The following is a 71,661-nucleotide window of genomic DNA, read 5'->3' as shown; positions in this document are numbered from 1 at the left end:
AAGAACAAGGAGATTAAAGAACGGGTCCACCTTAGTGATGGCGACTTGTTCTTCCTCTTGAAGATCTTATGGAGTGCTTGAGCTCCTCAATGTCTCTTCCTTGCCTTTGTTGCTCCTCTCTCATGATTCTTTGATCTTCTCTAATTTCATGGAGGAGGATGGAATGTTCTTGGTGCTCCACCCTTAGTTGTCCCATGTTGGAACTCAATTCTCCTAGGGAGGTGTTGATTTGCTCCCAATAGTTTTGTGGAGGAAAGTGCATCCCTTGAGGCATCTCAGGGATTTCATGATGAGGAATTTCCTCATGTCCATGAGTGGGATCTCTTGTTTGCTCCATCCTCTTCTTAGTGATGGGCTTGTCCTCATCAATGAGGATGTCTCCCTCTATGTTAATTCCAACTGAATTACAGAGGTGACAAATGAGATGAGGGAAGGCTAACCTTGCCAAGGTAGAGGACTTGTCCGCCACCTTATAAAGTTCTTGGGATATAACCTCATGAACTTCTACTTCCTCTCCAATCATGATGCTATGAATCATGATAGCCCGGTCTATAGTAGCTTCGGGCCGGTTGCTAGTGGGAATGATTGAGCGTTGGATAAACTCCAACCATCCCCTAGCCACGGGCTTGAGGTCATGCCTTCTCAGTTGAACCGGCTTCCCTCTTGAATCTCTCTTCCATTGAGCGCCATCTTCACAAATGTCTATGAGGACTTGGTCTAACCTTTGATTAAAGTTGACCTCTTTTTTTTTGAGTTTGAAAAAGGACCTCGGGGATCACCTTCTTCTTAGCCACAACTTCATAGAAGTGGTCTTGATGCACCCTTGAGATGAATCTCTCCATCTTCCATGACTCAGAGGTGGAAGCTTTTGCCTTTCCTTTCCTCTTTCTAGAGGTTTCTCCGGCCTTAGGTGCCATAAATGGTTATGGAAAAATAAAAAGCAACGCTTTTACCACACCAAACTTAAAGGTTTGCTCGTCCTCGAGCAAAAGAGGAAAGAAAAGAGTAGAAGAAGAGGAAATAGAGGAGATGGAGGGGGAGAAGTAGTGTTTAGGTTGTGTGAAAATGAAGGAGTGAAGTAGGGTTTATATAGGGGTGGAGAGAGGGGTAGGGTTCAGCCATTATGGGTGGGTTTGGGGGGGGGGGCAAAGTGGTTTGAATTTGGATGGTGGGGTAGGTGGGGTTTTATGAAGGATGGATGTGAGTGGTGAAGAGAATGGTGGGATTTGATAGGTGAATGGGTGAAGAAGAGAGAGATGAGGTAGGTGGGGATCCTGTGGAGTCCACAGATCCTGAGGTGTCAAGGATAGCTCATCCCTGCACCAAGTGGCGTGTAAAACACCCTTTCTGCCAATCCTGGCATTAAACACTGGGCTGCTGCCCTTTTCTGGCGTTTAACGCCAGCTGCTTGCCCATTCCTGGTGTTAAACGCCAGTCTGGTGCCTCTTTCTGGCGTTAAACGCCCAGAATGGTGCCAGACTGGGCGTTAAACGCCCATTTGCTACCCTTACTGGCGTTTAAACGCCAGCAAGCTTTTCCTCCAGGGTGTGCTATTTTTTTTCTGTTTTTCATTCTGTTTTTGCTTTTTCAGTTGTTTTTATGACTTTACATGATCATCAATCTACAGAAAACATAAAATAACAATAGATAAATATAACATTGGGTTGCCTCCCAACAAGCGCTTCTTTAATGTCATTAGCTTGACAGTGGGCCCTCATGGAGCCTCACAGATGTTCAGAGCAATGTTGGAACCTCCCAACACCAAACTTAGAGTTTGAATGTGGGGGTTCAACATCAAACTTAGAATTTGGTTGTGGCCTCCCAACACCAAACTTAGAGTTTGACTGTAGGGGCTCTGTTTGACTCTGTTTTGAGAGAAGCTATTCATGCTTCCTCTCCATGGTTACAGAGGGATATCCTTGAGCCTTAAACACAAAGGATTCTTCATTCACTTGAATGATCAATTCTCCTCTGTCAACATCAATCACAGCCTTTGCTGTGGCTAGGAAGGGTCTGCCAACGATGATGGATTCATCCATGCACTTCCCAGTCTCTAGGACTATGAAATCAGCAGGGATGTAATGGTCCTCAACCTTTACCAGAACATTCTCTACAAGCCCATAAGCTTATTTTCTTGAATTGTCTGCCATCTCTAGTGAGATTCTTGTAGCTTGTACCTCAAATATCCCTAGCTTCTCCATTACAGAGAGAGGCATGAGGTTTATGCTTGACCCTAGGTCACACAGAGCCTTCTCGAAGGTCATGGTGCCTAATGTACAAGGTATTGAGAACTTCCCAGGGTCCTGTCTCTTTTGAGGTAATCTCTGCCTAGTCAAGTCATCCAGTTCTTTGGTGAGCAAAGGGGGTTCATCCTCCCAAGTCTCATTACCAAATAACTTGTCATTTAGCTTCATGATTGCTCCAAGGTACTTAGCAACTTACTCTTCAGTGACATCTTCATCCTCTTCAGAGGAAGAATACTCATCAGAGCTCATGAATGGCAGAAGTAAATCTAATGGAATCTCTATGGTCTCAGTGTGAGCCTTAGATTCCCATGGTTCCTCATTAGGGAACTCATTGGAGGCCAGTGAACGTCCATTGAGGTCTTCCTCAGTGGCGATCACTGCCTCTTCCTCCTCTCCAAATTCGGCCATGTTGATGGCCTTACACTCTCCTTTTGGATTCTCTTCTATATTGCTTGGAAGAGTACTAGGAGGGAGTTCAGTAACTTTCTTACTCAGCTGACCCACTTGTGCCTCCAAGTTTCTAATGGAGGACCTTGTTTCAGTCATGAAACTTTGAGTGGTTTTGATTAGATCAGAGACCATGGTTGCTAAGTCAGAGTGGCTCTACTTAGAATTCTCTGTCTGTTGCTGAGAAGATGATGGAAAAGGCTTGCCATTGCTAAACCTATTTCTTCCACCATTATTGTTGTTGAAACCTTGTTGAGGTCTCTGTTGATCCTTCCATGAGAGACTTGGATGATTTCTCCATGAAGGATTATAGGTGTTTCCATATGATTCTCCCATGTAATTCACCTCTTCCATTGATGGGTTCTCAGGATCATAAGCTTCTTCTTCAGATGAAGCGTCCTTAGTACTGCCTGGTGCAGCCTGCATTCCAGACAGACTTTGAGAAATCATATTGACTTGCTGAGTCAATATTTTATTCTGAGCCAATATGGCATTCAGAGTATCAATCTCAAGAACTCCTTTCTTCTGATTCGTCCCATTGTTCACAGGATTCCTTTTAGAAGTGTACATGAATTGGTTATTTGCAACCATTTCAATGAGTTCTTGAGCTTCTGCAGGCGTCTTCTTCAGATGAAGAGATCCTCTAGCAGAGCTGTCCAATGACATCTTGGACAGTTCAGACAGACCATCATAGAAGATACCTATGATGCCCCATTCATAAAGCATGTCAGAAGGACACTTTCTGATCAATTGTTTGTATCTTTCCCAAGCTTCATAGAGGGATTCACCTTCCTTCTGTTTGAAGGTTTGGACTTCCACTCTAAGCTTACTCAATTTTTGAGGTGGAAAGAACTTTGCCAAGAAGGCATTGACTAGCTTTTCCCAAGAGTTCAGGCTTTCTCTAGGTTGTGAATCCAACCATATCCTAGCTCTGTCTCTTACAGCAAAAAGGAATAGCATAAGTCTGTAGACCTCAGGGTTAACCCCATTGGTCTTGACAGTGTCACAGATTTGCAAAAATTTAGATAAGAACTGATGAGGATCTTCCAATGGAAGTCCATGAAACTTGCAATTCTGTTGCATTAGAGAAACTAATTGAGGCTTAAGCTCAAAGTTGTTTGCTCCAATAGCAGGGATAGAGATGCTTCTCCCATAGAAGTCGGGAGTAGGTGCAGTAAAGTCACCCAGTACCTTCCTTGTATTGTTGGCATTGTTGTTATTTTCGGCTGCCATGTTTTCTTCTTGTTTGAAGAGCTCTGTTAGGTCCTCTATAGAGAGTAGTGCTTTAGCTTCTCTTAGCTTTCACTTCAAGGTCCTTTCAGATTCAGGGTCAGCCTCAACAAGAATACTTTTGTCTTTGCTCCTGCTCATATGAAAGAGAAGAGAACAAGAAAATATAGAGTCATCTATGTCACAGTATAGAGATTCCTTGAGGTGTCAGAGGAAAAGAAGAATAGAAGGAGGAGGTAAAAGAATTCGAACTTATCAAGAGGGATAGAGTTCGAATTGTGCATTGAGGAGGAGTGTTAGTCCATAAATAGAAGGATGTGAGAAGAGGGGAAGAATTTCTGAAAATAAATTAAAAGATTTTAAAAGAATTTTGAAAATTGATTGATGATTTTCGAAAACTAAGAGTGGGAAAGAAATTAAGTGATTTTTGAAAAAGATTTTGAAATTAGAAATCAAAAAGATATGATTGAAAACTATTTTGAAAAAAAGATGTGATTAAAAAGATATGATTGAAAAGTTATGGTTTTAAAAAAATATGATTGAAAATATATGATTGAAAAACAAATTAAAAGGATTTGATTTTTAAAATTAATGATTTGGCTAACAAGAAAAGATATGATTCAAACATTAAACTTTTCTCTACATAAAAGGCAACATACTTAAAATGTTGAATCAAATCATTAATTGTTAGCAAGTATTTTTGAAAAATGGAAAGAAATTGATTTTGAAAATATATGATTGAAAAGATACGATTTGAAAAAGATTTGATTTTGAAAAATTATGAAAACTTGAAAAAAAATTTGAATTAAAAACAAAATCTTCCCTCTTGTGCCATCCTGGCGTTAAACGCCCAGAATGGTATCCATTCTGGCGTTTAACGCCCAAAATGCTACCCTTTTGGGCGTTAAATGCCCAGCCAGGTACCCTGCCTGGCGTTTAAACGCCAGTTTTCCTTCCTCACTGGGCGTTTTGAACGCCCAGCTTTTTCTGTGTAATTCCTCTGCTGCATGTTCTGAATCTTCAATTCTCTGTATTATTGACTTGAAAAGACACGAATTAAAATTTTTTTTGAATTTTTAATGATGAGGAATAATCAAAATGCAACTAAAATCAAATAAACAATGCATGCAACACACCAAACTTAGAAGTTTGTATACTATTGACACTAACAAATTGAGAATGCATATGAGAAACAACAAAACACTCTAGACAAGAAAATTTAAAGATCAGAGCAAAGAAATCATCAAGAACAACTTGAAGATCAATGAAGAACATAATGCATGTAATTTTTCGAAAATTGGAAGAATAAAGACATGCAATGGACACCAAACTTAAAATTAGACACTAGACTCAAACAAGAAAAATATTTTTTGATTTTAAGATTTTATAATTTTTTTTGGATTTTTCGAAAATTATATGGAAAAGAAAATAAAGAGGATCAAAACTTTTAATAAGAATTCCAAGAATCATGCAATGTTAGTCTAAAGCTTCAGTCTAAAAAGGATTAGACATGTCTGGCCAAGCTTCAGCAGGACATTACATTCAATAGCTAAATTGATCAGAATCAATCAGCTTTTGTGATGATAAAAACATCACCTTGAAACTCTAGAATTCATTCTTAAAAATTCTGAAGAAAAATACCTAATCTAAGCAACAAGATGAACCGTCAGTTGTCCAAACTCGAACAATCCCCGGCAACGGCGCCAAAAACTTGGTGCACAAAAATTGTGATCATCAATGGCGCCATCAACATGGTACGCTCAATTGCAATCTTAACTCTTTATCACAACTTCGCACAACTAACCAGCAAGTGCACTGGGTTGTCCAAGTAATAAACCTTACGCGAGTAAGGGTCGATCCCACGGAGATTGTTGGTATGAAGCAAGCTATGGTCATCTTGTAAATCTCAGTCAGGCGGATTCAAATGGTTATGGAGGATTGATAATTAAAAGATGAATAAAACATAAAATAAGGATAGAGATACTTATGTAATTCATTGGTGAGAATTTCAGATAAGCGTATGGAGATGCTTTGTCCCTTTCGTCTCTCTGCTTTCCTACTGTCTTCATCCAATCCTTCTTACTCCTTTCCATGGCAAGCTGTATGTTGGGCATCACCGTTGTCAATGGCTACAGTCCCGTCCTCTCAGTGAAAATGTTCAACGCGCTCTGTTACAGCACGGCTATTCATCTGTCGGTTCTCGATCATGTCAGAGTAGAATCCAGTGATTCTTTTGCGTCTGTCACTAACGCCCCACAATCGCGAGTTTGAAGCTCGTCACAGTCATTCAATCCCTGAATCCTACTCAGAATACCACAGACAAGGTTTAGACCTTCCGGATTCTCAAGAATGGCCGCCAATGGATTCTAGCTTATACCACGAAGATTCTGATTAAGAAATCCAAGAGATATCCACTCAAGCCTTGTTTGCATGTAGAACGGAAGTGGTTGTCAGGCACGCGTTCATAAGTGAGAATGATGATGAGCATCACATAATCATCACATTCATCAAGTTCTTGGGTGCGAATGAATATCTTAAAATAAGAATAAGCTGAATTGAATAGAAGAACAATAGTAATTGCATTAATACTCGAGGTACAGCAGAGCTCCACACCTTAATCTATGGTGTGTAGAAACTCCACCGTTGAAAATACATAAGAACGAGGTCTAGGCATGGCCGAGAGGCCAGCCCCCATGATCTAAGAACTAGACGTCCAAAGATGATCAGAAGATCTAAAGTGATCCAAAGATGAAAATACAATAGCAAAATGTCCTATTTATAGAGAACTAGTAGCTTAGGGTTTACAAAAATGAGTAAATGACGTAAAAATACACTTCCGGGCCCACTTGGTGTGTGTTTGGGCTGAGCATTGAAGCATTTTCGTGTAGAGGCTTCTCTTGGAGTTAAACGCCAGCTTTTGTGCCAGTTTGGGCGTTTAACTCACACTTTTGTGCCAGTTCCGGCGTTTAACACCGGGCAGTCTTGAGCTGATTTGGAACGCCAGTTTGGGCCATCAAATCTCGGGCAAAGTATGGACTATTATATATTGCTGGAAAGCCCAAGATGTCTACTTTCCAACGCAATTGAGAGCGCACCAATTGGGCTTCTGTAGCTCCAGAAAATCTACTTCGAGTGCAGGGAGGTCAGAATCCAACAGCATCTACAGTCTTTTTCAACCTTTGAATCAGATTTTTGCTCAAGTCCCTCAATTTTAGCCAGAAAATACCTGAAAAATCACAGAAAAACACACAAACTCATAGTAAAGTCCAGAAAAGTGAATTTTAAATAAAAACTAATAAAAATATAATAAAAACTAACTAAAACATACTAAAAACATACTAAAAACGATGCCAAAAAGCGTATAAATTATCCGCTCATCACCTATCATGTAGTTGCTATAGGCTTTTTTTTAAGTACTAAGCCTGGCCTGGCCTGAAGCCTATTAAAAGGCCTGATAAATTTTTTTTATAAAAATAAAAATATTCTTTAAAAAAATATTTTTTAATAAATATATTTATATGTAATATAACATATTTAATATTTATAAAAAATTTAAATTTTAAAATATTTAAAATATACAAAACTATTTATAATTAAATATAATAAATTTAAAATATCTCATAATTTTGTTAATAATAAAAAATTATTTATATATGTAATTATGTATTAACAGTCTCAGACAGGCTTGACAGGTCAATAAGACTAATTAGTGAACTTGAGCCTGGCCTATTAACATAATAAGACTTTTATAAGAGTCTCTGTGCCTATTTTATAATAGGTCAGGTCAGACCAGGCTAAATACAGGTAAGACTACAGACCTCTAACAGACCGCCTGCACCCTGTAATTCCAACTTATAATATTCATAAAAAACAAGAAACAGAAGAGAAGCCACAAGAAACAGAAGAGAAACCACAAAAAATAGTGACTAATTCAAGGCTGAAGCCTAGGCTGCTTCGTTCACTGGTGCAAGGGAAAGTTCCCTGGTCTTTACATTCCCATCCCCCGAATATGCCAACGCCACATTAGGTGGTCTCCCTATAGTGGTCTTGAGCCTGTGCCCTAATTCAAGACGGGGAATGGAGGAAGGAGACGAAGGAGGATCAGTCATGGGATTATCACAAACAACGTAATCTCTGAGGGATGAACTCACACCTTTCGTTGCAATGAAGTCTTCATATTGATCCCTTACAATTTGGCGCATGTACTCCATGACTACTCCTTCCATAGCTTTCGTGTCCAGATTTTTCTTTTTGGGGGGAAAGGTGGGTGTAACCTTAATTTTTTTTTTTTTTGGTTTACAAGGAGGCTTAAAGCCCAAGAGGAAAAGAAACTAAAATTTCAAACTAGAGACCATACGGGGTAATAAAACCCAATTACTTTTGGGTTGGGTTTGGTCCCTCTAACATTCTACTTAGGCCCAATTTTAGTGAAGAGAGATTTTTTTTTCCTTGTTGAGGATTCTTGCCCGCACCATGCCTTAGTACTTTCTTTTGGATGGGTTGTTCTATTTCTTTTTCTTTACGGGCCTTGGAAATGTCAAGCCTAGCATTAGTGGCCTCTATAGATTCCTCATTCCCATGCAATTCACTATCATGCATGATTAACGCACCTCCCTCATGCAATGCATTAAAACGAGATCCATTATCAACTAGGCAAGGATCACCACTAATAAATATCTCCTAATTTGTATTCAATGTTCCTTGATTTTTTCCACCAAATCCATGATTGGTTGATCATTTTTTCTTTCTAATTGGACGTTTAAACATCATCCATGGCTCGAAACTTGGTGGTGCTTGATCATAACTCGATTGATGTTGATTTTCAGGTTTTTTATTTTTTAAATTTCCTTTTTGGCAATCATCTTCTTCAAGATTCTGATTACTTTGACTGGTGGCTACCCTTTCGACGGCCTCATTTTTTTGGTTATCTGTGTTTTTCCGGTAGCTCGGTGCACTGTTTCGATCAGTGCCCATATTTGGCACAAGAAAAACATATTTGATGGAGCTCTTCATATTCAACGTTCAACACAGTCTCAAGAACTAAAATCTTGGAGATTAACTTTTTTGCAAGATCAATCTCTACACATATCTAAGCAAAGCAGCCTCTAGAATGGATAGAGGTGGTACGATCTATTTTGAGCATGTGACCTAATATGGAACCAACTCTCCACAAGAACCGATGATTGTATAATTTAATAGGAAGATTTGGGATGCAAATCCAAGCTGCGATCTTTCTGACTGCTTTCTCTAACTCTAAAAAGAAGGGTCTCCAACGTTGAACAACCAAATAATGTCCTGCTACCATCCAAGGTCCTTTCATCAGCACATGTGAGTAATCTGCTTCATCTATAAACTGAACCAAAAAATAATCATAATTCATATCAATCACATTAATCTTACATTTGATGGCCCAGTCTCTTCTGAGTCATTGCTCCATAAAACCAAGGCCAACTCTCTTTTCCAACACTTTAACGATGAGTGCAGTTTTCCACGGCTTGCACCAATCCTCAAACTCTTCTTGAGAAACTGGAATCTTGGGACATGGGTCAAAAGATTTGTCCTCTTGATCTTCTTTATCCGCATCATTGTACCACCGGTCCTCAGGATTAGGTTCATCTTCATTAATAGGATCACCTTCCGGGTTATCTCCGGGAGAATTAGGTCCTGCCGGTATGAGAAGTGATTTCTTGTATGACACTTTGATCATGTCTTGCGAAGCCCCTTCACATGGATCAACAATTTCCATGTTCTCGATAGGTTCATTGAGATTAACATGCTCTCTAGTTTTAACTTTTTTAGTGCTCCGTTCAACGAAGTCTTCAACTTATCTCGTAATCCTGACCCAGCTTTCTTTGGTCATAACTTGACGTTTCTTTTTGTTTTAAAACTGTTCACACTTAAAACACTTTTTTAGTGTTTTAAATTCTCAATTTACATAGATGACAATTTAGTTAAACATATTAAATTCTCTATTAGTTTTAATTATCAACTTCATTAATTATATGTGAGACTTTATATAAACAAAAATTATTAGATGAGTTAATATATTTGACCAAAATATTCAATATAATACGTTACCTTAAATAACATCTTCACATGAATACATGTTGATAAATATTCATCAAATAAATAAGTGAAAGCTCTAACTCTACTATCACTATTTTTTTTTTAATCATTTTCTCTTTTTCTTTTGGGTCGAGATGGTTACGTATTTTACAGACCTTTTCAAAGCCCATCAGTACTCTTTGACCAGCCCAACAACCCATTACGGATCCCCAACGACCCTAACCGAATAGCTGAGATACATTCACTCGTATTAGGGTTTGTTCGCTCAGCCGCCACAATTTTCTTTCTATAAAATCATCGTCTCTCTTATTTGTATCTCCTCCCTCACCTCCTCCTTATTGCAGTGTGTCTGAATTATTTTTCTTCCTCTTTATTTTCTTCTTATATCGCGCGACGTTATGGTTGCGGTTATTGGAGTAGTCTCTTAATTTTATTTTACTCTCACGGTTAGAAGAGGGAAGGCGAAAAATGATGAATCCAAATTATATCATTTGGGTGATCATCAAATATTTCATTTATTTGATATGATCAGAAATTTTACCGCTACGTTCTTTCTGATTCCTCTTCCCATTAGTTCTAGTCACCTTATTACATTTGTTTTTGTTGTTTTCGTCTATGAAATTCCGATAACTGATTTTTGAATCGCATGAGTGGTAGTAGAAAACAAAAAAGGGGGTTTGTTGCGATGATTATAAAAATAATTCCTCGTTCTGAATGCTATTGTCATGGCATGAGAGACACGTTTACACCCATAGAATATGAGCACAAGTCCCTTTATTATATCAACTCTTATGATGCATTGAATTTTTTTTAAGGGAGTTGAAGTCTTTTTATTTGCAAAGCAGTACTTTTGATGTGGTAATTGCTTTGTGTATAGACAACTCCTCAAATTGATAATGTGGTGTTTAAAGCCCTTTCCCAAATTCATTGAGGCCGGGGTTACGCACACCACAATATGTTAGTGTTATCATCATTTGTTTAATTTGTTGATTAGGTTAATTGATTTGATATTTATGTTGAGGAATATGGTTAGATTTATATAGAATATGAATTGAGCATACAAGTCTTGCAGTTCTGTGTGACATTATTTAGCATCTCTGTGGAGTGTTTGTCTCAATGTTTTGTACTTTACCGATAACCCACCACTAATAAAGTAGTAGTTGGCAAAAGTTAAAGCAGGTAAAATAAGATAAAAGAAAAATAAAATATTAATTACCCACTATTTTCTGTAAATATATATTTTAAATTCCGCAACGTGAAATGCTAATTGCTAACAACTAATATAGTCTAAACACAATTCAAACTAGTTTGAAAATATTTGGGAGAAACTAGTTGAAAAACTAAAATTTGAGGGAAAGATGGAGGATGTGACTAACCAACCAATTGCAAATATTAAACGGAACCTTGAAGAGAACCAACAAGAATGGCGGATGAAAAATGAGTGATTCTAAATTCTAATGAAGAATCTCACACAAGAATTCTGTTTCTAAGACTAGTTAACCTGTGAAGAGCAACGTAGAAGATCAAACCACATATGCACAAACCTGAAACACGATATATTTGGGAAGCAAATTAATCGAAGAAAATGAAAAACATTAATATTAGGGTGGCAAATTGAAACAAATTAATTACTATATCTAGAATCAATAGTTATAAAATGAGGATTAAATTGAACTGAGAGTTATTTTAAATTTTATCCTCTCTAATTATAAATTGCACAACTCGTCATCAATGTGAGACCACCCGACCGAACCAAACAATTAGTTGCCAGCACACCTTGTTGAAGTTGGTGAATTCGAAGGAAATCGAAAGGAAGAACCTCACGAAGCTTGAAGTAGAGGAGGGTGTGTACAACTGCCACAATTCCATCACTCTTGCATTCTTTTTTGATTGCGAAAAATTACCTCCAATGTTACAACATAAGCTATTTATAATAACTTTCAAACTAAGCTGCATAACTAACTATCTCACTTGCTAATAACTAACTACCTTGCTCACTAAAGCATTTGTCCACGTCAGCATTTCCTAACTAATTACTGTTATACATGACCAATTAGTTCAGATAACACCTCCTCTCAAACCAGAGACATTCATATCTCCTCTCAAACCAGAGACATTCACCATTCTGAGTTTGCTGCAACATTTCTGAAAAAAGGTGGGAGCCAATGCCTTAGTTAGCACATCAGCTGTTTGATTTGTTGTTGTGATTGGCAACAACTTGATTACTTGTTCTTGCCATTTATCCCTCACTACATGGCAATCCATATTTACTTGTCTTGCTTCACTTCCAAGTCTTCTAGAATGTAAATAATCCACTGCGCTTTCCTCGTAGCCATGGCAAGGGCTCTGTATTCTGCTTCACATGATGACACTGCCACTGTATCTTGCTTCTTACCCTTCCATGACACAATAGAAACAATAGCTCGATATAGATCTCCTAGTGTCATATGCCCCGCTGTCCGAGAAACTAGTAGGCTCTAAATCTGTTTGAGATGAGAACATCAATCCCAATGCTGACTCATTCTTGAGATATCTGAGTACCTGTAAGGCTGCTTCAAAGTGCTTGTCAGTAGCACAGTCCAAAAATTAGCTTAGTCTTCCAGTAGATTATGTAAATTGAACAGTTCGACTAGATCTAATAACAATGGATTTATTGTTATTGTTATAAAAAAATCGGTTTAATCTAATTTATTAAAAAATTTAAAAATAACTAATTCATTAATATGTCTAATAATAATACTACATATAAGTATCTTTATAAAAAGATATTTTACGCGTGTGTACGGAGCATCCTCCCAATAAACAGTGAGTATATTTGTTGGATAAAAATCACCACAACTTGCATCATTCATATCATATCATTCCAGCCCGAGTTTCATTTCAATATTCTACCGCGTCCATTGAAGGTTGACTATAGAGCATTACCTAACCATTTTTTCAACTAATAAGTCACCCACCCCTATATATATATATATATATATATATATATATATATATATCTTATTTAATTCATTACTTAAAATCACACTACACTTCTAATTAATTATTATTTTTAACACGGGTTTGTTCTTTTTTTCTGTGTGTGTCAGAGTAGCTTGTAACCTTGTATGTTACAGCTTTTTTAATTTTCACACACTGATTTACATCACATTAGTCCAATATGTACCCAGCACAACATGACACATGTCAAGGACAACAATACAGAGGCACACACATGCATATGTTTTAGATTCATTCTCATGCAACAACACGTTCATTCAAGTGTGTTTTAAATGAGTAAAACTGTAACTTAGTGTTGCAACAAAATATACATTAGAATTCAAAACAAACCAATAATTATAAAATAGAAAGAAAGAAGAAGAAAAAGGTGGTACATGCCACCTAATTTTTCTTTGATTCGACGTTGTTTGATTCGTGTAGTCAATTAGACTTAGTAGGATAAGACTCTGTTGTTGTTGTCGTTATCGTCGTAGCTATCATAGGCTTACCCGTGAGGCTTCAAATTGCAGTGACTTTAGTGGTCTATCTTTGAGTTGAATTCTTGGATTGCAAAAATAGGAGTGCAAGATTCTCTCCAAATAACAAGAAGTGGTACTGGAACTTATGATGATGATGGCCATCCCAAAAGAACTGGTAAAACAAAAGATCCTCCATAGGACCATTATGTTGTAACCATTCCAATTTTCTAACTTAGGTTCTTGAGTTTGAAAAAATCCTGAATTTTTTTTTTATTTGTCCTTGTTTGCATCAAATTCTACTATACCAAGAACTCTAAGAAGTGCAGTGGCTCATATCATCACTGCTGTGATTGGTGCTGGTGTTCTATCTCTAGCATGGAGCACTTCTCAATTAGGATGGATTGCAGGCCCAGTTTCATTGCTTCTATTTGCAATTGTCACCTATATCTCTTCATTCCTCCTTTCAGATTGTTACAGAACTCCAGATCCTGTTTCTGGCAAAAGAAACTACTCTTACATGGATGCTGTTAGAGTCTATCTTGGTATATTAGTCTTTTAACACATCAATCACTCTAATTAGCCTCAACTAAACTATGCCATCATCATAATCATACCATAATCATAATTATACCTTCTAACTCAGTTTAGTGTTAGTTTAGGTAGTAAAAGGACATACTTGGTTGGCTTCCTTCAATATTTGACCTTGCATGGGACTTGTATAGCTTATGTTATTACCACAGCAAGCTGTATAAGGTACTTACTTTAGTGTTAGATTAATTATTAGCATCTTATTATTTTGTTTTGTGTTGCTGATATAGTTTTTGTTACAAATTAATGCAGGGCTATTCTGAAATCAAATTGTTACCACAAAGAAGGGCATAAAGCTCCATGTAAATATGGAGATACATTGTATATGATGCTATTTGGAGTTGTTCAGATTGTGATGTCATTCATACCTGATCTTCACAACATGGCATGCGTTTCAGTTGTTGCTGCCTTAATGTCCTTCACATATGCTACTATAGGACTTGGACTTGGCATCACAACAGTCATAGGTAAAAAGCTATATATATGTTATGATATTTGTTTAGAATGATAAGACTTTATATGGTTTGTGTTGTAGAAAATGGAAGAATTATGGGAAGTATAACAGGAGTAGCAGCTTCAAGTACTGCTGACAAATTGTGGTTAATCTTCCAAGCACTTTCTGATATTGCTTTTGCCTATCCATACTCAATCATACTCCCTGAGATACAGGTAATCTTAATTTCATGAAGATTCCACAAAGTTTTATGTTGGTTGATCTAATACTTGTATTTGTATTTGAGTTGAGAAAAGGACACTCTAGAGGCTCCTCCATCAGAGAACAAGACCATGAAGAAGGCCTCCATGATTGCCATATTCATCACAACATTCTTCTACCTCTGCTGTGGATGCTTTGGATATGCAGCTTTTGGAGATCAAACACCAGGAAATCTCTTAACTGGCTTTGGTTTCTATGAGCCTTATTGGTTCATTGACTTTGCCAATGCTTGCATTGTTCTTCATTTGATTGGAGGATATCAGGTACTACCAAATATTATACATTTAGCTAGCGTTTGTTTTTAGATACTAGAATTGAGATTCGGTAACTGGAATTCAATATCGTGTTTGGTGATCAGAAAATTGAAACTAAAATTTCAATCCTGAGACATAAAATTTTAGTCTCTTGAGTAACTCTAGTAAGTGGGGACGGAACTGAATTTTTTGACGGAGACTGAACTTTAATAACATTTTTTCTAAAAAATATTATCATTTTACTTTTCAAATTCCAAATCTATCCTCTCAATCTCAATATTTATCTTAAACTAAATATAATACTGAGATATAACTCAGTCGGTATATTTTATACCAAATACAATACTGAGACCTAATTTAATCTCGATCTCTAAGTCTCTGTTTCCAGTCCAGTTTTCCTACCAAACGCAGCCTAATATATACTTCTATTTTAGCTAATTGTTTTTAAATATCTCTATATACTTATAAATATGTGATGTTTATAAATTTGGGGTATTTATTATTCATCAGATTTATTGTCAACCAATATACAATGCTGTTGATAGATGGTGCCAAAGAAAATACCCAAACAGTGAGTTTGTGAATAAATTCTACAGAATGAAGCTACCAGCATTTCAAGTGAATCTATTCAGAATATGTTTCAGAACAACCTATGTTGTTTCCACAACTGGACTTGGAATATTATTCCTTTACTTCAATCAAGTTCTTGGAGTGTTAGGGGCCATAAGCTTTTGGCCATTGGCAATATATTTCCCAGTTGAGATGTACTTTGTGCAGAAGAAAATTGAAGCTTGGTCAAGAAAATCGATTGTTCTTAGAATATTTAGTTTTGTTTGCTTTCTTGTCACAGTGTTTGGTCTTATTGGATCACTTGAAGGAATAATTATTGCAAAACTTAGCTCATGAAATTAATTAAAGGTTCTTTGTTTAGCGTGTTTATGTGTCTAGTTTGTTTGCTTATATATTATTGCATTATTATATTCAACTTTCATGTAAATTCAACATACATGAAATTATATTGTTTGCTATTTATACAAGCAAGTGTAATGCTACAGAATTACTGAAAAAGAAATAAAGTACATGTGAGAAATTTGTATACAAATTTTGGATACGTATAATATTATATATATAGTATATAAAGTATTTGGGAGACGTTTAACTACCAATAAAATAATTGTATTTTTGAATATTTTACTCTTTTGAGTATTTTCTCTCCATTTTGGACATTGATAGTGAACTTAAATTTGTTTAAAAATTGAACAATTCTTTTACACATACATTTTTTTTATAATAAACACTATTTTAACATAAATATTTTTAATAATTAATAATTTTTTGTTTTTTAACTAAAAATAATATAAATATTCAATTAAGTAATAACTATGTTTTTATATCAAGCATATTTAGTATATGAATAATATTTTTAACCATAGTCGTGACCTATATATATATATATATATATATATATATATATATATATATATATGACTATGGTGGCTTTCAATGTGGTGGCTATAAATGTCTATACATTGATCTATCAATCTAACAATGACACATGGTATGATATTTTTTGTAAGGGTTATGTTAAATAATTAATAATTTTTTTTAAACAACATAAACAACAGACTTTAAAATTAGTTCAATTCAAATAAAATATACTATATTTTAAATTACTAACTTAAATTTTAATATTAGAATAATTATCTGCACACTTAATAAATTGAATATCCGATATATCTATTATTCACATTATTTAATATTTTCATTGTCTACTTATACTTTTTTTTGTAATTAATAATTTTAAATTTCACTTGACTAATATTAAAATTTAATTAATAACAGTAACTTTAGACTTCAAATTTTTTATTGCGGAATAAAATGATTATTTTAATTAAAAATAAAAGATATAAATAATTATTTATTAACGTGAGAAAAAAAATAATGCAATGTAAGTATTTTTAGATACTATTATTTTTTAAATTTTGGGCATTGGTAGCGACTCCTTTTCCGACGACGAGAGAAAACGATAAATCATTTTTTTTGTCAAAAAATATGATAAATGATCTAATTTTTTTCTTTTATTTACACACTCATAAACATGTCATTATTTATTAATAGAACTGAAACGTGCTTCAATTTTTCATTTTGTATGGTTAAAAATATTATTTTGTAAAATGTATAGCCACCATAACCACCAAAACTTGTGGCCACCATAGACTACACCACATATATATATATATTTGGTGTAGTAAACAGGCCTAGGCCCAAGAAAAAGATTACACACTAACTATGGGAGGCTATATCTTTGATGGGCTTCTAGCTGGTTTTTGGACAGGAGATTCTAACTTAACTATTAAGATCTAACAAAAAAGCCTATTAAGAGTTTCAGAGGCCCAAAAAGAAGGCCCCAAAAAAAGCCTTGTAAAGGTTTGTCGTTGCGCGAGCTGAGTTGCAGCTTCACTCACAAAAGCCACCCGCAGGCTGCAGCCACCTCACTCTGGCGACCTGAAACAAAATTCCAAACCATAAATATTTCAATTTTTTAAAAGGTATATTCAAGGTTCTGAAAACCGGACCAAACTGGTCGGTTCGTCCGATTTAATTGCGAATCGGCAATACAAGCGGTTCGGTCCTCCTATATTAATCACTGGAGAGAAAATCGGGAAAAAACCGGTGAACCAACTGAAAATCGGTCGGTTGGGCTGGATCGGTGACCGGCCGGTTCCTTTAAAAAAGTAAAATGGCGCCGTTTTTAATTGTTTGAAAAAGCGGAACCCAACCCGCCGACCCGGTGACCACCCGTGAACCCCCTCATAGTTATCAAACCCGGCTCGATTCGGCCGGTTCGACCGAAAATCCGGTCACCCGGTCATCTGACCGGATCGAGCCACTTTTTAAATTGTTTGTGCAACAGACTCAGTCGAATCCGGTTCGACCGACGGTTTTAACGCAAACCCGGTGACCCGGCCGGTTAATGCAACCCGGTCTGGGTCATGTTTATTAATTTTTTTTCCCTGAAACGGCGTCGTTTCAGACCCACCCCGCCCCCTCTTTTTCAGTGAAATGAACCCTAACTCCCAAAGGCAACCTCGTGCCCTCGTCTCTCTGTCTCTGCTCTCTCAACTTGGCGTCGGCAACGGGCAGCCTCTCACCCTCACCTCGTCACTCTCTCGAGCACGGCGCCGGAATCCCCTCACCCTCACCTCGTCTCTCCCCTCGTTGTCAGTTCGTCACTCTCAGTCTCTGGGTATCTCACCTCGTCACGCTCTCGTTCTCTCACTGTGAGTCCGTGACCCTACGTTCGCTTCGTCGGGTGGTGGTGGTCGTCGTCTTCTCAACTAGGTGAGCTCCAGTTTTCGATCCTGTTCTTTCTCTAGTTTAATGTTGATTTCGATGAATCTGGTTGGTGTTGAATCTGGTGGTTGTTGAATCCTGCGTTCAGCTTCTCCTTCGCCGTCAACTTCCTTCGGGAAACCCGATTTGGTGAGTTTCCCCTGGTCTTTCTGCTTCAATTTTGGTGCTGCATCAATGCACTTTGATTTTGTTGCTGAAAGTAATTTGTTGCTGAAAGTTGAATGTGTTGCTGAAATTTGTTACTGATTATCATGAACCTTGAATTTGTTGTTGACATGCCAAAATAATCACTTAGCTTAAGTTTGTTCATCTCCGAAAATCATTACTGGGTTTATTGAACCTTGAATTTGGTGCTGTTTTGCAGAATAATCACTTAGTTAAGTTTTGCTTCATCTCTCTGCCCAAGTGAGTTTCAGCTTTGGCCTTGTTATTCCTCTTTCAATTTCATTGCTTTAAATTATTAGTACATCTTGAATTTATTGTTGAAAGTTGAGTTTGTTGCTGAAATTATGATTAGCTAATGTTAATTTGCTGTAAATCATATTTGGAGAATTGGAGTTTTTTTGTTGCTCCCTGAAAGTTATCATGGTTTAAGTTTTTGTTGCTGCCTGAAAGTTATCGTAGTTATCATAGCTGAATTTGTTGCTAGAATTCTAGAAGTAGAATTTGTTGTCAGCTGTAAGTTGAATTTGATACTGAACATATCATAAATGTGGTTGTTGCTGAAAGGAAAATTTGTTGCTGGATAACTGAGTTGAGTTGAATTTGTTACTGAACCTTGTTGTTGTGTTGCTTAAAAAATGCTAAATCTTTTGTTGGTGTATGTTAAGGGATAAGAGATAAGAGAGTTGGTCAGTAACAAAATTAGTTTGGTACAGTTAGTTAGGGTTTGTTATTCTGATCTCTAATCTTTCTCTCTTTTCCAACTCTTATAAATGAAGCTCTTGCATCCCTCTAAGAGGTATGTAGAATTGATTCATTGATGGAAGAATAAGATGAAGTTAATTTAGTTTGCTAGTTTCATGTAGCTCTCTCTTCAAACTCTTCTTTCTTTGTTTCTGATGTTCTGCATAATGCAGTGTTTCTTATGGAAGATATAGATGCAAATCAAAATGAGAAAAATGTTGATTGAGCTCCAAATTTGTCCTATGAAGATATAGATGTCGATTTTAAGATCACTTGGACTTGATTTATCGATTGTGTTATCTTTTGCTTGTTCTTGTTTATTTAAATGGTGAAAGTATTTTGTACTAGAAACTAGTTTATTATCTCTTTTTGCATCATTAGTTATGTCTAAAAATTAATATTTGATTATTATTATGTTTGTAAAGACTTGCATTTTAAGTTTTAATACTTGATTTTAATTTTATTTATATAATTTGTTTTTTTTTAAATTATGACCGGGTCAACCGGGTGAATCAGTGACCCACCGGTTGAACCAATGACCTGGTGACCCAATCATATGACCGGGTTGATTGCCGGTTCGGTTCTGATAACTATGCCCCCTTCTTCCCCCATTCCCAAATCGCAGTCTCACTATCTCAGACTCTCACTAACCCTAGCCCTCTGAAGCATTCCCAAATCCCAGCCCAGTCGCCACCGCCGTCGCCGGGGTTTTCAGGTCATCAGCGCCATCGCCGTCGCCTGGTCTCTTCCCCCATTCATTCATCTCAGTCTCACTCCACACGTGAACGGTGAAGCCTAGCCCCTTCTGAAGCATTCCCAGCGTCCCCGCGGTCCTCGGGTCGTCAGCGCCACCGCCGTCGCCTGGTCCTCAGCACCGCCGCTTCGTCTTCGCTGGTCTCTCCCTTCGTCTTCGCTGGTCTTCGCTTCGTCAGCACCCAGGTGAGTGACTCCTCTGTTTCATCTTCTCTGTTTCATACTTTCATCTTCTATGTTAGAATGTATGGTTCTGATTCCATAACGCCTAATGTTGATGTTGTATTGTTTTGGTGTTTCGCTGCTTTGCAATTTTGGTGTTTTGCTGCTTTTGAACGCCTAATGTGTCTGGCTGTTTTGGTGTTTTCCAGCCAATTGATGTTTTTGTGTTGTGTTGAATGGCTGAATGCTATAGGCACTAGGCAGAATTGTGTTGTGTTGAATGGCTGCCAATGCAATGAAAATTTGGGATCAGCAGCCAATTCTGGGAACTTCGATTTCTGTTCAATTTCTTCGGTCTTCAATTTAGTGTTTTGCACTTTTGCTGTTCTGTAACTGTTAATTTGTTACCTTGTTTAATTTGTTATTCTGTTTTGTTAATGCTGATGTGGATATTGAAGCAGCACAGGATGAGGTGATTGTTAGGGTGAGTTGCCCTCTTGATTCTCATCCGGTTTCAAGAGTGATCCAAACATTCCAAGAGGCACAAATCAATGTTATTGATTCAAAACTCGCAGCTGCAAATGACACCATATTTCACACCTTTGTAATTAAATCCCAACAAGGATGTGAACAGCTCACAAAGATAATTTTGTTATACTGTTGGGGGATCTAAAAAGAGAAGCATTTGGAACTAGGGTAGTAGAATAATAGTTCCTATTAACTGTGTAGGACAACCAATTTATTAATGTTTGTTTATAGTATACACAGTTTATCATAAGTATTATTCCTGCAATTGTCAAATTATTTTTGGTTTTTGGTTGTTTAGTTTAATGATCATAGGGTTTATTTGTTCTGTCTTCTTTTTTCTTATATCCCATATGCCTTCTCAAATCTCAAGTTCCTATTCTTTCTTTCTTGTATTCTATCAACTTCTGTGCATAAGACATAAGAGGAAAGTAGTGATTAGTTATGTTTTTGTCACCTATAGAGAGAATCCTGTCTATATAAATTTTTATATTGTAATTGAAAGTTGTAGCATTATTATTATTACCTTGGTTTTAATGTTTAGGCCTTATGAAACATTGCAGTATATATAGTTCTTAGCCAAGCATCTGCTTCTTCTGGTTTTAATATTTAGATATGCTTTTATTACTATTTAACTTTTGAGTTTGGATTTTGATAAGATCATATGTATTTGGTTGATGATATTTTATGTAGTGTTTTAAATTTCGAAGATATTTTAAAATTTATATTAGACTATAATTATATTTTAGGATGTGTATTTATAATTTATTTATTATTCTATTCTAAAACGGTTTTTCTGGTTGAACCACCGGTTGGACCGGTTAGACCAGTGAACCAGTAAACCAGTGACTAGAGCGGTTTGATGACCGGTCCGGTTTTCTGAACCTTGGGTATATCTCTTCTCTTCTCTTCAATTATGAGCATGAAATGAAATGAACTAATTAATCAACCAAATCGATCATTGTTGCAGAGGCCACGTGGCAGTGATGTATTTGTCGAGAACGTTTGGGCGAACACTGTTCGCCGCAGCTGCTAGATCCAGAACCTATGCTTCCTCCGCCGGAACCGCCACTGCTGCCGGCGACAAACCCCGCAACCCTCTTGAGGAGTTCTTCGAGGTTGACAGGGACATGGAAAGTGATAAACCTATTGTATATGGTATCCACTTTGCGCTTCTTTCTCTTCCTTCATTTCCATTGTTATAAATAACACAGGGTTTTTGTTTGTTTTCCAAGTTGGTTCTAGCTATAGAATTTGATTCCCACCATAGGTAACTTTCACTTGTTTTTGTGGTTAGTTAACTCACTAAATTGTATCCAAATCAAAGCTTATATCTACTAATTATTGTGCTAATTGGCCTAAACCTAAACTTGCATATAGAATACTCGTGAATTGCTATAATTATTTAAAATTGTGGTTGCTGTAGCAATTATTGTGTTTTTTCGGTTTGGGATGTAATTGCTATTGTGATTGCATTGCAGAATGCACCACCATAGCAATATTGCTGCGCAATTGCAGTTGCAGACTGAGTTAAGATCAAATGACCAATGATAATAACAAAATTCGAAAATGTTAACCGAAAGTACATGATTTCACTGTGTTTGGATGTTCATTTTTGTTGCTAGTGTGTTATGAATGTGGTTTTCTTATTTGCAGCTATAAAAGAGGTACCAATTATGCTCTAGTGATGGGTTTGTTGGTTAGTTACTTGGTTTATCTGCTGTTGTTAGGTCGGGGTTGGAAGGCCTCCGAATTGCGTTTGAAGTCTTGGGATGATCTTCATAAGTTATGGTATGTGTTGTTGAAGGAGAAAAACATGCTCATGACTCAACGCCAGATGCTCAATTCCCAGAACCTACGATTTCCTAACCCAGAACGCATCCCCAAGGTATACATATACATATATATGATTTCTCTACTTGTTTACATTATATGTGGATACTTCATAGAACAATGGTTATGGTGATACTTTTGTGGTTTGAGTTTAATTTTCATGCACTGTGTAATTATTTTTGCTAATATGACGTTATGTGATTGGATGCCCGTGTAAAATGGTTTTATCCTGACAGTACATCAAAATTAAATGGTTTTCTCGTAAGAAATGCTTGCATAGGACAGAATACAGATTAGAGAGAAACCTAATGTTTACTGTTAAACTCTGTTATTGGAGTGGGAAAGAAACACTAGGTGATTAGTTTAAGTGTTTTTTGTTGAGAAGTTTGTTTGTGAAATCAGGTACGGAAGTCAATGTGCCGCATCAAGCAAGTACTTACAGAGAGAGCAATAGACGAACCGGATCCCAGGAGGTCTGCTGAGATGAAGAGAATGATAAATGCTCTCTGATGATTCACAATAGAACATTATTGAGAAGGACTTTTGTTTTTGATGGATTCTTGGTTTGGAAGCTTTGTTTTTGCAACAAGTGGTTTACATTGAGATGTACCAGAAAACTATTGAGGCTATTCAACATGAAAGATAAGCACGTATGCAGTATCTATATTCTCTGTTACATCGTTATTGGTAGTTATCTAGGTTTTGAATTGGGAATGTCTCATATATTTTCACATATTATAGGAACTATTAAACAATCCAAGGCATTAATACTTGCATGTTCTTACTTCTTAGTTCTTAGAGCACATTAATGCGTGCTATAGGCAGCAATAATTTACAAACTCGTTTACTTTAGGGGAAGTGTATGCAGTTTTCGGTTACATAAGCTTCGATTAACACGGTGTGCTGAGTACACTTTGAATAGTTCTGGATTGATTAGTCAACGCAGATTACGTGATACTATTTCGTACTTGTGCCAAACCAATAGTGGTTCATAGACTTACACGTTCAGTTTTATAATTACTGAAAAAATTTGTATGGGTTATGTACTTGATAAGTATCCTCGATATTAAAAAGATAAAAATGCTAGTCTTAAAACGTTAGGAATAAACTAATATCCAGCCATCGTTGAAAAACAAATTAAATTAAATGAATAAACAAATAAGAAATATTAAAGGGTTATCAGAATCGATTGTTTTTTGCTATAATTTTTAATCATTAATTCAATTACTTTAGTCTAATAATTTAACAACATCTTTTTAATACATACTTTTAAACATCGATGGTTAATTTATGACAAAAAACAATCAATTTTGATAGTTCTCAGATATTTTTCTAAATAAATAGCACGTTTTCCATCTATATGTTGATCATGTCATTCTCACGTTACATTAATAATACCAACAAGAAACCTCATAAAAAAAGAAGTAATAATTCATGCTCTGTTTGCTAAGGCTCTAACAACAAAAGTAGAAAACCTTAAATGCGATTCGTTATTATGCTTTTGTGAGAAGAGGCGGATATAAAGAGTCAACAACTTCTGATCTCTATTGAGGATTGATCTCAACAAACCTTAAAAGCATCAAACCACATGGGGTTAGCAGCAGAACCAGCTTCAAGTAATGATGACAAGACACCATTGTTGCTCTCTCACCCTCTCAAAAGAACAGGTTTGTTTTTGTCATATCTCCAAATCTACATGCAACAGCCGCAATAATAATTGCTGTAGAGCCAATTGCCAAGACAGTTGGCACTGCAGCAACAATATTGCGGTCGAAACGTAGAAGAATGAATGAACGAATGAATGATGAATAGGGACGGCGTGGACGGCGGTGGCGCATATAGTGACAGGAGTGATAGGATCAGGAGTGCTGTCTCTGGCATGGAGCATTGTGAATATAAGCTTATATGATTTTGGAATTGCTTATGTTATTACATCAGCTATCAGCATAAGGTGCATCATCTTAGACTTATAGACTAGTACTCCCTTGTTATATGCATGATTGCTGATATTAGTTTAGTTTGTGACTACAGAACAATCTTGGTTTCAATTTGTTACCATACCAATGAAGAAGAAGTAGCATGTGAGTTTGTAGATGCATATTATATGCTGATTTTTGGGGCTATACAAGTTGTACTTTCACAGATACCAAACTTCCATAACATTGAATGGCTTTCGGTTGTTGCTGCAATCATGTCATTTGCTTATTCTTTCATAGGAATGGCCCTTTCCATTCTGCAAATCAAAGGTATGCTCTTTAGACAGTTGCTTGATTCGTGCGGTTGCGAGCTACAATTCAACAAGCATTTAACTTTCTTACTCTACAATTTGATGCAGAAAAAGGTTATGTTGAAGGTAGCATTGAAGGAATCAGAAGCAGGAGTAGAACTGAAAAGTTATGGCTTGTTGCTCAAGCACTTGGTGACATATCATATTCCTATCCATTCTCAACAATTCTCTTGGAAATTCAGGTATATCTGTTCTGTGATCATACCAGAACTTAACTACTATAGATTCTAATATAAGTTGCTTTGATTGTTGAAGGATACTCTGAAGTCACCTCCACCGGAAAACCAAACTATGAAGAAGGCCTCCGTGATATCGGTGGCGATCACAACGTTCTTCTACTTTGGTTGTGGAGGAGCTGGATATGCAGCTTTTGGTAATGATACACCAGGAAACCTCTTAACAGGTTTTGGATCCTCCAAGTATTATTGGCTTGTTAACTTTGCCAATGTTTGTATTGTGGTTCACCTTGTTGGTGCATATCAGGTACACAAATACAACATAGTCTTAGTATATATATCAAACTTTAAATTTTAGAGTAATACTACAGATATAAGTCTTTTTATGAACCAAATTCAACTAAATTAAACAATAAGACTTAGAATAATGTTAGTCATAATTATTTTTTTGTTATGTTAGACCAACTTGGTTAAACTTAATTAACAAAAAAACTTGGATAAAAGATACATGTTTCAAATGTTCGAGATATGAAGAGTTCAAGTATTATTTAAAAGATATTAGTTTACATTTTTAGAATATTTTAATTTAATTTGATGTATTTTGATTTGTATATTTAATTACTAGATTAGACCTTATATTTATAAGCTTAGAATTTTCTATATTTTAACCTAATAAGAAGTTATAAATACCTTATAAACTAGGGTAGTCGTTGTATAGAATGATTTAGAGGTTTGAAAACCCTTTTTTGGTTTCATGATGAAACTATGGTGTGGACAATTGAGATTGAGGAGTTCCTCTCTTGTTGCGTCGGGAAATTGGATAGAAAGTTGAAGAGTCCCTTCAATTCAATTTCCAAACTATGGGGTTGACAAGTTAGGTTGAAGAGTCCCTTTTGTTGTTGCGTCAAAAAATTGGGTAGAAAGTAGACTGATTCTCTTTGTATTCAATTTCAACCTATCTTTTTTGTTTCTATTTCAATTTCAATATATCTTTTTATTCAGTTTGAATCCTTATATAGCATTATTCTAAATTTTTTATGTGGTTCTCTAATTTCATTATTGGAGTAAACTATAATAAAATAAGGTGGATTCTATGGTGTAGAAAGGAAATTGTTTTTGCATGTGTAGAAAGATAGGTGTCAAATTAGTAGTTTATGTTGATGGCTCTTGGATGGGAAATAATTAATTAGAGTACACAATTGTTGATTCATTAGACCCACAAAAAAAAAGAGAGTGTGTGACATTATATCTGTGTCATAGAGACAACTTATTAGGATTTTTTATTTTAATAAATTAAACAAATATTTTATTTATTAAAATAAATAATTTAAAAAATTATTACCATGTAGACGATATATATGTATTTATAAATATAAAAATATATTTTATAAAAATAATAAAAATATTAACAATTTAAATTAGACCAAACTCTTAAAAATAGAACATTTCAATTAATATGGAAGGTGGACGATCTTAACCGTACTACTTCTATCCACCGGCATTTTTTATTAGAATTTACACTAAATCAATTCAAATAATAACAAGGCGGGATTCGAATCTCCAACACTTGGTTAAGCAAACTAGGGAGCTAACCACTAGACCAAGTTCATTAATTAGTTAGTTAAAACCGTCTATTTCTTCTATTATTTTAAAACTGCTCATCTTTTCTATTATTTGAAACTGCTTATCTTTCTTATTATTTGAAATATTATATTTTTAAGAGTTTGATTTAATTTAAATTATTAATATTTTTTATTATTTTCAAAAATTATATTTTTATATTTACAAATACACATATCTCAGTAAGGAGATATATGAAAATTGAAAAAATACACATATCTCGATACGGATAAAATTATCTCGTTTGCAGTATAAATAAGATAAGAGATGCTGATGTATTTTTCTAATAATTTTTAAAATTATTTATTTCAGAAAATAAAATATTTATTTAATTTATTAAAATAAAAAATTCCCACATATTATTTGATTTATTGTTAATAAATATGTATATCACTAATCAAATTAGAATTAAGTCCATTAGATGAAAAAAATTTTGAAAAAAAAATATTTTTTTAATATTAACCAAAATATTTTTCATAGAATTTAAAAAAGAAAAAGATTTAGAGACTAACTTACTTTCACTCTTAAAATTATTACTATTAAAAACGAAAGAATGTATAATTTAAGTAATAGGTAATTACTATTCATTTACTGTGGTTAACAAATTTAATTTGTTTTTATAATTATATGTCCTAAATATATTATTAATTATTTTTATATTTTTAATATTTTACATGTTTTAATTTATAAATTAAATTGATATTTTACTATTATTAAAGGTATCCCATTTTTTAGAAAAAAATATTTAACTTTGAACAAAAGACTAAATTAGAACGATACAAAATGTTTTAGAACTTAGTTCAAATATTATGGACCAAAACAATATTTTTTCAATTGTAAATTGTTATTTATTTTCAAATATTTAATAATAGGGTAAAATATACTTTTGTCCTTAATGTCCTTAATGTCCTTAATGTTTTCGATTCATTCAATTACAATTGAAAAATATTTTATTTTTGTCTAAAACATTTTATATCGTTCTAATTTAGTCTTTTGTTTAAAATTAAATATTTTCTTCTAAAAAAATGGGATACCTTTAATTATAGTAAATTATCAATTCAATTTATAAATTAAAACATGTAAAATATTAAAAATATAAAAATAATTAGTAATATATTTAGGACATATAATTATAAAAACAAATTAAATTTGTTAACCACAGTAAATGAATAGTAATTACCTATTACTTAAATTATACATTCTTTCGTTTTTAATAGTAATAATTTTAAGGGTGAAAGTAAGTTAGTCTCCAAATCTTTTTCTTTTTTAAATTCTATGAAAAATATTTTGGTTAATATTAAAAAAATATTTTTTTTTCAAAATTTTTTTCATCTAATGGACTTAATTCTAATTTGATTAGTGATATACATATTTATTAACAATAAATCAAATAATACGTGGGAATTTTTTATTTTAATAAATTAAATAAATATTTTATTTTCTGAAATAAATAATTTTAAAAATTATTAAAAAAATACATCAGCATCTCTTATCTTGTTTATACTGTAAACGAGATAATTTTATCCGTATCGAGATATGTGTATTTTTTCAATTTTTATATATCTCCTTACTGTAAACGAGATATGTGTATTTGTAAATATAAAAATATATTTTTTGAAAATAATAAAAAATATTAATAATTTAAATTAAATCAAACTCTTAAAAATAGAATATTTCAAATAATAAGAAAGATAAGCAGTTTCAAATAATAAAAAAGATGGACAGTTTCAAAATAATAGAAGAAATAGGTGGTTTTAACTAACTAATTAATGAACTTGGTCTAGTGATTAGCTCACTAGTTTGCTTAAGCAAGTGTTGGGGATTCGAATCCCGCCTTGTTATTATTTGAATTGATTTAGTGTAAATTCTAATAAAAAACGCCGGTGGATGGAAGTAGTACGGTTAAGATCGTCCACCTTCCATATTAATTGAAATGTTCTATTTTTAAGAGTTTGGTCTAATTTAAATTATTAATATTTTTATTATTTTTATAAAATATATTTTTATATTTATAAATACATATATATCGTCTACAACTCTACATGATAATAATTTTTTAAATTATTTATTTTAATAAATAAAATATTTATTTAATTTATTAAAATAAAAAAACCTAATAAGTTGTCTCTATGACACAGATATAATGTCACACACTCTCTTTTTTTTTTTGTGGGTCCAATTAATCAACAATTGTGTACTCTAATTAATTCTTCTCTATCCAAGAGCCATCAACATAAACTATTAATGCATTGACACCTATCTTTCTACACATATAGAAACAATTTCCTTTCTACACCATAGAATCCACCATAATTGTATAATTTATCATATCTGCTATGATATTCTCTCTGTTTTAAAATAAGTATCTCTTTCACTTTTTTGATGCAGGTGTATAGTCAGCCATTTTTTGCCGTTGTTGAGAATTGGTTCCACTTTCAATATCTAAATAGTGAATTTGTAAATCACTCATATTTCTTGAAATCGTCATTTTTACCGAATTTTGAACTAAATTTTCTGAGGCTTTCTTTCCAAACCTGACATCAACCACGGTGATTGCATTGATGTTCCCTTACTTCAACCAGATTTTGGGAGTACTAGGAAGCTTAATCTTTTGGCCATTAACTATATATTTTCTAGTAGAAATATACTTAGGTCTGTCTAATACTGAAGCATAGAGTGCTAAGTGGATCATGCTTCGGAGTTTAAGCATTTTAGGCTTTGTTTTTGGTATGTTTACTCTCATTGGTTTCATTCAGGGAATAGTAACTCAAAAATTAAGCCGAAAATAAGTCAAGAAGTTCTGAAAAATTAGTCACTATTCACTTTCATGTATTATTTGGATATGTTCTACACAAATTTTATTATATGTTCATTACAAAAAAAAATAATATTGGACATTTTTTAATACTATTTTAAATTTATATAATACTTATATATTTGAAATCAAAATAAATAATTTTAATCTTAAAAAAGACTCTCAACTACTAAAATATTTATCCTAACAAAAATTATTGAAACTCAACACCTATTACAACAAATAAAATAAATAATACTACAAAAAATTTCAATAATTTAAAACATTATTTATATTGCTCATTTTATATTTTTTATGATTATAGAAATCAACTTCACCAACCCTAGTATTATTAGACGAAGATAATATACCAATTAAAAATTTAAAGAAAAAAAAATAAACAAATCAAATACATATTTTCAGACAAAGAATATACATACAGAGATGAAAAAAAAAATAAAAATGCATAAAGTCAACCGTTCAAAAAAAATATGTCATCCTAAGAATATATTACATGAAAAAGAAAAAAAAATTCAACAAAAACTAAAAATAAAAAAAACAATAAATACCACATAAAAAGATTAAGTTTACCAACTAAAATAAATATAAAAAAACAAATAAAAATATAACTTTATATAATTTTAATATAAAAAGTTTTTGTACTCTAAAATATTTTTGTACTCTAAAATGTTTTAGAATGTTTTAAAATAAATTAATCTTTTGTATCGAAAATTAATTGGTATTATAATGATAATTTTTTGGAACTCAATTGTTGTATAATAAAATTGATTAAAAATTTATTTATCTAATGCACACATTAAAATGTTTGTTTAAAGTGACAGAAAAATCAATTTAACAGTGAAAATGATTATAAAAAATTTATAAAATAAAAAAATATTTAAAACAAATTTTTAATTTAAAATCGTTAAACACCAATTTAAATGTTTAATATAATTTTTTAAATAAGTTATTCATCTCCGATGATTCGTAAATGCAAGGTAGGGTCTAGTTTAAATAGTTTAAATACCTTTATAGTTTATCATTTCAATAAATCAACATCAATAAAATTTGTTAATGTTTTTTACAATTTTATTATCCGTACATACTTTTTATGTACTCTTTTCGTTTTATTAGGTGAAAAAGAACAGAAAATTTGAGAGAATTAAAAGAAAAGAGAGAAATACATATTTTGGCTAAGTATTGGTGTGTCCATGCTTCCTAGGTGATAGTACAATAAGAAACGTGTGTCATGTTCAATGTGTACAAACCTTTGAGAGGTGTGAAATAGGAGACTTATTGTAAAAGCGAGTCAAGTGTTGTGGAGAAGTGCTTGTGTGAAGCTATGTTTGGAGTTGGTTCCAAAAGCCTCTACATAGCACCAATCAGGGATGTCAGTTGTGCCAACCATGAGTGCAAGGTTGCAAACAGGGTTGATAGCGGCTGCGGCCACAAACTTGTCCGGTGCCTGGCCGATCAAGTGGGTTGCCAAGAAGCCACCATGTGAGATACCCATCACTGTTATCTTGGATGGACTAGCAACTCCAAACTTGATCACTTCATCTATGGATGACAAAACATCATTCACATCCTACACTTGCACCATTCATAAAAAGATATCAAGAAAAATATAACAAACTGGCCTTCCCCCATACAAGTTTAATTTTTTAAATATATAAAGGTGAATATTTACATACAATTATTTTCGTGTAAAGTTAATAAATGAGAATTGCAAGATCATTTAACATGTTTAACTAAATTATCATTTAACAGTTTTTAACTATCAACTTTATACGAGTACGTGAGTTTCTACCGTACATAATAAATATGCAGGGCTCTACCGACCACACCAATATGCAGGGCCAAAAATCTTTAGTTTGTTAAATTTTGAATAGAGATTAGGAATGGTCCAATCTATTTCATCAAACATAAAATAATAAAAAAATTATAAAAATTTAAAATAATAAATAATATTAAAATTTTAAGAAATTTCCAAATCTAATTCTTTTTCATTTTTTTCCAAATAAGATGATTAATTTACAAATTAAATAATTTTATTTTTTTGATTGCTTATACACCATGTCTAACAAAACTGTGTTGTAGTAATATTATTTATGTAAATCTGAAAGTGTGTATAAATACTTTATTTATCAGAAAACTGTATAATAATAGTTCACCTTAAGTAGTCTTGAATGTTCATGAGAACTGAGAAGTTATTTAATTTTTTTTGTCAGAAATTTAAATTTAAAATTAGACAGATTTATTGAATTGAAAATATCATAAAAAAAAATTAAAAGAATTAAGTGGCACCTTATATGCCTCCTAAACAACCACATGTTCGAATTCCACAGGTGGAAAAAAGAATTCATGTAGTGTAGTATACTTGTAAAAGACCGAAACAAAAAACAGTTGCTATTGTTTTTTTCTTTAATTAAAACCTGCCACTTTGATGTTTTCATCTAACGCCGGGACAACGATATATAACATAAATTGACCCACAACCAACGATGAACTCAAATTGAATTACGATTTATGAGTCAATGGCTAAGTAAAAAAATCTTTCAGGCCTTTCATTTTTAGATAGTGACCCATTATTATATTTAGAGTAACACGATAAATAAATTCCTAAATATTTATACGTCAGATAAATTATTTTTGAAGACTAATCTATTTAAATTATAAATTTGTAGGAACATATTTGTTATTTCAATATTATATTTAATAAGTTCTGAATTGTGAGTTGCACAAATAAAAAATTGTAAATCCAATGGGGTGGTTGAGCACAAAGAGCTGTCTTTCTCTCAATCAACTTTAGAAAGTTTAAAATATTTTCAATACTTGATTTTAGTTTTATTTTATTTTAAATTTTATACAATATTACATAAATATTTGTGGAAGAATACATCATAAAAATTTATTTAAAATTTAATGTAAAATTTATTATTTCAATGTTTAATTTTATTTTAATTTAACAATATTACATAATAAAATTATAATATTTATTTAATAGATTTAATAGATATATAAATGACAATATTTTATTAACTTTTTTTAAAAATTAATACGATATCTTCTTACTGAATATCAATTCAAAGATTATATCTAATATAAATTTTGATTTTAAATCAGTTCAATAAAAATCAAAACTGATATCCAAAATATATCCTAATAAAATTACTCTTAAACTTTCCTTTACATTTGGAAAATCTTTAAAACTGAGAATCTGTCTCTCACTCATTAAAGCATCTACAAATCCAATGAGAAATTAGTCGTCAGTCATCACCGTACTTAATCGTGGATACCCAATTTATGAAAAAAAGGAGGGACAATTCAAAATAGTTTCTAAACATTTACAAATTACATATATTTGTATTTTAAGAGTCAAAAACATGTAAGAAAAAAAAAATCTCCAAACACAAATAATAGGATCATATAAAAGATATTAGAAATTAAAAGCCATTTCATTTTGTGGGTAACGTAAATTAAATAAAAAACAAAATAAAAAATTGGACAAAAGGTAGTTATTTTGTCAATAAATATGACTTCGCTGTAAATTTAAAGTTTTAATTGAAAACTGTTGTAAAATAAATAAGGAAGATGTAATAATATAAAATAATTTAATATAATTAAATAGCTTTAATAATAATATTCACAATGATTATTATCTCAATATAATAAGGATGATTAATATATCTACTAAGATTATATGTTGTAGTATATGAAGATATAAGATAAAAAGAACTTTGTACGTAGAGAGAGAAAATATTTTTATATTTGTATTGTGTATATTTCCTTGTCTCAAATCATGTTTTTATAGGCATACATAGGTTTGTTTTTCAAACCACATTTATTTTGCTTCATCCTAAGGACTTGTTCATTTCAACATAGAAAATGGGTTGCCCATAAATGGACATCCATTCTTATCCTATCCTAGTCACAACACTCCTCCTTGGATGTCCATTTAGGATTATGTCTCATTAAAACCTTACTAAAGAAAAACCTAATGGGAAAAAACTTTAGTGAAGGAAAAAGAGTACAAAATCCTTTGTGATGAAAACTACCTTATTAAAAACCTTGTCAAAAAAAAAAATTTCAATGAAAAAAAAACCTGACCAAGGAAAAAAGAGTACAGTCTCCCCCTCTTGCTAACATCATTTAATGTCTCTTAATCGGCGCATCCTGATCTCATGTACCAATCTTTCAAAGGAGGATTTTGGAAGTGACGTTGAGAATAAATCTGCCAGATTGTCATTTGAGCGGATCTGTTAGATATCAAATGTCCCTTGATTTTGAAGATCACGAGTGAAGAAGAATTTGGGAGAAATATACTTTGTTCTATCGCCTTTGATGTATCCGCCTTTAAGTTGAGCAATGCATGTTGTATTATATTCAAATAGGACAGTTGGAGCTATCTTATGATCAATGAGTCCACATGATGATAGAATATATTGAATTAGGCTCCTCAGCCAAAAACACTCGCGACTAGCTTCATGGATCGCTAGTATTTCAGCATGATTAGAGGAGGTTGCTGCTATCGTCTGTTTCGTGGACCTCCATGATATAGCTGTACCACCATATGTGAATAGGTATCCTGTTTGAGATTTTCCTTTGTGTGGATCAGACAAGTATCCAGCATCTGCATAGCCAACTAGTTGTGACTTGGATCTATATGGATAAAACAATCCCATATTAACCGTTCCATGAATATATCGAAAGATTTGTTTGATTCCACTCCAATGTCTTCTGGTTGGAGAAGAACTATATCTTGCTAGTAAATTCATAGCAAATGATATATCAGGTCGTGTATTATTAGCAAGATACATTAATGCTCTAATGGCACTAAGATATGGTACTTCAAGGCCAAGAATATCTTCATTTTCTTCTTTAGGACGGAATTGATCTTTTTCCACATCCAACGATCTTACGATCATTGGGGTACTTAATGGATGTGACTTATCCATATAAAATCTTTTCAAGATCTTTTCTGTGTATGTTGTTTGATGAATAAAGATCCCATTTTTTGTATACTCGATCTGCAGGCCGAGACAAAATTTAGTCTTTCCAAGATCTTTCATCTCAAACTCTTCTTTTAGAGTTTTTATAATTGTTAGAATCTCTTCAGGAGTCCCAATGATATTTAAATCATCAACGTACACAGCAATAATAATGAATCCAGATGAAATTTTCTTTATGAAAACACAAGGGCAGATATCATCATTCTTGAATCCGTTTTTGGCCAGATACTCAGTAAGACGATTATACCACATTTGTCCATATTGCTTTAGACCATATAAAGATCTTTACAATTTGACTGAGTATAACCCTTGTGAATATTCATTGGATGGTTTAGATATCTTTAGTCCTTTAGAAACTTTCATATAGATATCCCGATCTAATGAGCCGTATAAATAGGCTGTTACCACATCCATTAAATGCATATGCAGTTTATGATATGCAGATAAACTGACCAAATAACGCAATGTTATCGCATCCACTACAGGGAAATACGTTTCTTCATAATCTATACCGGGCCTTTGTGAAAAATCTTGTGCCACAAGTCGGGCTTTATAGCGCACAACTTCATTTTTCTCATTTCGCTTTCTCACAAATACCCACCTGTATCCAACAGGTTTTACATCTTCTGGGGTACAGACTACAGGTCCAAAGACTTCACATTTTACAAGTGAGTCTAATTCAGCCTTCATGCCTTCTTCCCATTTTGGCTAATCATTCCTTTGTCGACATTCTTCGACTGATCTTGACTGAAGATCCTTACTTTCATGCATGATATTTAATGCCACATTATATGCAAATATTTCATTGACAATTATCTTATTTTGGTCCCATTTCTCTCCTGTAAAGACATAATTTATCAAGATCTCGTCATTTTCACAATTTTCAGGTACCTGAACGTCTTCTGGCATAAAGACTATATCAGAATTTTGGACAACTGCAGGTGTCTCTACTATGTCTTTTTCAACAGGAATAGTATTTAGCTCTTTTCTCTTTCGAGGGTTTTTGTCTTTGGAACCGACAGGCCTGCCACGCTTCTGGCGTGTATTTGCTTCGGTGGCAATTTGTCCAACTGGGACATCAATTCGAATTGGGGCATTTTCCGTCGGTATATAAGATTTGGTTATCCTCTTTGTATCGGAAAATGTATCAGGCAATTCATTTGCTATTCTTTGTAAATGTATAATCTTCTGAACTTCTAGTTCAGATTGCCCTGATCGAGTATCTAAATGCATCAACGATGATGCACTCCAATTAAGTTTCTTTTTAGAAAACTTATTCTCTCCCCCTAATGTTGGAAATTTTGATTCATTAAAATGATAATCCACAAACTGGGCTTTAAATACATTTCAAGTTTGTATCTCAAGAAACCTCACTATAGAGGGAGAATCATATACAACATATACCCCCAATTTTCTTTGGGGTCCCATTTTGGTGCGATTAGGTGGTGCAATGGGAATATATATCGCACACTCAAATATTCTTAAATGAAAAATATTTGGCTGCTGGCCAAAAGCTAATTGCATAGGAGAGAAATGATGGTAACTCGTTGGCCTCAATCGAATAAGTGCTGTGGCATGTAAAATAGCATGCCCCTAAGTTGGGGTTGAGAGATTTGTTCTCATAAGTAAGGGTCTAGCAATTAATTAGAGGCGTTTAATAAGTGATTCTGCTAACCCATTTTGTGTGTGAACATGAGCTATTGGATGTTCAACACTTATTCCATTAGCCATACAATAAGCATCAAAAGCTTGGGAAGTAAATTCACCAGCATTATCAAGACGAATTGTTTTGATTGGATTTTCTAAAAACTGTACTTTTAATCGAATAATTTGAGCCAGTAATCTCGCAAACGCCAGGTTGCGAGAAGATAATAAGCACACATGTGACCATCTCGAAGATGCGTCTATTATTAGGACCATAAAATATCTAAAAGATCCACATGGTGGATGAATAGGTCCACATATATCACCTTGAATCCTTTGTAGGAATTCAGGGGACTCAAATCCAATCTTTACTAGTGATGGCCTTAAAATTAACTTTACATGAAAACATGCAGCACAACAAAATTCACTAGATTTAAGAATCTTCTAGTTCTTTAGTGAATGTCCATGGGAGTTTTCAATAATTCTCCGCATCATGGTTGTTTCCGAATGACCCAATCGGTCGTGCCAAGTTATAAATTCATTTGGGCTAGTAAACTTCTGGTTTACAATGGCATGTGATTCAATTGCACTAATCTTGGTATAATACAACCCAGATGAAAGTGAGGGTAACTTTTCTAATATATCCTTTTTATTTAAATCATGAGTTGTGATACATATGTACTCATGACTTCCTTCATTCATAGTCTCAATATGATATCCATTTCGGCGAATATCTTTAAAGCTCAACAAGTTTCTTCGAGACTTGGTAGACAACAATGCATTATTTATTATGAATTTTGTTCCTCCGGAAAACAAAATTATAGCTCTTCTGGAGCCTTCAATCACATTTCCTGAGCCAATAATAGTATTAACACATTCTTCTTTTAGCACAAGATGGGTAAAATATATATCACTTTTGAGAATAGTGTGCAAACTTGCACTATCCGCAAGGTATACATCTTCATTACATATCCTTGCCATTCTCTTCAAAGACAAATAATAATAAAATGAGTAGTATACACAGTTAAATTGGATACTTGATCGGAATTATTTTTCTAAGAAATACTACAAATAAAAATAATATCATATACTAAAATTTTATTTTAAAATATGACATATTTAATGATTTCAAAATTCATAAACATTAATATTTCATTATTTATATACATCATATTTGAAACTTAAATAAAACTTAACAATAAGTTCTTTACATTATTTATTTACATGAATACTTAACAATCTCACACATTAAACTATTCCATCATTGATCAAATGACCAATATTTCCTTCAGGATCCTCAAAGAAATCAGATATATCATAATGAGTGGTGGAATTTTCAGCATCATTTGAAACGAAATTCGACTCTTTTCCCTTGTTGTCATTTTTCAAAGATGCCTGGTAAAGATCGACTAGGTGCCTTGGGGTACGGCAGGTACGTGACCAATGGCCCTTTCCACCACAACGGAAACACTTATCCTCTGTTGATTTATTATGCCCGATATTTCTTTCTTTATCCCATTTCTGGTGAGATCCGCTCTTTTGAATATAATTCCTTTTCCTTCCATAAATTTTCTTGTTATTAAAACATTGCCATTTACCTCTTCTGGGGTAATTTGCCGCATTTACTTCAGGAAATGGGGCAGCGCCAGCTAGGCACGCTTCATGATTTTTCAATAGCAACTCATTGTTGCGTTCAGCAACAAGAAGGTAAGAAATTAACTCAGAATATTTTTTAAACCTTTTTTCTCGATATTGCTGCTGTAGGAGCACATTCGAGGCATGGAAGGTTGAGAAAGTTTTCTCCAATATATCATGGTCAGTTATCTTTTCGCCACATAATTTCATTCGTGAGGTGATTCGAAACATTGCAGAATTATATTCATTTATGGATTTAAAATCTTGTAAACGTAATTGGTGCACGAAATTGTGATCACTACAACTTCGCACAACTAACCAGCAAGTGCACTGGGTCGTCCAAGTAATACCTTACGCGAGTAAGGGTCGATCCCACGGAGATTGGTGGTATGAAGCAAGCTATGTTCATCTTGTAAATCTCAGTCAGGCAGACTCAAATGGGTATAGATGATGAACGAATATAATATAAAAGATAAAGATAGTGATACTTATGTATATCATTGGTGTAAGAGCTTCAGACAAGTGTATGAAGATGCCTTCCCTTCCGTCTCTCTGCTTTCCTACTGCCTTCATCCAATCCTTCTTACTCCTTTCCATGGCAAGCTCGTGTAGGGTTTCACTGTTGTCAGCAGCTACCTCCCATCCGCGCAGTGAAAGCTAATGCACACACTCTGTCACAGTGCTGCCAATCACCGGTTTGGTTCCCTACCCTACCGGAATAGAATCACTCTTTTGCGTCTGTCACTAACGCCCAGTAGGTTACAGGTTTGAAGCACGTCACAGTCATCAATCATTGAATCCTACTCAGAATACCACAGACAAGGTTTAGACCTTCCGGATTCTCTTGAATGCCGCCATCAGGTCCTGCCTTTACCACGAAGATTCCTTTTAAAGAATCCAAGAGATATTCACTAAGCCTCAGATGCTTGTAGAACAAGAATGGTTGTCAGTCACCTTGTTCATGGGTGAGAATGGTGATGGGCGTCAATCATCACCTTCATCATGTTGAAGAACAAGTGATATCTTGGATAAAGAACAAGTGGAATTGAATGGAAGAACAATAGTAATTGCATTAACACTCGAGGTACAGCAGAGCTCCACACCTTAATCTATGGTGTGTAGAAACTCCACCGTTGAAAATACATAAGAACAAAAGTGATCATTGGTTTCGGCCCCAGAGAGGGAACCAGAAGAACCAAGATCTGATCTAAGAACTAGATGTCCAAAGATGATCAAAGGATCAAAAACAATCCAAAGATGAAAATACAATAGTAAAAGGTTCTATATATAGAAAACTAGTAGCCTAAGGTGTACAAAGGTGAGTAAATGACATAAAAATCCACTTCCGGGCCCACTTGGTGTGTGCTTGGGCTGAGCAATGAAGTAATTTTCGTGTAGAGACTCTTCTTGGCGTTTAACTCCCGTTTTAGTGCCAGTTTGGGCGTTTAACTCCCATTCTTGTGCCAGTTTGGGCGTTTAACGCTGGAAATTCTTGAGGTGACTTTGAACGCCGGTTTGGGCCATCAAATCTTGGGCAAAGTATGGACTATTATATATTGCTGGAAAGCCCAGGATGTCTACTTTCCAACGCCGTTGAGAGCGCGCCAATTGGGCTTCTGTAGCTCCAGAAAATTCACTTCGAGTGCAGGGAGGTCAGAATCCAACAGCATCTGCAGTCCTTTTGAGTCTCTGGATCAGATTTTTGCTCAGATCCCTCAATTTCAGCCAGAAAATACCTGAAATCACAGAAAAACACACAAACTCATAGTAAAGTCCAGAAAAGTGAATTTTAACTAAAAACTAATAAAAATATAATAAAAACTCAACTAAAACTACTAAAAACAATGCCAAAAAGCGTACAAATTATCCGCTCATCACAACACCAAACTTAAATTGTTGCTTGTCCCCAAGCAACTGAAAATCAAATAAGATAAAAAGAAGAGAATATACTATAGACTCCAAATTATCAATGAAACTAAGCTCCAAATTAGATGAGCGGGACTAGTAGCTTTTTGCCTCCGAACAGTTTTGGCATCTCACTTTATCCTCTGAGATTCAGAATGATTGGCTTCTTTAGGAACTTAGAATCCAGATAGTGTTATTGATTCTCCTAGTTAAGTATGATGATTCTTGAACACAGCTACTTATTGAGTCTTGGCTGTGGCCCAAAGCACTCTGTCTTCCAGTATTACCACCGGATACATACATGCCACAGACACATAATTGGGTGAACCTTTTCAGATTGTGACTCAGCTTTGCTAAAGTCCCCAATTAGAGGTGTCCAGGGTTCTTAAGCACACTCTTATTGCCTTGGATCACAACTTTATTTCTTTCTTTTTCTTTCTTTTTCTCTTTCTCCCCTTTTTTTTTCGTTTTTTTTTCTTCTCTTTTTTTTTTTTTTGTATTCACTGCTTTTTCTTGCTTCAAGAATCATTTTTATGATTTTTCAGATCCTCAATAACATGTCTCCTTTTTCATCATTCTTTCAAGAGCCAACAATTTTAACATTCATGAACCACAAATTCAAAAGACATATGCACTGTTTAAGCATACATTCAGAAAACAACAAGTATTGTCACCACATCAAACTAATTAAGCTAGTTTTAAAGATGAATTTGAAATCCTGTACTTCTTGTTTCTTTTGATTAAAAACAGTTTTCATTTAAGAAAGGTGATGGATTCATATTCATAGCTTTAAGGCATAGACACTAAGACACTAATGATCATAAGACACAAACATGGATAAACATAAAGCATAATTTTCGAAAAACAGAAGAATAAAGAACAAGGAGATTAAAGAACGGGTCCACCTTAGTGATGGCGGCTCTTTCTTCTTCTTGAAGATCCTATGGAGTGCTTGAGCTCCTCAATGTCTCTTCCTTGTCTTTGTTGCTCCTCTCTCATGATTCTTTGATCTTCTCTAATTTCATGGAGGATGATGGAGTGTTCTTGGTGCTCCACCCTTAATTGTCCCATGTTGGAACTTAATTCTCCTAGGGAGGTGTTCAGTTGCTCCCAATAGTCTTGTGGAGGAAAGTGCATCCCTTGAGGTATCTCAGGGATTTCTTGATGAGAGGGGTCTCTTGTTTGCTCCATCTTTTTCTTAGTGATGGGTTTGAGGTCATGCCTTCTCAGTTGAACCGGCTTTGGATGCCATAAATGGTTATGGAAAAATAAAAAGCACTGCTTTTACCACACCAAACTTAAAAGGTTTGCTCGTCCTCGAGCAAAAGAAGGAAGAAGAGAGTAGAAGAAGAAGAAATGGAGGAGATGGATGTGAGTGGTGAAGAGGTATTGAGGTGATTGGTGAATGGGTGAAGAAGAAGAAAGGGTGGTGGGGTTGGTGGGGATCCTGTGGGGTCCACAGATCCTTAGGTGTCAAGGAAAAGTCATCCCTGCACCAAATGGCATCAAAATCCACGTTTTGAGCCATTTCTGGCGTTAAACGCCGGGCTGATGCCCATTCCTGGCGTTTAACGCCAGGTTCTAGCCCTTTTCTGGCGTTTAACGCCAGTCTGGTGCCCCTTTCTGGCGTTAAACGCCCAGAATGGTGCCAGACTGGGCGTTAAACGCCCAACTGCTAGGCTTACTGGCGTTTGAACGCCAGCAGCATCTTCCTCCAGGGTGTGCTGTTTTTCTTCCTGTTTTTCATTCTGTTTTTGCTTTTTTCATTGTTTTTGTGACTTCTTATGATCATCAACCTACAAAAAAGATAAAATAACAAAAGAAAATAGTTAATTATAAAACATTGGGTTGCCTCCCAACAAGCGCTTCTTTAATGTCAGTGGCTTGACAGAAGGCTCTCATGGAGCCTCACAAATGATCAGAGCAATGTTGGAACCTCCCAACACCAAACTTAGAGTTTGAATGTGGGGGTTCAACACCAAACTTAGAGTTTGGTTGTGGCCTCCCAACACCAAACTTAGAGTTTGACTGTGGGGGCTCTGTTTGTCTCTGATTTGAGAGAAGCTCTTCATGCTTCTTCTCCATGGTGACAGAGGGATATCCTTGAGCCTTAAACACATAGGATTCTTCATTCACTTGAATGATCAGTTCACCTCCATCAACATCAATCACAGCCTTTGCTGTGACTAGGAAGGGTCTGCCAAGGATGATGGATTCATCCATGCACTTCCCAGGATCTTGTCTCTTTTGAGGTAATTTCTGCCTAGACAAGTCATCCATTTCTTTGGTGAGCAAGGGAGGTTCATCTTCCCAAGTCTCATTTCCAAATAACTTGTCATTTAGCTTCATGATTGCTCCAAGGTATTTAGCAACTTGCTCTTCAGTGACATACTCATCCTCTTCAGAGGAAGAATACTCATCAGAGCTCATGAAAGGCAGAAGTAAGTCCAATGGAATCTCTATGGTCTCATTTTGAGCCTCAGATTCCCATGGTTCCTCATTAGGGAACTCGGTTGAGGCTAGTGCACGTCCATTGAGGCCTTCCTCAGTGGCGTCCACTTCCTCTCTTCCCTCTCCATATTCGGCCATGTTTATGGCTTTGCACTCTCCTTTTGGATTTTCTTCTGTATTACTTGGGAGAGTACTAGGAGGGAGTTCAGTAACTTTCTTACTCAGCTGACCCACTTGTCCTTCCAAATTCCTAATGGAGGACCTTGTTTCATTCATGAAACTTTGAGTGGTCTTTATTAGATCAGAGACCATTGTTGCTAAGTCAGAAGTACTCTGCTTAGAACTCTCTGTCTGTTGCTGAGAAGATGATGGAAAAGGTTTGCCATTGCTAAACCTATTTTTTCCACCATTATTGTTATTGAAACCTTGTTGAGGTCTCTCTTGATTCTTCCATGAGAAATTTGGGTGATTTCTCCATGAAGAATTATAGGTGTTTCTATAGGGTTCTCCTAGGTAATTCACCTCTTCCATTGAAGGGTTCTCAGGATCATAAGCTTCTTCCTTAGATGAAGCCTCCTTAGTACTGCTTGGTGCATTTTGCATTCCAGACAGACTTTGAGAAATCAAATTGACTTGTTGAGTCAATATCTTGTTCTGAGCCAGTATGGCATTCAGAGCATCAATCTCAAGAACTCCTTTCTTCTGACTTGTCCCATTGTTCACAGGATTCCTTTCAGAAGTGTACATGAATTGGTTATTTGCAACCATTTCAATTAGCTCTTGAGCCTCTGTAGGCGTCTTCTTCAGATGAAGAGATCCTCCAGCAGAGCTATCCAAGGACATCTTAGATAGTTCAGAGAGACCATCATAGAAAATACCTATGATGCTCCATTCAGAAAGCATGTCTGAGGGACATTTTCTGATTAATTGTTTGTATCTTTCCCAAGCTTCATAGAGGGATTCTCCATCCTTCTGTCTGAAGGTTTGGACTTCCACTCTAAGCTTACTCAATTTTTGAGGTGGAAAGAACTTTGCCAAGAAGGCATTGACTAGCTTTTTCCAAGAGTCCAGGCTTTCTTTGGGTTGTGAGTCCAACCATGTCCTAGCTCTGTCTCTTACAGCAAAAGGGAATAGCATAAGTCTATAGACCTCAGGGTCTACCCCATTAGTCTTGACTGTGTCACAGATTTGCAAGAATTCAGCTAAAAACTGATGAGGATCTTCCATTGGAAGTCCATGGAACTTGCAATTCTGTTGCATTAGAGAAACTAATTGAGGCTTAAGCTCAAAGTTGTTTGCTCTAATGGCAGGGATAGAGATGCTTCTCCCATAGAAATTGGGAGTAGGTGCAGTAAAGTCACCCAGCACCTTCCTTGCATTGTTGGCATTGTTGTTGTTTTCGGCTGCCATGGGTTCTTCTTTGTTGAAGAATTCGGTCAGGTCCTCAACAGAGAGTTGAGTCTTAGCTTCTCTTAGCTTTCGCTTCAAGGTCCTTTCAGGTTCAGGGTCAGCTTCAACAAGAATGCCTTTGTCTTTGTTCCTGCTCATATGAAAGAGAAGAGAACAAGAAAATATGGAATCCTCTATGTCACAGTATAGAGATTCCTTGAGATGTCAGAGGAAGAAGAGAAATAGAAGACAGAAGTAGAAAATTCGAACTTATCAAAGAAGATGGAGTTCGAATTTTGCATTAAGGGATAGTGTTGGTCCATAAACAGAAGGATGTGAGAAGAAGGGAAGTAATTTTCGAAAATTAAGTGAAAAATTTTGAAAACATTTTTGAAAAACATCATTTAATTTTCGAAAATGAAAATAGAAAAGAAATCAAGTGATTTTTGAAAAAGATTTTGAGATTAGAAATCAAAAAGATTTGATTGGAAACTATTTTGAAAAAGATGTGGTTAAGAAGATATGATTGGTTTAAAAAAATGTGATTGAGAAAATATGATTTGAAAACAATTTTAAAAGATATGATTTGAAAACAATTTGAAAAGATATGATTTTTAAAAATTAATGACTTGCCTAACAAGAAAAGATATGATTCAAACATAAAACCTTCCTCAACAGAAAAGGCAAAAAATGTTCAATCAAATCATTAATTGTTAGTAAGCATCTTTGAAAAAGGAAAGAAATTGATTTTGAAAACATTTGATTGAAAAGATATGATTTGAAAAAGATTTGATTTTGAAAAACTTTGAAAACTTGAAAAAAATTGATTTTGAAAACAAAATCTTCCCCCTTGTGCCATCCTGGCGTTAAACGCCCAGAATGTGCACATTCTGGCGTTTAACGCCCAAACTACTACCCTTTTGGGCGTTAAACGCCCAACCAGGCACCCTGGCTGGCGTTTAAACGCCAGTCTGTCTTCTTTACTGGGCATTTTTGAATGCCCAGCTTTTTCTGTGTGATTCCTCTGCAGTATGTTCTGAATCTTCAATTCTCTGTATTATTGACTTGAAAAGACACAGATTAAAAATATTTTTGGATTTTTTTAATAATAAAAATGCAACTAAAATCAAATAACAATGCATGCAAGACACCAAACTTAGCAGTTTGTATACTTCTGACACTAACAAAATGAGAATGCACATGAGAAACAACAAAACACTCAAGTCAATAAAATTCAAAGATCAAAACAAGGAAATCATCAAGAACAACTTAAAGATCAATGAGGACACATGCATGAATTCGAAAAATGCAAGAAAAACAGAAACATGCAATTGACACCAAACTTAAGATGAGACTCTAGACTCAAACAAGAAACATAAAATATTTTTGGTTTTTATGATTTTGTAATTTTTTTGTGCTTTTTCGAAAATTAAGTTAAAAGGAAAATAAAAGTATCAAAGTTCTTAATGAGAATTCCAGGAATAATGCAATGTTAGTCTAAAGCTTTAGTCTAAAGAAATTAGACATGGCCGGCTAAGCTTCAGCAGGACATTGCATTCAAGAGCTAAATTGATGATGATCAATCAGCTTTGGTGATGATAAGAACATCACCTTGAAACACTAAAATTCATTCTTAAGAACTCTGAAGAAAAATACCTAATCTAAGCAACAAGATGAACCGTCAGTTGTCCATACACAAGAACAATCCCCGGCAACAAGATGACGACGAAGAAAAATCATGGCTTTGGCTTTATCCTTCTGGGATGCATTATTTTCAGCCTTAATGGTATCTCCAAGATCCATTGAATCAAGATGGATTTCACCATCTAGTATCCATGATAAATAATTTTTTTCAGATATATCAAGAGCATTGAATTCAAGATAAGAGAGCTTTGACATAATGAAAATTTGTTACCTGAGTCTTCCTAAAAATTCGATCAGAGTTTTGTGCTAATAACGTGTTTTAAAATAAATAAGGAAGATGTAATAATATAAAATAATTTAATATAATTAGATAGCTTTAATAATAATATTCACAATGATTATTATCTCAGTATAATAAGGATGATTAATATATCTACTAAAATTATATGTTGTAGTATATGAAGATATAAGATAAAAAGAACTTTGTACGTAGAGAGAGAGGAAAAATTTTTGTATTTGTATTGTGTATATTTCTTTGTCTCAGATCATGCTTTTATAGGCATACATAGGTTTGTTTTTCAAACCACATTTATTTTGCTTCATCCTAAGGACTTGTTCCTATCAATATGGAAAATGGGTTGCCGATAAATGGACATCCATTCTTATCCTATCCTAGTCACAACAAAAACAAAGGTATTTTAGAAAGGGGCACGCTACACATCCATGCAACCATGTAACCAAATTGGCCCAATTCCAAATAGAGTCACGCGCATTAATGAGAGTGAAAACACGCGCCCACTCATCATGAAAAAACGTTACTTCTTCTTCTTCTTCTGCTCGCATTATAGGCTTCACCGTTCTCTTCTGCTCGCGTTTTCTTTCTTGTTCTTCTTCTTCTTCTCTACTCGCGTTCTTCATTATGGATCTGGATTGACTTCAACGTAATTAGCTTTGTGGTTCTTCTTCTTCTTCGTTTTCTTCTTCGATCCGGACTTTTGAATTGAAACAAATCAGTTGAATGAGTGTAATTTAGATTATTCTTCCGAAACGCATAACAATAATCTTAAACATTGAACAAAGTAAAAAGAGGCCACCGAACCGAACAACATTCATTTGGTGAACCGAAATCACAAAGGCCACTAAACTGAACAATGTACATGTGGTGAATAAATGGTGATCAACTTTCAATCAACAAGAATAGTATTTCTCCATGCAAAAGAAGTACTGAACAGAGTAACAACCAATTTCAAAACCCTAGTTACACTATCCACTGAACTGAAGAAGAAGAACCTACGAGCACAAATTTAAAAGAAGAAGGAGGAGGAGGAGGAGGAAGAGGAAGAGGAGGAGAAATACTATTCTTGTTAATTGAAAGTTGATCACCATTTATTCACCACATATACATTGTTCGGTTCGGTGGCCTTTGTGATTTCGGTTCACCAAATGAATGTTGTTCGGTTCGGTGGCCTCCTTTTACTTTGTTCAATATTTAAGATTATTATGATAGCATGCAGCAATCATTTCCTAGCTGTCTCAATGTAATAACCTCATTCAACTGATTTGAAGTTGAATCATTCATTGTTTCCATTCAGAAGTGTAGATCAAAGAAGAAAACAAAAAAGAAGAAGGACGGAGCTTATTACGTTGAATTCAATGTAGATCAATAATGAAGAATGCGAGCAGAAAAGAAAAACGCGAATAGAGGAAAACGATGAATTTTATTAGGTTGAAGAAGAAGAAAGAAGAAGAAGAAGAAGAAGAAGAAGAAAGAAGAAGAAGAAGAAGAAGAAGAAGAAGTTGAAAGAAGAAGGAGGAGGAGGAGGAAGAGGAGGAGAAATACTATTCTTGTTGATTGAAAGTTGATCACCATTTATTCATCACATGTACATTGTTTGGTTCGGTGGCCTTTGTGATTTCGGTTCACCAAATGAATGTTATTCGGTTCGGTGGCCTCCTTTTACTTTGTTCAATGTTTAAGATTATTGTGATAGCATGCAACAATCATTCCCTAGCTGTCTCAACGTAATAACTTCATTCAACTAATTTGAAGTTGAAAGATAGAGAGATGTTAGAGAGATGTTAGAGAGATAAAGAGATAGAGAGAGAGTATGGGTGGGAAACACTGAGAGGGGTAGCTATAGGAATCAGGTTAAGGATCCTAGGGTTTGGAACAGAGAAGAGTATCATCGATTGGAAAATGAATCGTTCTCGATTTTCTTGGATAATCTACCGGAGGACATCTCGAAGAGAGAATTGTATCAGTTGTTCAAGTGGACTGGCCGCATAAATGACATATACCTATCACGGAAACAAAAAAGGGGTTCGATCTACATGTTTGCGTTCATACGATACACTACAAAGGGAGGAGCGTTGAAAGCTATAACTGAAATGAATCGTATGAAGCTGAGAGGAAAGGAGGTGTTTGTAGGAGAAGCAAAGTACAGGAGGTCTGTGGCTACGAACGACATGAAGAAGATACAGATAGCAGATGACAAGCGAAATGACATGATCCGCCAACCTCTACGAGAATACAAGCCTGCTCAGATAATTCCATCTAATTGCCCTGAAGAGGTATTCAAAGGGAAAAAAATCCAAGATCCAAATGAAAATGGATGGACGAAGAAACTGGAAGTGGCCGTGGCGAAAGGAAATTTAGACTGGCTACAGAAAAGTATTATAGGTGGTACGACGAAGGCCATTGACTTTAGGACATTAGAGGGCATGGTTGAGAAGATGTTCCCTCAAGTAGTTCAAGTTCGTGAAATGGGAGCGTATAAAGCAATGTTGACCTTCGACAGCCTGCGGAACGCTGAAGAGACGTACACGTTTAAAATGAATAGCCTGCTACAGCTATTTCATACCGTATGGAGGTGGGATGAATCAGAAAGAAGTGAATCTCGCAGGGTGTGGTTAGAATGCTTTGGAGTTCCGCTCCATGTTTGGTCTGTGGATACCTTTAGGTCGATAGGAGGTCTGTGGGGAGAGGTGGTCGGGTGTGATAAAGCAACGGAGTCCTGCTCCTCGTTCAGTGTCGGACGGGTCCTAATTGATACATGTGCTATGGATGTCATTAATGAATGGGTTCATCTCACAATAGGCACCAGTGGATTCGATATCTTGGTAAAAGAGGTGGGCAAGGAAGCTTATGGTTCGCATTGTAACATGAACAATGTTGGGAATGATGTACAAAGAAGCGATTACTGGGATTATGCAACAACAAAGGTTGGTGATAATAAAGGCGCCACGTCTGGAACGTCAACAAAGCTGATAGATTATGATCATCAGGCTGAGGAAGTTGCCATGAAGATGCTAATGGAGGAGGTTGAAGATGAGGGTAGACCTGTAATTTCAGAATTAATTTTGAACGAGTGGAGTTATGACAATTTAATACAGAATCAAAATAAAACGGTAACACACCAGCCTCTTAATGAAGTGCATAAAGGCCTGACGGATTCGGTGGGATTTGATGACTGCAATGAAGGTGAATCTGAGGCCACCTTATCGTGTAACTATAGTGGACCACATATTGGGCTGGGAAAAGGGGTTAGTGTGATTAGGCCCAATGTGAGGGGTTTGATAAAATCTTCAGCTATGTTTGGTTTGGGCCAAGAAGGCCCAAGGTCACATCCAGCATTGGAAACAAGCCCACACCGAAAGATGGGCGCTGGTGGACCTCCTGGGCAGAATTCATGCGAACTGGTCCGGGTAGGAGGGCTCCAACGAGAACGGGTCGGGTCCGGCCTTGCATCTGAAATGCGAAGGTGCTCCTGTGTGTGGAGGAACGACGGCGGCTCACTGCGTCAGGAAGGCACAGGCGCAGAAGACCGCTGCTGGGAACTCGCGGTGATTGTGGAGCCGACTCAGGCGCGCCATCGGGTGGGTGAAGAACTTACGAGGGAAATCTGGAAATTGAATGGCGATGAGCAACGCCCCGTGGAGGGGGAAGAAATCTCCAACCGATCTGCTGGAGGGAAGCCGAGGATGATTGGCCATGTTGAAGGCGGGGATGATGATAGAGGATGCCGATTGGTGATGGTGGTGGACCGAGCAAGAGAGGACGCAGTGGATGAGATCATGGTCAACAGGACCACAAACGACCATGATGAAGACACAAATTTCGGCCTCCATGGGGAAAAAACTGCTGCTGCTGCTAATGAAATCAATGGTGTTGGATTAATGGAAGTCACTAATCTCACCGATCAGGACGTTAGCAAGAGGGCCGGCGACGCTCTTAACCAGCCGGGGGAAGAATGTTACGCGAACTCTGATGAGGGCAGTGGCACCGAGGCCCCAAGCCTGGATGAGCAGGAGTTAGAAAACAGGAAGACCTGGGAACTAGCTAAGGAATCAGGAGCAGTGTTGTATGATGAAGAGGATGACATCATGGCTATTCTTCAAGAACAGAATGAAGAAATCGCTCGGAAAAAGAGGTTGGCAAAACAGAAAGCTAAAGCAAGACGGAGCAGGCCAAAATCCCACAAAAAGGTGTGTAATTATACTGTAAAATGACTATAGGAGCATGGAATGTTAGGGGGTTAAGGGGGGATGGGAAGATGAGGATGGTCAAGGACCTAAAGAAAAATTATAGACTGAACATGTTAGGCTTGGTAGAGACTAAAAAACAGACCATAACAAGATTTGATGTGTTGAAAATTTGGGGAAATGGCTGTATAGGGTGGGAGTATGTAGAATCTGATGGTGCTTCTGGTGGGCTAATGTCAGTGTGGGATGATGCTTTTTTTAAATTGCGTAATTCCTATAAAGGAGAGAGATGGTTGTGTGTAGAAGGGAGTTTGGTGAATAATAATGTTGAGTGTGCTTTTTTCTTAGTTTATGGTGCGCATTCTAGAAATGAAAAACTTATTGTGTGGGAGGAGTTGAGCTACATATCTGGTCTGTGCCAAGGTCCCTGCTGCTTTCTTGGGGACTTTAATGAGATTGTACAGGTGGAGGAAAGACAAGGCACGGATACGTTAACTCCATCGGCGGAAGATTTTAAGAATTGGATAGCTGACATGGGATTAGAGGACTTGCCAATCACTGACCGTAAATTTACATGGTTCAGAGGACGATCCTGTAGCCGTATTGATAGAGCCTTGGTAAGTTTGGAGTGGCTTGAGGTGTTTCTGGAGACTCGTTTGAGAGGTGGGCCACGGGGGTTGTCAGATCACTGTCCTATTATCGTGGAGGTCAACAGGCGAAGGGATGGCCGGAGACCATTTAGAAGTCTAGATTCGTGGTTCACTCATGAAGGGTTTATGAGATTGGTTAAAGAAGAATGGAGAGGGCTAGGCGACTTACAATTCACTGACAAATTAAAGGCTTTGACTGGTCCTCTAGGAAGGTGGCATAGGGCGAATTTTAGTGATATGGATAATAAAATTGCGAAGTTTGAAGACGAGATTAAGAAGCTGGATGATATGGTGAGTAACGGGATTTATGACGGAACGATGGAGGCTAGGAGGAGAGCCTTAGTTAAGTGTTGCGAGAAATGGTATGTGAGGAAAGAACTACATTGGAAGCAATTATCAAGGTCGAAGCACGCTAAGGACATGGATAAAAATACCAGATATTTTCACAACTTAGCTTCTGCGAGAAGGAGGAACAACATGATTGATGAGCTGGTTATTAATGGACGTCTGATAAGGAATCAAGCCAGGATTAAGGTTGCCATCAACGGTTTTTACAAAAACTTATATCATCAAGAGAGGTCGCCCAGGATAGGTTTCAGAGATGGTCTAGTGAATGTGATCTGCGAGGAAGATGCTTTGGCGCTAGAGCTACAACCGACACCACAGGAGATTAGAGAGGCAGTGTGGGATTGTGACTCCTCTAAGGCTCCAGGATGCGATGGGTACAACATGAACTTCATAAAGAAGTGCTGGGATGAAATAGGCACTGAATTCACAACAGCGGTATTGGACTTTTTCCAATCCTCCAAGTTACCTGCAGATGCTAATGTTACCTGGGTGGCACTGGCCCCCAAGTTTACTGGAGCCAAAGAAATCAAAGATTTGCGGCCGATCAGCATGGTGGGGTGTGTGTATAAAGTGATCTCGAAGTTATTGGTTAGGAGAATGCGGAGAGTTATGCCAGGTCTAGTGGGCGAGACACAGACTGCTTTTGTCAAAGGTCGGAAGATCCATGATGGGGCCCTGATAGCGTGTGAAACTGTCCAGTGGTTCAAACGAAGGAAAAAGGAAGCGGCAATTGTTAAGTTAGATTTTCAGAAAGCATATGATAGGGTGAAGTGGAGCTTTGTGGATCTTGTTTTGCAAAAGATGGGTTTTCGAGAAAGGTGGAGGGGCTGGGTTATGGAATGCATAAGCACGTGTTCTATGTCAGTGCTGATAAATGGATCGCCTTCTAAGCCATTCAAGATGGAAAGGGGATTAAGGCAAGGTGATCCTCTGTCCCCCTTTTTATTTGTTCTTGTTGTGGATGTCTTGCACAGGATGATTGCAGAGGCCGTTGGGAACGGTCGTATATCGCCGTTGTTGGTAGGAAGGAATACTATCCAGCTGTCACATCTTCAGTTTGCAGATGATACGGTTTTGTTTTGCCCACCTGAGGAAGAAACTATCAAAAATTACAAGAGGTTACTACGGTGCTTTGAGTTGATGTCGGGCTTAAGTATCAATTTTGACAAATCTAGCTTGATTCCTATTAACTGTGATGAGATATGGGTACGGCGCATGTGCAGGGTGTTGGGGTGCAAGGAAGCAACCCTTCCAGTAAAATATCTGGGAATCCCGCTTGGAGCAAATCCGAAATTGGTTAAGACTTGGAAGCCAATTATAGACAAAGTGGAGGAAAAGCTTAGCCTATGGAAAGCCAAGGTCCTCAACAAAGCTGGTAAGTTGGTGCTGATCAGATCTGTGCTGAATAGTCTCCCGGTGTATTATCTGAGCTTATATAAGATGCCTAAGGCGGTAGCGGAGAAGTTGATCTCATTACAGAGGAGGTTCCTATGGAGTAAGGAGGATGGGAGGAATGGTATGGCTATGGTCAAGTGGGAAGTGGTGCAGGCTCCTAAAAGGCTAGGAGGCCTAGGAATTGGAGATGCTATGATCCGAAACACAGCTCTGCTCTTTAAATGGTGGTGGCGATTCTCTAAGGAAGAATGTCCGTTGTGGAAGAAGGTGGTCTGTTCCTGCTATAATCTAAATCCAACTGTGCCTTTGTCCACCCAAGAATTACCAGTGCGGGGGGGGGGGGGGGGGGCCGTGGAGGGATATTTGTCAGTTACAGTTCAAGAGTCAAGAACTGAGGCGTAGGATAATTGATGGGTTGTCTATGGAGGTTGGAGATGGAACAGAAACTCGCTTCTGGGAGGATGCCTGGATGCTTGGAGGGTTGCTGAAAGATCGATTCCCTAGACTCTACTCTGTTTCAAACCAAATAGGATCAGTGATAGGGGATTGTGGGTTTTGGGATGGGTTAGAGTGGATATGGAACTTCCAATGGCGCCGACGATTGTTCCAATGGGAGTTGGAGCTTGTGAACCAGCTACTTGATGAGTTAAGGCTGGTTAGACTTGCATCTGACAGGCAGGACAAAATTGTGTGGAAATATGATAAACAAGGTGTTTTTACAACTAACTCACTTGTGCAGGTAATGCAGGCGGACATGGTCCCGGAGGAGATCTCAAGCTATAGCTTTACAAGTACTATTTGGAAAGGACTCGTGCCACCAAGAATGGAGGTGTTTGTGTGGTTTGCATTGACTGACAGAATCAGTACGAAGGAGAGACTGAGTCGACTTGGAGTTATTAACCAACAAGATACCTTATGTGTATTATGCAATAATTGTGTTGAGTCTAGTCACCACTTGCTTGTAGGATGTAGCTTTTCTTGGCAGATTTGGTGCGCATGGCTATCTTATGCTGGTAGATTATGGTCTTGTCCGGGCTCGTTGAAGGAACATTTCCTAAGTTGGACAGAGGTCACAGCTAGAAAGGCGGATCGCAAGGCATGGATGGTCAGCTTCTGCGCGATTATCTGGAATTTGTGGTTGGAAAGAAATAGAAGAATATTCCAGAACAGGAGTAAAGGAGTGGAGGAGATCGTTGACATGTGCTCTATGAACTACAAGGAGTGGATAGGTGCAAATCCCTTTGGTTGTTGATGGCAATGCCGGAGATAACATGGGGATATAAGTTTCTATTGTGTTGATGTTTGTTTGTTTTTTAGTTTCATTAGCCGTTTGTATTGCTCCACTTCAAGTGTTGAGCTCCACTTTCAAAAAAAAAACTAATTTGAAGTTGAATTATTCATTGTTTCTATTCAGAAGTGTAGATCGAAGAAGAAAACGAAGAAGAAGAACGACGGAGCTTATCACGTTGAATTCAATGCAGATCAATAGTAAAGAACGCGAGCAGAGAAGAAAAATGCGAACAGAGAAAAACGACAAATTTTATTAGGTTGAAGAAGAAGAAGAAGAACAAAAATGCGATACGTTATATGAGGCGCGTGTATAACAAATGACTGTGGGGTGAAAGAACGCATTTGTGGAGGAAGTTACTTGGATAATATTCATGTATTTTTTATATGAATGTAAAACTTTTTTCTTTTAGAAATTATTTATTGTGTCCAAGACAGTTTTAATTTTTTTTTTCTGACCACTTTATTAACAATAAATATAATTTAAATATAATGAATTGTCATTATTAAAATATCAGGTGACACGGTTGTAGTGTTAGTTGCAGCAATTAAATGCTTTCATTACCATATGTGGTTTTTGATCAAACACATGTCTCAAATTAAATTTAAATGTTCCAGATAGAGTTCTGGTGTCATTTCTATATCTATTCAAAAATAAGCAAACTAAAAATTAAACAATAAAAAATTCATATATAACGATTTGTGATTTGAACTGATGCAACAATGCAAGAACGTATGCTCATTCAATGATATTTTCGTTTTTGGTACACGTCATAAATTCATAGACTCACAAACATGATAGATAGTTTGCATTGTGGTGTAGTATTATCCTTGTTGTACAACATATTTCTCTACATTCCATTCTTCTAGTTTTTTCTGTTTGAAGCAAATGTATTAATTAATTGTAAGCTTTCTTATAGGAGTTATGTGAGAAAAATCGAGAATGGTTATATGTCAATTAGTCTAACTATAAAAGTAATATCTAAGAAAACAAATAATAATTTTATAAATATGATTAAATTATTTGTTTAAAATGTATATGACAGTAGTTAATGATTATAGAAAATTAAACATCTTATTATTTTAGTTATATTAAAAATTTTCATTAAGTAAGTTGAACTAAATATGCATAATTTTATTAGTATTTATTTTAAGATTTATTTTATATTTATTTTATATTTTATTTTGTTTTTATTGTTTTGGCGATCTAGTGGGAGAGTTGGGCGGCTAGCTTCCATTTATTGGTAGGCACCACCTAGTTGACCACTTGTCATTTGTGTATTCTCTTGCCACACATTGTATTTCCTGCATTGTTCAAACAGACTTGGTGATTAGGTGTTTTCAGAAGTCCTTATTTACCAAGCCGTTCATTAGGCACAAATTGGCCACGAAGTCTGTGAGGCCGTCAATTTCTAAACATTCATTGTTGAAACGATCCAGGTACTTTCTCGTAGGCTCGCCAATGCATTGTATTATCCTGAAGAGATTGATCGGGTATTTTGCGATTCGAGTGGTGAATTGGGCTAGAAACTTCTGAGAGATGTCTGAAAAAGTAGTTATAGAGACTTGCGGGAGGGAGTTGAACCAACAGATTGTCAGCTCCGCTAGGGTCACGGGGAATGCCCAGCACCTGACCACGTCTTCCACGCCCTCTAGATTCATCAAGGCTTCGAAGGTCATGATGTGCTCTTGTGGGTCTTTGGTATCATCATATCTCATGTCCGTCGGCTTATCAAAATTCTTAGGTAACCAGATTCGTAGGATGGAAAAGTGGAAGGGGGTGGTGCCGATCACGACAGGGTCTCGACGCTTCCTTTTCCGCTCCTCCCTTCGTTCCCTGCTTCTCGACTTGTCTCAGGAGTGATGGAAATAGGTGCAACCATCATTCTAGCCACACCCGTCATTTTTTTCCACCCCGGGCGTTGCCGCTCTTCCGACCTCCTCTGCGGGGATCGGGTGCGTGAATAGCTCGGCTGGGCCTCTACACGCAAACGAGTGTTTCGACTAGCCTTAGGATTATAGCAACCTCTCGCCGCCAACTCTTTTTCGAGGTTTTGGACCCTATAACTAAGTTCTTGCATGATCTGGGAGTTGTCACTATCTGTTCTGTTGAGTTAAGAAATTAACTAAATTAATTAATGATGACAAACATTATTTTTGAAAAATTTTCTAACTAATATTAATTATTTGTGATTAAGTGTTGTAGGCCAAAATTGAAATACAAAGGCAGCCCAAATTGAATGAAAACAAAAACAAGGCTGGTGGGTGGTGGACGAAATTGTGATCAATAATATTGGCTCTTTGGTATGTGCATTTATTAACTCAGCACTTTCTTTCCACAAACTCCGTTCAACTAACCAGCAAGTGTACTGGGTCGTCCAAGTAATAAACCTTACGTGAGTAAGGGTCGATCCCACAGAGATTGTTGGTATGAAGCAAGCTATGGTCACCTTGTAAATCTCAGTTAGGCAGATTAAATTTGTTTATGGTTTCGAAAATAGAAATAAGAAAATAGAAATAATAAAAGGGATAGAATACTTATGCAGATTCATTGGTGGGAATTTCAGATAAGTGTATGGAGATACTGTATGACTCAAGAACGCCTACTTTCCTGTTGCTTCAACTCAATCCTTCTTACTCTTTTCCATGGCAAGCTGTTTTTGATTCTGTTTTTAATTTTTATGATTTTTTCGTGACTCCTCATGATCATGTACCTAATAAAACACAAGATAACAATAAAATAGAATAACATAAAATTAGATAAATAAAATTGGGTTGCCTCCCAACAAGCGCTTCTTTAATGTCAATAGCTTGACAATGGCTCTCATGGAGCCACAAGGTGATCAGGTCAATGTTGTATAGTTGTCCACACCAAACTTAGAGTTTGGATATGGGATCTTAACACCAAACTTAGAGTTTGGTTGTGGCCTCACAACACCAAACTTAGAGTTTGACTGTGTGGGCTCTTCTTGACTCTGAACTGAGAGAAGCTCTTCATGCTTACTCTCTTTTGTCACAGAGGGATGGCCATGTGCCTTAAACACAAGGTAGTCCCCATTTAATTGAAGGACTAATTTCCCTCTGTTGACATCTATCACAGCTCCTGCTGTGGCTAGGAAAGGTCTTCCAAGGATGATGCAATCATCCTCTTCCTTCCTAGTGTCTAAGATTATGAAATCAGCAGGGATGTAAAGGCCTTCAACCTTTACTAGCACGTCCTCTACTATTCCATAGGCTTGTCTCAATGACTTGTCTGCCAGTTGTAATGAGAACAAGGCAGGTTGTATCTCAATGATCCCCAGCTTCTCCATTACAGAGAGTGGCATTAGATTTATCCCTGACCCCAGATCACACAAAGCCTTTTCAAAGATCATGGTGCCTATGGTACAGGGTATTAAGAACTTGCCAGGATCTTGTTTCTTTTGAGGTAGAATTTTCTGAATCCAAGTATCCAGTTCATTAATGAGCAAGGGAGGTTCACTTTCCCAAGTCTCATTACCAAATAACTTGGCATTCAGCTTCATGATAGCTCCTAAATATTGAGCAACTTGCTCTCCAGTTACATCTTCATCCTCTTCAGAGGATGAATAGTCTTCAGAACTCATGAATGGCAGAAGAAGATTCAATGGAATCTCTATGGTCTGTATGAACCTCAGATTCCTTTGGATCCTTAATAGGAAACTCCTTCTGCTTGAGGGACGTCCAGGAGGTCTTTCTCACTAGGATTTTCGTCCTCCTCCTCCCTTGTGCATTCGGCCATATTGACTATGTCAATGGCCTTGCACTCTCCTTTGGATTCTCTTCTGTATTGCTTGGGAGAATACTGGGAGGAGTTTCAATGACTTTCTTACTCAGCTGGCCACTTGTGCCTCCAAATTTCTAATGGAGGATCTTGTTTCATTCATGAAACTGAAAGTGGCATTTGACAGATCAGAGACTACATTGGCTAAATTAGAAGTGTTTGTTCAGAATTCTCTGTCTGTTGCTGAGAAGATGGATATGGCTTGCTATTGCCCAGCCTATTACGTCCACCCATTGTTAAAACCTTGTTGAGGTTTTTGTTGATCCTTCCATGAGAAATTTGGGATGATTTCTCCATGATGAGTTATGGTGTTTCCATAAGGTTCACCCATGTAATTAACCTCTGCCATGGGCAGGGTTCTCAGGATATAAGCTTCTTCAGAAGTGCCTCTCTAGTGCTGTTGGATGCATGTTGCAATCCATTCAGATTTGAGAGATCATGTTGACCTGTTGAGTCAACACTTTGTTCTGAGCCAATATGGCATTCAGAGTATCAATTTCAAGAACTCCTTTCTTTTGAGGTATCCCATTGTTCACGGAATTCCTCTCAGAAGTGTACATGAATTGGTTATTTGCAACCATGTCAATGAGTTCTTGAGCCTCTTCAGGCGTTTTCTTCAGGTGAATGGATCCACTGCAGAATGGTCCAATGACATTTTCGAAAATTCAGAGAGACCATAATAGATATATCTAAAATGGTCCATTCTGAAAACATGTCAGATGGACATCTTTTGCAACCATGTCAATGAGTTCTTGAGCCTCTTCAGGCGTTTTCTTCAGGTGAATGGATCCACCTGCAGAATGGTCCAATGACATTTTCGAAAATTCAGAGAGACCATAATAGAATATATCTAAAATGGTCCATTCTGAAAACATGTCAGATGGACATCTTTTGGTCAGCTGCTTGTATCTTTCCCAAGCTTCATAGAGGGATTCACCATCTTTTTGTTTGAAGGTTTGAACATCCACTCTCAGCTTGCTCAGCTTTTGAGGAGGAAAGAATTTATCCAAGAAGGCAGTGACCAGCTTATCCCATAAGTCCAGGCTATCCTTGGGTTGTGAATCCAACCATACTCTAGCTCTGTCTCTTACAGCAAAAGGGAAAAGCATGAGTCTGTAGACTTCAGGATCAACCCCATTCGTCTTTACAGTCTCACAGATCTGCAAGAACTCAGTTAAAAACTGATAAGGATCTTCAGATGGAAGTCCATAAAACTTGCAGTTTTGTTGCATTAAGGCAACTAGTTGAGGCTTAAGCACAAAATTATTGGCTCCAATGGCAGGAATGGAGATGCTTCTTCCATCAAATTTGGACGTTGGCTTTGTGAAGTCACCAAGCATTCTCCTTGCATTATTATTATTTTCGGCTGCCATCTCTTTTTCTTGTTCGAAAATTTCTGAAAGGTTACTTCTGGATTGTTGTAATTTAGCTTTTCTTAATTTTCTTTTTAAAGTCCTTTCAGGTTCTGGATCAATTTCAACAAGAGTGCCTTTTTCCCTGTTCCTGCTCATATGAAAGAGAAGAAGACAAGAAAAGAAAGAGGAATCCTCTATGTCACAGTATAGAGATTCCTTTATGTTAGTAGAAAAAGAAGGGGTAGAAGAATGAAGAATGGATTCGGATTTATGGATGAAGAGAGGTGAAGAGAAGTGTTAGTAAACAAATAATTAAATAGAAGAAGAAAAGAGAAAGAGAATTTTGAAAATAATTTTAAAAAGGGGTTAGTGATTTTCGAAAATTAGAGATAAAATGTAATTAAAATTAAAACATGAAACAATTTAGTTAATTAAAAAGAATTTTTGAAAAAGGGATGAGATATTTTCGAAAATTAGAGAGGGAAAAGTAGTTAGGTGGTTTTGAAAAAGATAAGAAACAAACAAGAAGTTAGTTAGTTGATTGAAAAAGATTTGAAATCAAAATTGAAAAAGATAAGAAGATAGCAAGTTAGATAAGATATTTTGAAATCAAATTTTGAAAAATATAAAATTTTAAAAAGATAAGATAAAATTTTTAAGAAAAGATATTTTGAAAAAGATTTAATTTTTTTAAAATGACTTAACTAACAAGGAACTACAAGATAAGATTCTAGAATTTAAAGATTGAACCTTTCTTAACAAGAAAGTAACAAACTTCAAATTTTTGAACCAATCACATTAATTGTTAGCTAATTTTCGAAAATTAGATATAAAAAAAATAAGAAAAAGATTTTTGAAAAAATAATTTTTTTAAAATTTTCGAAAATAATAAAAAAAAATAGATATGATTTTTGAAAAGATAAGATTTTTAAAATTGAAATTTTGACTTGACTTGTAAGAAACAACTAATTTTGAAGATTTTTGACCAAGTCAACCCAAAATTTCGAAAATTTGGAGGGAAATAAGGAAAAGATATTTTTTTTATTTTTGAATTTTTTAATTATGAGAGAGAAAAACAACAAAAATACCCAATGCATGAAATTTTTAGATCAAAACAATGAATGCATGCAAGAATGCTATGAATGTCAAGATGAACACCAAGAACACTTTGAAGATCATGATGAACATCAAGAACATATTTTTGAAAAATTTTTAATGCAAAGAAAACATGCAAGACACCAAACTTAGAAATTTTTAATGCATGGACTCTAACAAACAAAAAATGCATATGAAAAACAACAAACAACACAAAACAAGAAATCATCAAGATCAAACAAGAGGACTTATCAAGAACAACTTGAAGATCATGAAGAACACTATGAATGCATGGAATTTTCGAAAAAAGCAAGAAAAATTTTAAAGCATGCAATAGACACCAAACTTAAAAATTGACTCAAGACTCAAACAAGAACACAAAATATTTTTGGTTTTTATGATTTTATGAATTTTTTTGAATTTTTATAAATTTTTTCGAAAATAAAGTTTAAAAAAAACGAAAAATAAAAGAAAATTTTGAAAAAGATTTTTGAAAAGAAAATTACCTAATCTGAGCAACAAGATGAACCGTCAGTTGTCCATACTCGAACAATCCCCGGCAACGGCGCCAAAAACTTGGTGGACGAAATTGTGATCCTTATTCTTTGTATTTGTATAGAATCATTATTATGGCATCGGTTGTTTTCACAACTCCGTTCAACTAACCAGCAAGTGTACTGGGTCGTCCAAGTAATAAACCTTACGCGAGTAAGGGTCGATCCCACAGAGATTGTTGGTATGAAGCAAGCTATGGTCACCTTGTAAATCTCAGTCAGGCAGATTAAATTTGTTTATGGTTTCGAAAATTAATAATAAGAAGAAATAATAAAAGGGATAGAATACTTATGCAGATTCATTGGTGGGAATTTCAGATAAGCATATGGAGATACTGTATGGCCCAAGGACGCCTGCTCTCCTATTGCTTCAACTCAATCCTTCTTACTCCTTTCCATGGCAAGCTGTGTATAGGGGTTCACCGTTCGACGATGGCTACTTTCAATCCTCTCGGGAAAATGGTCCTCTGCGGCTGTCACTCGCATGGCTAATCGTCTGGAGGCATCACCTGGCCGAAGGCTACATCCCATCCTCGCAGTGAAAACTACGCTCACGCGCTCTGTCACAGCACGGCTAATCACTGGTTGGTTCCCGTGCCTACTGGAATAGAATCCCTTGATTCTTTTGCGTTTGTCATCACGCCCAGCACTTGCAAGTCTGAAGCACGTCACAGTCATTCATTACCGGAATCCTACTCGGAATACTACAGACAATGTTAGAATTTCCGGACTCCCAGGATCCTACTCGGAATACCACAGACAAGGTGAGACTTTCTGGATCCTCATGAATGCCGCCATCTATCTAGCTTATACCACGAAGATTCTGTTGGGGAATCTAAGAGATACACATTCAAGCTCTGTTGCATGTAGAACGGAAGTGGTTGTCAATCACGCGTGTTCATAAGTGAGAATGATAATGAGGGTCATATAATCATCACATTCATCATGTTCTTGGGTACGAATGAATATCTTGGAATAAGAATAAGATAGAATTGAATGGAATAAAATAGAATTGCATTAATACTTGAAGTACAGCAGAGCTCCACACCCTTAATCTATGGTGTGCATAAACTCCACCGTTGAAAATACATAAGTGAAAGGTTCAGGCATGGCCGAATGGCCAGCCCCCTAAACGTGATCCCTAGATTCAAAATACAATCCAGCATATGAATATGATAGTAAAAAGTTCTATTTATAATAAACTAGCTCCTAGGGTTTACATGAGTAAGTAATTGATGCATAAATCCACTTCCGAGGCCCACTTGGTGTATGCTTGGGCTGAGCTTGATCAATCCACGAGCTGAGGCTTTTCTTGGAGTTGAACTCCAAGTTGTGACGTGTTTTGGGCGTTCAACTCCGGATCATGACGTTTTTCTGGCGTTTAACTCCAGACAGCAGCATGTACTTGGCGTTCAACGCCAAGTTACGTCGTCAATTTCCGAATGAAGTATGGACTATTATATATTGCTGGAAAGCCCTGGATGTCTACTTTCCAACGCCGTTGAGAGCGCGCCAATTGGAGTTCTGTAACTCCAGAAAATCCATTTCGAGTGCAGGGAGGTCAGATTCCAACAGCATCACGAGTCCTTTTGTCAGCCTTTTTCAGAGTTTTGCTCAAATCCCTCAATTTCAGCCAGAATTTTCCTGAAATCACAGAAAAACACACAAACTCATAGTAAAGTCCAGAAATGTGAATTTAACATAAAAACTAATGAAAACATCCCTAAAAGTAGCTTAAACTTACTAAAAACTACCTAAAAACAATGCCAAAAAGCGTATAAATTATCCGCTCATCAGTGGGCTACAGATAAATAGAAGCCCAAAGGAATCAAGGAAATGAAATCAGATGGGCCAAGGAAATCAAACGGGTTGCATGAATCAAACCAATCCAAGCCCGTATCCATCACTCCAAGCTGATCCCTCCAAATTGCTCTCACCCAAAGCAGCGTTCACTTTTTTCTGTCTCGGTCAGAACTCTGAGAAAGAGAAAGAGCTTAGTTCCTAAGCTATTCAAAGAAGAAGAAAGAAAAAGAAGGTTAGGCAAGAAAGGCAGAGGTCAAATTAGCAAAATCAAACCAAATCAAGCTAAGGCAAAGGTTAAAGGTACACATTTCCTATTGCATGCATATTACTTTCTTCTCTTCTTTCCAACTCTCTGTCAGTCTAAAATGGGATAAATGGGAAAGATAATCTCTGCTTCCACTGCTATGCATCTACGGTCACAAGTGTGTCTTGGAGACCAAGTAGTTTCTTAATGGCCAAGATCTGGGTTTATCATTGAAGATGTTTGTTTCTGTTGATTTGTGTCTTTCGGTCAACAAGAGAAGGTCAGAAGAAAAGTTCCTATTTTGAGAATTAATGGGAAAAAGTGAACGACTGAGTTGGTGAAGCACAAACCTCAAGAAGTTGACCTAGAGAGAGCAACTCAGCAACATGCAAGGAGATAAAAAAAGATTTTTTATCATTCAGAAGTCAAGGAGAGATAACCAGTGTTCTTGAGGTGTATGTTCTGAGAAAAAGTCTTTGAAGAAGTTCATCTAACTAGACAGTGTTTCCTAATCAAAGGAGCATTCCACCAGAATGAAGAACTAAATCAGAGGCTAGCAAATCTGGTTTATCACATAGCAAAGAGGCTGTTGAAGAAGTCAATCTCCTTCATGTTTTACAGATTGTAATTTCTTTTTAATGTTTATCTTTCTGTAATTTCTTGAGTGAAAAGGCATAATGAGAGAGCTCAAGTAAAAGCCAATGAGTGGAAAGAGGCCGAGTGATACACTTGATAGAAAAGCCTAGAGTTGTTTCAGATTTTTTTAGGTAAATCTGTGTCTTGTATCTAGTACTATTGAGGTATTTCTTTCTTAATTGGGTGAGCACTAAGAGTGAAGAGTAAGATATTAGCATAGCCAAAGTCAAGTTAGGTTAGAATTTGAGTGTAAAAGGATTGTGTCAATCCTGTGAAATTGGTGTATGTAATACTTTAACTATAGTGGAAATTCCACCACTGTTGTGGTAGAGACTGGACATAGGTTGCATAGCACAAGGCAACCGAACTAGGATATATGATGGTGTTAGCTTTTCTCTTCTCTGCTCTATCCTGTTTTCTGATATTCATGAGACAAATAAAATTGTCTCATGAATTTTCCGCTGTTAAGTTCAAACAGATTCAGACTGCAAGTTTAGTTTAAAAGGGTATGTTCATTAAACTAGAAGAAGGTCATAGATTCAACTCCCATTCTCTAAGCCTTCTACAACCTTCAATTGGTATCAGGAGCCTTGGTCTCAAGAATCAAGTTTTACGCTTGGAGCAAAGGTCCAATGGCGAACAACTTGGGCACAACCACGGTTGCCTACACTCTAACTGAAGGCCAGTTAAACAATAGACCTCCCTTCTTCAACGGAAAGAACTATGCCTATTGGAAAGAGAGGATGAGGATCTTCATCCAATCCATTGACTACAACATATGGAAGATTGTTGTGAGCGGTCCCAAGATTCCAACAAAAACAAGTGCTGATGGAGTGGTGACTCCAAAAGAAGAAGCTGAGTGGAATGAAGACGATAAGAAGAAGATGGAGCTGAATGCTAAAACAATCAACCTTCTTCACTGTGCTATCAGCTTTGAAGAGTACCGAAATGTGTCTAGATGCAAGACAGCCAAAGAATCTGGGAGAAACTCCAGGTTACACATGAAGGCACTAAACAGGTCAAAGAATCGAGGATTGATATGCTGCGAAAAGAGTACGAGATGTTTAATATGAAGGATAGAGAAATCATTGATGAAGTGTTTGAGAGATTTTCAATCATAATCAACAACCTTGATGCTATGGGTACAAACTACTCAGAACAAACTCTAGTGAGAAAACTCCTTAGAAGCCTCACAAAAGAATGGAAAACCACTGCCACTGTCCTAGCCGAGAGCAATAACCTAAGCCCTATAATCTATGATGAGCTGAGAAGAAAACTCCTTGCCTATGAAACCACACACAAACCCAGACTCAAAGAAAAAGGGAATAGCCTTCAAGTCAAAAATAGAATCAAAAGAGAGTGAGTATAGTGATGGTATTTCAGATGATGACTTATGTTTTTTGTTAGGAGATTTAGAAGGATGATGAAGAACAAGGGCAAATACAAGGGTTCAAGCTCAAAGGAACACAAAATGAACTTGAGCACGTGTCATCATTGCAAGGAGGCTGGACATTTTAAGCTAAACTCTCCAAAGCTCAAGAAGGAGGACAAAGAAAAGAAAGAAAAGTAGAAAGTGCTCATAGTAGCTTGGGAGGATCTTGAGAACGACTCCAATGAGGAAGACGATTCTGAAGGTGAAGATAAAGACTGCTTCATGGCTGGAAATAATAATCTTGATGAGGTAAATTACTATGACTTGTCTATAGATGATTTAAATGCTATTATTGATGATCTTACCTTAAACACCTCAAAACTGCTAGATAAGTACAATAAATGCAGATCTAAAAAAGATGTGTTAAAAACTTAAAATGATTTTTTAAAAGAAAAAGTGAAGAAAACTGAATGTGCTTTGGACATTATTGAAGAAAACAGATTTCTAAAATCTGAACTTGAAAACTTAAAAGGAAAACACATTGTGGATCCTTCTCAAAAGTTAATTGCTGAAAATGAAAGATTAAATGATATGATTAAAAGGTTGAATGGTGACTTAACAAAATTTGCTCAAAGTTCTAGTAACTTGGACAAATTACTTGCAAGCCAAAGACCATTATTTGAAAAATCTGGTTTAGGCTATATAACCAAGAAAAGTGTAGTTTTTAATGATTCCTCTATGAAATTTGTGGCTTCTTCATCAAATACTAAATCAACATCCAACAAATCTAGTATTAGATATGTTCCCACATTTGAGGAGAAATTTGATGAAGTTTAAACAAGTGAAACTGAGCCTTCACCAAGAACCGAACCTACTTCAAATAGGTCAGGTCTGGGGTACACTTCGATAAATGAGGTTGCGTTCAAGAAATCACTATTTTACAACAAAACCTCATATTCGAAAAGTCCAAAAGTTCTCAAAAATTCTGGTGAAAATGTTTTTGTAAAGAGGAACAATTATAACAAAAAATCAGTTTGTCAAAAGAAATGCACCTCTTCCGAAAACCAGAAAATTTTGGCCCTTTTATCATTTCCAGCATGGTAGCTCATCTCAATTTCAGCAACATGCATCAGGAAATCATTGTTTTAATTGCGAAAAATTTGGTCATTCATATTCACAATGCTTCATTAAAAAAGGAATTGTAGGAAACCAAATTTACAATGTTGTGTGTGATTTCAATGCACTTGGGCAACCAAGATGGATTAACTTCAAAGGATCCAAATTAATTTGGATACCTAAGGTTACTTGAAGTTCTTCATGCAAATTTGTCTAGCGTCCAAGAACAAAAATGATATGTGGTACTTGGATAGTGGATGCTCAAGGCACATGACTGGAAGGTCAACTTATTTCATCAAACTAAAAAAGTATGATGGAGGTTTTGTGACCTTTGGAGATGATGGTAAAGGTAAAATAATTGCTGTTGGAAAGGTAGGTAATGAATACTCTACCTTCATTGATGATGTATTCTTGGTATGTGGATTGAAGCACAATATTTTGAGTATAAGTCAGCTATGTGATTTAGGATATTTAGTGACTTTCAAAAGACTTGAATGCTGTGTTGTAAATGAAAAGACTAATGAAGTACTTTTTGTTGCTAAGCGTTGTAATAATGTGTATGGACTTTCCCTTGATGAACTAAAGGATCAAAATGTAGCTTGCTTTCATTCTAAAGAATCTGAAAAGTGGCCATGGCATAGAGATTGGGCCATGTAAGTATGTTTCAAATAAACAAACTTGTAAAGAAAGGGTTAGTAAGAGGTCTTCCTTTGATAAGGTTTGACAAAGACATCACTTGTGATGCTTGCCAAATGGGAAAACAAACAAAAAGTTCATTTAAGCCAAAGGAAGACATCTCTACTAAAAGGCCACTTGAGTTGCTACACATTGATTTATTTGGTCCAATAAGAACTCAAAGGCTAGGTGGTAAACATTATGGTTTAGTGATTATGGATGACTATTCTAGGTTTGGTTAGGTTTTATTTCTTGCACACAAAAATGAAGCTTTTTCGGCCTTTGAAATCTTTTGCAAGAAAATTCAAAATGAAAAGGATTTAAAGATCTCTTCTATAAAAAGTGATCATGGAACTGAATTTGAAAACAATTTATTTGAATCCTTTTGTGAGGAATTTGGAATATCTCACAACTTCTCTTGTCCAAGGACACCACAACAAAATGGTGTTGTGGAAAGAAGAAATAGAAGTATTCAAGAAATGACAAGAGCTATGCTTTGTGAGAGCAATGTTCCAAAATTCCTTTAGGCTGAAGCGGTTAACACAGCTTGCCACATTTTGAATAGAACAATCATAAGAAAATTTTTTAAGAAAACCCCTTATGAACTTTGGAAAGGTTACCCACCAAACTTGGACTACTTGCACATCTTTGGATGCAAATGCTTTGTTCTTAATAACAAAGATAATTTGGGTAAATTTGATCCAAAGGCGTATAAGTGCTTATTTGTAGGATATTCCACAACTAGTAATGCATATAGAATTTATCATCAAGATGCTAGGATTATCAAGGAGTCCATACATGTTACATTTTGTGATACTAATTTGGTGCAAAGTGTTTTGGAAGATTGTGATGCAGGGAATCAAGCTCAAAAGGACGATGAGACTGCACAAAATCATGAAAATGAAAATTCTGGACAAGCTAAATGATGAGCGGATAATTTGTATGCTTTTTGGCATTGTTTTTAGTATGTTTTTAGTATCTTTTAGTTAGTTTTTAGTATATTTTTATTAGTTTTTAATTAAAATTCACTTTTCTGGACTTTACTATGAGTTTGTGTGTTTTTCTGTGATTTCAGGTATTTTCTGACTGAAATTGAGGGTCCTGAACAAAAATCTGATCCAGAGACTGAAAAGGACTGCAGATGCTGTTGGATTCTGACCTCCCTGCACTCGAAGCGGATTTTCTGGAGCTACAGAAGCCCAATTGGCGCGCTCTCAACGGCATTGGAAAGTAGACATCCAGGGCTTTCCAGCAATATATAATAGTCCATACTTTGTCCAAGATTTGATGGCCCAAACCCGCGTAGCAATCCGGCCTCAGAAATTCCAGCGTTAAACGCCGGAACTGGAATAAAAGTTGGAGTTAAACGCCCAAACTGGCATGAGAACTGGCGTTTAACTCCAGAAAAGGTCTCTACACGAATTTCCTTGATTGCTCAGCCCAAGCACACACCAAGTGGGCCCAAGAAGTGGATTTTTCTGTCATTTACTCATTTCTGTAAAACTGAGGATACTAGTTTACTACTTATAGGACCTTTTGACATTGTAATCAGTACCTTATGACCTCATAACATTTTTGTACACGTTCTTTCCACAGTATGAGCCTCTAAACCCCATGGTTGGGGGTGAGGAGCTCTGCTGTGTCTTGATGGATTAATGCAATTACTACTGTTTCTTATTCAATCATGCTTGCTTCCATTCTAAGATAACACTTGTTCTTAATCCGGATGAATGTGATGATCCGTGACAATCATCATCATTCTCAACCATGAACATGTGCCTGACAACCACCTCTGTTCTATCTTAGATTGAGTAGTTATCTCTTGGATTCTTCTGAGTCTTCGTGGTATAGGCAGGACCTGATGGCAGCATTCAAGAGAATCCGGAAGGTCTAAACCTTGTCTGTGGTATTCTGAGTAGGATTCAATGATTGAATGACTGTGACGTGCTTCAAACCTGTAACCTACTGGGCGTTAGTGACAGACGCAAAAGAGTTATTCCGGTAGGGGAGGGAACCAAACCGGTGATTGGCGGCACTGTGACAGAGTGCTTTGCATTAGCTTTCACTGCGCGGATGGGAGGTAGCTGCTGACAACAGTGAGACCCTACACGAGCTTGCCATGGAAGGAGACATGCGTGTTTGATGAAGAGGACAGTAGGAAAGCAGAGATTCGGAAGATGGAGCATCTCCAAACCTCAACCCATTCTCCATTACTGCAGTACAAGTAACTATTACATGTTCTTTTGCTTCTTACAATCAATCCTGATAATTTCTGATATCCTGACTAAGATTTACAAGATAACCATAGCTTGCTTCAAGCCGACAATCTCCGTGGGATCGACCCTTGCTCACGCAAGGTATTACTTGGACGACCCAGTGCACTTGCTGGTTAGTTGTGCGGGATTGCAAAAGTGTTATTGCAATTTCGTGCACCAAGTTTTTGGCGCCGTTGCCGGGGATTGTTCGAGTTTGGACAACTGACGGTTTATTTTGTTGCTTAGATTAGGACTTTTGTTTTTGTTGGTTTAGAGTCTTTTTAGTTGAGTCCAGTTTCATATTCTAAGTTTGGTGTCATTTGCATGATTTTGTTTTTCTTGTGATTTTCGAATTTTGCATGTTCTTAGCCCTTTTTGATTCATAAAAGTTCTAAGTTTGGTGTCCTCTTTGTGTTTTTCCTTTAAAATTTTCGAAAAATTAGTGTTTGATTTTCTAAAATTTTAAGTTTGGTGTCTTTGTGTGTTTTTCTCTTTCCTCTTTTTAAAAAAATCAAATCTTTTTCATAAAAGTTTTTTCAATCATATCTTCTTAATTGCTGTTCTCAAAATCTTTTTCTTCATTAATTGATTCAGTTCTCAATTTGCTTTGATCTTATTTTATTTTTAATTTTCGAATTTCTTTTATTTTCCTTTTATTTATTTTATTGAATTTTATTTTTTTCGGTTATTTCAAAAAAAAAAAAAAAAAAAAAAATTTATCTCTTTGCAATTATTATCATTTCCCTTCTGTCCATCATGGACTCAAGTGGAATTAACCAGTCCAAAGGACTCTGGGGTCCTATGCCAACCCCAGTACAGCTGCATAGGGAGTAGCATCTGTATACCTCCCATCAAAGCAAGCAGCTTTGAGCTAAACCCTCAACTCATTATCATAGTGCAGCAAAACTGCCAGTATTCCGGTCTTCCAGAGGAAGAACCTACTGAGTTTCTGGCACAGTTCTTACACATTGCTGACACAATACATGATAAAGAGGTAGATCAGGATGTCTACAGACTGTTACTGTTTCCATTTGCTGTAAAAGATCAAGCAAAAAGGTGGTTAAATAACCAACCTACAGCAAGCATAAAGACATGGAAACAGTTATCAGAAAAATTCCTGAATCATTTTTACCCTCCAAAAAGGATGACCCAGCTAAGGCTAGACATCCAAGGCTTTAAACAAGAGGATAATGAATCCCTTTATGATGCCTGGGAGAGGTATAGAGGTATGCTAAGAAAATGTCCCTCTGAAATGTTCTCAGAGTGGGTACAGTTAGACATTTTCTACTATGGGCTTACAGAAAAAGCTCAGATGTCTTTAGACCACTCAGCTGGTGGATCTATACACATGAGAAAGACAATTGAAGAAGCTCAAGAGCTTATAGACACTGTTGCTAGAAACCAATACTTGTATTCTAGCAATGAGTACGTTCCAAAGGAGGAGATCATGGCATTAGTCACTGATCCTAATCCTCAGGAACAGATGAATGAGCTCAGTCAACAATTGCTCCTGATGACAGAACAGTTAGCAGAATTTAAAGAAATGCTCCATGATACTAAGGTTGCTAACAAGAGCATAGAACTGCAGTTGAATCAAGCAAAACAGCAAATATCTAAACAAATAACAGAAGAATGTCAAGCAGTTCAACTGAGGAGTGGGAAAACACTGAAAGCCACTGCTCAAAAGAGCAAGAAGTCAATTAAGGAACAGTTGACAGAGGATGACCAAGCCACTGTTCAAAATCCCTCTGAGGACAGTAAGAGCCCAGAGAGGATATTATTGGCGTTCAAACGCCAGAAAGGGAAGGAAAGTTGGCGTTAAACGCCCATTCCTTGCCCAAAACTGGCGTTCAAACGCCAGAACAGGGAGGAAAGCTGGCGTTAAACGCCCATTCCCTGCCCAGTTCTGGCGTTCAAACGCCAGAAAAGGGGGAGAAGTTGGCGTTTAACGCCCAAACTTCATCCACTCCTGGCGTTCAAACGCCCAAGGAGAATCAGGCACCTGAGGGTCCTGATGATTACCCCCCTAACAAGGCTTCTTCAACCACTTCTGTAAGGAATAAACCTGCAGCATCTAAGGTTGAAGAATATCAAGCCAAGATGCCTTATCCTCAGAAACTCCGCAAAGCGGAACAGGATAAGCAATTTGCCCGCTTTGCAGACTATTTAAGGACTCTTGAAATAAAGATTCCTTTTGCAGAGGCACTTGAGCAAATACCTTCTTATGCTAAGTTCATGAAAGAGATCTTAAGTCATAAGAAGGATTGGAGAGAAACTGAAAAAGTATTTCTCACTGAAGAATGCAGTGCAGTCATTCTAAAAAGCTTACCAGAAAAGCTTCAAGATCCTGGAAGCTTTCTGATACCATGCACATTGGAAGGCACTTACACCAGGGTGGCCTTATGTGATCTTGGAGCAAGTATTAATTTAATACCTGCATCCACTATCAGAAAGCTTGGGTTGATTGGAGAAGTCAAACCAACCAGGATATGCCTCCAACTTGCTGATGGCTCCATTAAACACCCATCAGGCATAATAGAGGACATGATTGTCAAGGTTGGGCCGTTTGCCTTTCCAACTGACTTTGTGGTGCTGGAAATGGAGGAGCATAAAAATGCAACTCTCATTCTAGGAAGACCTTTCCTAGCAACTGGACGAACTCTCATTGATGTACAAAAGGGGGAAGTAACCTTGAGAGTCAATGAGGATGAGTTCAAGTTGAATGCTGTAAAAGCTATGCAGCATCCAGACACACCAGAGGACTGCATGGGCGCTGACATTATTGACTCTCTGGTAGAAGAGATCAATATGGCTGAAAGCCTAGAATCAGAACTTGAGAACATCCTCAAGGATGCTCAAACTGATCAGGAAGCGCCAGAGGAGGCAATGGAATTTTCGAAAATTCCTCAGGAGGAGGATAAGCCTCCTAAGCCTGAACTCAAACCACTACCATCATCCCTGAAATATGCATTTCTGGGAGAGGGTGACACTTTTCCAGTAATTATAAGCTCTGCTTTAAATCCACAGGAAGAGGAAGCACTGATTAAAGTGCTAAGGACACACAAGACAGCTCTTGGGTGGTCCATAAGTGATCTCAAGGGTATTAGCCCAGCTAGATGCATGCACAAGATCCTGTTGGAGGATAATGCCAAACCAGTGGTCCAACCACAGAGGAGGCTAAATCCTGCCATGAAGGAGGTGGTGCAGAAAGAAGTCACTAAATTACTAGAGGCTGGGATCATTTATCCTATTTCTGATAGCCCCTGGGTGAGCCCTGTCCAAGTTGTTCCCAAAAAGGGAGGCATGACAGTGGTTCATAATGAAAAAAATGAACTGGTTCCTACAAGGACAGTCACAGGGTGGCGCATGTGTATTGACTACAGAAGACTCAATACAGCCACCAGAAAGGATCATTTTCCTTTACCATTCATAGACCAAATGCTAGAAAGACTAGCTGGCCATGATTATTACTGCTTTTTGGATGGCTACTCAGGCTAT

The 71,661-nt window shown here is 36.2% G+C and overlaps 3 protein-coding genes and 4 non-coding genes across 18 annotated transcripts; all 7 read left to right on the top strand.

Moving 5' to 3' along the window:
- Positions 1-3,413: 3,413 nt before the first annotated feature.
- LOC130971076 (small nucleolar RNA R71) lies at positions 3,414-3,521 on the top strand. Its single transcript, XR_009082310.1, has one exon. It is a non-coding gene; the product is annotated as a small nucleolar RNA R71 (small nucleolar RNA).
- A 6,928-nt stretch (positions 3,522-10,449) lies between these two features.
- Positions 10,450-10,554, top strand: LOC130972365 (small nucleolar RNA R32/R81/Z41). The gene has a single exon (XR_009083548.1). It is a non-coding gene; the product is annotated as a small nucleolar RNA R32/R81/Z41 (small nucleolar RNA).
- Positions 10,555-10,665: 111 nt separating this feature from the next.
- Positions 10,666-10,756, top strand: LOC130972382 (small nucleolar RNA snoR8a). Its single transcript, XR_009083564.1, has one exon. It is a non-coding gene; the product is annotated as a small nucleolar RNA snoR8a (small nucleolar RNA).
- A 2,432-nt stretch (positions 10,757-13,188) lies between these two features.
- Positions 13,189-15,991, top strand: LOC130969903 (probable amino acid permease 7). Of its 2 annotated transcripts, none has more exons than XM_057895814.1 (7): positions 13,189-13,622; positions 13,757-13,989; positions 14,107-14,200; positions 14,288-14,502; positions 14,601-14,704; positions 14,786-15,013; positions 15,515-15,991. In XM_057895814.1, exons 2-7 carry the CDS (start codon positions 13,965-13,967, stop codon positions 15,908-15,910), a joined length of 1,062 nt encoding a protein of 353 aa, XP_057751797.1. In that variant the 5' UTR covers positions 13,189-13,622; positions 13,757-13,964; the 3' UTR covers positions 15,911-15,991. The 2 variants fall into 2 exon arrangements, with proteins under 2 accessions (XP_057751797.1, XP_057751796.1); XM_057895813.1 differs by having other exon boundaries at positions 13,191-13,622; positions 14,571-14,704.
- A 2,095-nt stretch (positions 15,992-18,086) lies between these two features.
- On the top strand, positions 18,087-23,321 carry LOC130968509 (uncharacterized). Of its 11 annotated transcripts, none has more exons than XM_057893823.1 (8): positions 18,087-18,346; positions 18,447-18,487; positions 18,723-18,763; positions 19,931-20,203; positions 20,641-21,594; positions 21,675-21,862; positions 22,435-22,592; positions 22,940-23,321. In XM_057893823.1, exons 6-8 carry the CDS (start codon positions 21,691-21,693, stop codon positions 23,045-23,047), a joined length of 438 nt encoding a protein of 145 aa, XP_057749806.1. In that variant the 5' UTR covers positions 18,087-18,346; positions 18,447-18,487; positions 18,723-18,763; positions 19,931-20,203; positions 20,641-21,594; positions 21,675-21,690; the 3' UTR covers positions 23,048-23,321. The 11 variants fall into 11 exon arrangements, with proteins under 11 accessions (XP_057749806.1, XP_057749801.1, XP_057749805.1 ...); XM_057893818.1 differs by having other exon boundaries at positions 19,890-20,203; XM_057893822.1 differs by having other exon boundaries at positions 19,781-20,203; positions 21,530-21,594.
- Positions 23,322-23,885: 564 nt separating this feature from the next.
- LOC130970480 (probable amino acid permease 7) lies at positions 23,886-29,347 on the top strand. Its single transcript, XM_057896577.1, has 6 exons — positions 23,886-24,204; positions 24,350-24,488; positions 24,569-24,783; positions 24,873-25,006; positions 25,080-25,307; positions 29,009-29,347. The coding sequence occupies exons 1-6, from the start codon at positions 24,126-24,128 to the stop codon at positions 29,156-29,158; spliced, it is 945 nt and encodes a 314-aa protein (XP_057752560.1). The 5' UTR covers positions 23,886-24,125; the 3' UTR covers positions 29,159-29,347.
- Positions 29,348-42,958: 13,611 nt separating this feature from the next.
- On the top strand, positions 42,959-43,066 carry LOC130971311 (small nucleolar RNA R71). Its single transcript, XR_009082536.1, has one exon. It is a non-coding gene; the product is annotated as a small nucleolar RNA R71 (small nucleolar RNA).
- Positions 43,067-71,661: the final 28,595 nt, after the last annotated feature.

This window comes from Arachis stenosperma, chromosome 3, assembly GCF_014773155.1.
Source record: "Arachis stenosperma cultivar V10309 chromosome 3, arast.V10309.gnm1.PFL2, whole genome shotgun sequence".
Classification (NCBI taxonomy): Eukaryota; Viridiplantae; Streptophyta; class Magnoliopsida; order Fabales; family Fabaceae; genus Arachis; species Arachis stenosperma.
The sequence above is the reverse complement of the archived record's forward strand: the minus strand, read 5'-3'. Positions and strand labels throughout refer to the sequence as shown.

What these genes read in the sequence shown, in the direction of transcription:
- LOC130969903 (XM_057895813.1), top strand. Translation starts at nt 13,965, where the DNA reads ATGGATGCTGTTAGAGTCTATCTTG. An exon ending in TGGCATCACAACAGTCATAG is followed by an intron (nt 14,503 to 14,570) that starts GTAAAAAGCTAT and finishes TTTGTGTTGTAG; the next exon opens with AAAATGGAAGAATTATGGGA. An exon ending in TCATACTCCCTGAGATACAG is followed by an intron (nt 14,705 to 14,785) that starts GTAATCTTAATT and finishes AGTTGAGAAAAG; the next exon opens with GACACTCTAGAGGCTCCTCC.
- LOC130968509 (XM_057893827.1), top strand. Translation starts at nt 21,691, where the DNA reads ATGTATTTGTCGAGAACGTTTGGGCGAACACTGTTCGCCGCAGCTGCT. An exon ending in TGATAAACCTATTGTATATG is followed by an intron (nt 21,863 to 22,434) that starts GTATCCACTTTG and finishes TGCTGTTGTTAG; the next exon opens with GTCGGGGTTGGAAGGCCTCC. An exon ending in ACCCAGAACGCATCCCCAAG is followed by an intron (nt 22,593 to 22,939) that starts GTATACATATAC and finishes TTGTGAAATCAG; the next exon opens with GTACGGAAGTCAATGTGCCG.
- LOC130970480 (XM_057896577.1), top strand. Translation starts at nt 24,126, where the DNA reads ATGGGGTTAGCAGCAGAACCAGCTTCAAGTAATGATGACAAGACACCA. An exon ending in ACATCAGCTATCAGCATAAG is followed by an intron (nt 24,489 to 24,568) that starts GTGCATCATCTT and finishes TTGTGACTACAG; the next exon opens with AACAATCTTGGTTTCAATTT. An exon ending in CAATTCTCTTGGAAATTCAG is followed by an intron (nt 25,007 to 25,079) that starts GTATATCTGTTC and finishes TGATTGTTGAAG; the next exon opens with GATACTCTGAAGTCACCTCC.